This window comes from Heteronotia binoei, chromosome 16 (assembly GCF_032191835.1).
Source record: "Heteronotia binoei isolate CCM8104 ecotype False Entrance Well chromosome 16, APGP_CSIRO_Hbin_v1, whole genome shotgun sequence".
Taxonomy (NCBI): Eukaryota; Metazoa; Chordata; class Lepidosauria; order Squamata; family Gekkonidae; genus Heteronotia; species Heteronotia binoei.
In genome coordinates, this window is record NC_083238.1 from 12,950,770 (window position 1) to 13,022,858 (window position 72,089).

The 72,089-nt window shown below is 45.0% G+C and overlaps 1 long non-coding RNA gene across 1 annotated transcript; it reads right to left on the reverse strand.

Moving 5' to 3' along the window:
- Nucleotides 1-10,001: 10,001 nt before the first annotated feature.
- Nucleotides 10,002-22,854, reverse strand: LOC132585363 (uncharacterized). The gene is made up of 3 exons (XR_009556305.1): nucleotides 22,780-22,854; nucleotides 20,287-20,367; nucleotides 10,002-10,163 (listed from the first exon to the last, which is right to left on the reverse strand). It is a non-coding gene; the product is annotated as an uncharacterized LOC132585363 (long non-coding RNA).
- Nucleotides 22,855-72,089: the final 49,235 nt, after the last annotated feature.

The following is a 72,089-nucleotide window of genomic DNA, read 5'->3' on the forward strand; positions in this document are numbered from 1 at the left end:
CATGATTGAGTTGCAGCCAACATTGCACAAGTGCTCTCATGTGCACAAAGACACACACACATTGCCAACAATCACAGCTTGCAATGCCAGTGTCTGTGGGTTCTACTGTGCATTCTGAACAATCAACATGTTTCCCCATATTATGAAATCATGTGACTCCCATTTTTCACAGTGGCTGATAACACAGCAGAGAATCCTCCAGTGCTTCACAATATGGAAAACAGGAATTTGCAGCTGCCTGTCAGGGTTTTTTGTAAGTCTTGTCAATTTCAACATCAAGTTTCCCCCCTTTGCCTGCATTCCTTTCTGTTCCCTTTAATTCAATGAACTAATGCTAAAATGCATGCACAAAAACTGAACCATGAGGATTTAAATGGAAGATGCTTGCTGGATGCTACTGTGCAGCTGTAATTGGGCAATTGTGTATTTTTAAAAACTCTGGACACCACCTCCCACACATCACAACTGAGCTTTTTAATTTTAGCTGCAGAATAAATACACCGGAGGAAAAAGAACTGTGTATAAGATGGGCACAGAATCCGAAGTCAAGATTAAAGGCTTGCTGCTCTGAAAATCTGCAGTACGATGTGCATGCATAATGGGCCACTTTGATAGACTTCACATTTGTTCCAACTATTCCTTGATTTTATTCAGATGACTTGGTCCAATCTATATCATGACTTACCTTTTGGCTGTTAACACTGATAGCATCTTTCTTTTATTGGACTCCTGATGATGCCTACTGATGTTTTATGCATAATGACGCTGAAATTTAATTGAGCTGTAAGCTTCGGTTTAATTATGAAGCTTCGTGATACCTTCAGCACTTTTTCTTCTTTGATTACTGTAACTGTTTTGCCATAACCCCTTTAAAATCTTTCATCTATTAAAGCAGGAATAGCCTAGGCAGTTTTAGGAGAAACTCTAATTAGACTATTGCAATTATCTTAATATACCTTCAGCATTTTAAGAAAAGTTTCTGAAACACACCTTGTGGACTATTTTAAAAACAACAATATTCAGATTAATAGTTTGAATCACACTCCTGATCCATGTTTGAAAACACATGAAATTAGATAAGTGCTTCATTCCAAACTGAGCTCCCTTGAACTTTCAGGTCAAATCATTTAAAAAAATATTTACTGTATAAATGATTTCTGTGATGAAACACAGGACCAGCATGGTGGCAGTCTGACTCATCCCAGGACCCCAAGAGGCCCTCAGAATTTAGGAATTCATGCGGGGAAAAAGGGTAGGGCTTCCTACCAATTAGGGGGCAGATGATGATAAGAGGTACAGATTAAATGAAATCTGCAGAGAGGGGAATAAAAAGGAAATTGGGCGGGATAAGGAAAAAGAAGGGGCTCATATGGCACTTTTCAAAATGTCGAAAGATATCCATCATGGAACAGAGATAAAAAAATCCACAAGATTTCAGCACCAGTTGCAATTATCCAAGTTGTTTACCTTAGGAGGGACAGGATGGGTGCCTTATTATGAGGTTGCATGACTCTTCTGAATTCTCTTCTGATGCAATGAAATGACTAGAGTAGTAAAAAAAAAAGTGTCAAAGTAACTAGAATAGTCAAAATAACAGGGACAGTAACTATGTCCCTTCAGCACTGAACAGGGACATGGGATTCTTATCTCACTACATATACTAATTTTCTGCCCCTAACCACTTCCTGTCTGCTCTAAGCAAGGTCATTACATTATACATTGTACCGTTGCATCCTTTGCAAACATTCTTCGCTATACCTCTCCCACCTTCTGACTGGGATGTAAAGACTCGGAGATCTCCATTCCTACTTGTATCTGGTAAACAGAGATTTGACGTTCAGAAGCTTATACCCAGAAAATCTTTCTGGTCTGTAAGATACTACTGGACTTGAATCAAAGCGTTTTACTGCAGACTAACACAACTACCTTCTGAAATTATCTTTATGGGAGAAAAGTTGTTTTGGCTGAAATAATAAGGACTGTTCATCACCGATGAAATGTGCCGTGAATTAAGGAGGGGCACAAAATGATAAACTGCCGTTCAGTTCCTGGTTTGTGGTGAGTGCAGTTTGTGAACCATGAACTGTTACAAACGTTTTGATGCTAGATGAACGGAAGAAGAGTTGGTTTTATACCCTGCCCTTCACTACCCAAAGGCATCTCAGAGCAGCTTACAATTGCCTTCAGTTTTTCTCCACACAACACATACCCTGTGAAGTAGGTGAGGTTCAGAGAGTTCTGAGAGAACTGTGACTGACCCAAGGTCACCCAACTGGCTTCATGTGGAGGAGTGAGGAATCAAATTCAGTTCTCCAGATTAGACTCTGCCACTCTAAACCACTACACCAAACAGGTTAGGTAAATGAGGCTTGTGATGTGGCAGAATGCCTCCCCCCCCCCACCCAACATTTAAGAGTCACCAAACTCACAGGGCTTTCCAACTGACTCTCCTGCTCTCCATGTTTGGTAAGAATTGGAATTCCAAAGAAGGTGCCTCCAGGAATGACAGCCCTTGGGAGTAGCAGAAGTGTTCTGGGAGTAGAATGACAACCCACGCAATTGGAATGACAGCCACTAGAAGTAGCAGAACTGTTTCGGGACATGACTGAGAGATTCCAGAGTGGAACAATAGCCTCTGGGACTGGAAAGCCCCTTCCCCAGTGGAAATGACAGTCCCTGGGAGTAGCAGAATGACCACACCTAGAGTTGAATGATGGCTCCTGAGGTTAGAATCTGCAACAGTAATCACAAACCGTAGTGTGGACTGAAATCCCTTAATTTTAATTTTTTTCTTGAAGGTGTGAAGTTATTCTCCCATCAGCTCCATCTAAATACTGGTCCTGCCTGTCAGCTGCTCTGTTTCCTTGTTAGCCAACTCTTTTGACAAGTATAAATATTGCCCCTGTCCATTTCCAGTGTCTAGTTCTGCTTCCTTCCTGTCCTCCATGTTCCCATTACACGTCACATCCTGTCTGAGTTCCTCATGCACTTTTGGCCACTTTTTTGACAGGTGTCCCACAGCACCTCATCCATAAGCTCTCTGTGAAAAATCCTGTCCTGTACTCCAGGTCAGGGGTCGCAGGTTTTTTGAGCCTACAGACAGCTTTGGAATTTTTACACAGTATGGTACACACTGCCACAAAATGTCTGCTGCAGAAGGCGGAGCCAGCCAGAAGAATACCACAGCATACCTTCAGGCACACAGTAAAGATCTTTGAGATGTGGTGGCAGCTAGGGTGTACAAAAAAAATGGTATTTTTCTGATTTGAGTCTACTGGGTAAATATTCAGGTAAATATTTGAGAAACCTGATTTTATTTGGCTCTATTATACCTTATGGGAACCATCCCCATAGGGTATTTAAACTTCAAATGTTTTCTATGTTCACTCATTGAGTCATGACACTGTGGCAGCATGACTGCGAGTTCAAAAGGCATTTAAATCTTAAATGCCTTCCGAGGTCACTTGCTGAGTCGCACGGCCACAATGGTACAACTCAGCAAGTGAACTCAGAAAGTATTTAAAGAAACTGCAGTATATTTAAATGCCTTCTACTCATGTCCAAATAAAAGCAAAATAATGTTGGCTTTTATTCGGGCATGACTATTTTGGTAGCCGATTCAGATGATATAATTTGTATCCGGCTGATAAATACCCAAAAGAATATTGATAAGGTATTTTCTGGGTATTTATCCTACTCAGTGTATACTGAACACATACTCATAGTGGCAGCTGCTGCTAAAAAAAATGCATTAAAAAAATCTTCACAGACTGTTAGAAGCCTTGTTGAGCAAAAGTCCCATCTGCCCCCAATCACTCTCTAAAAAACACTGGGCGGATGACAGGAAAAGTGTTGGCGGGCACTATGGCACCCTCAGGCACCACAATGGGGACACCTGCTCTAGGTGAGATGTTCTTTCATATATGAAGGTTTCAAGTACCTATAACCCATCAAGCTGTTTTGCCCATTTTAACAAATGCTCTGCTGCCTCTGACTCACTACTATCTCCGGCACAGGCAAATAGTTCTCTGCTTTCTACTTTCCCTTTGACATCCCCGACCTCCATCTTTTGACACACAAACTTTCCCAGTGTTCACTATGGAAATTGCAAGAATACATACATGAAAATTTATCCATATAGTATTGAGCAAACGTGGTTTATTGTCATTTGAATGCACACGCTTTTTGCACATGAAACATATTGCCAGGCTGGCGATGGCTGGTAGGTATACTAGATGATGCCATCATCTGCAGCTGCAACAAAACACCACGCAGTCTTCTGTTGTTAAGTTGCCCTGGCAGGATTATTCTAGGTAGCTGGCCATCCTATGGCTAATGACAAAAGGTAGGAACCTGGAAACTACTAATCCAAGCAAAGGGGGGAAATGTCATACCAAAGAATCCCTGTAAGACAAACAGAAGGGGGAGGGGCATTTTTCCAAGCTCAGCAGTATCAGTGCCCCTGTGGCAGTGCAAATCCAACAGGTCTAAGATGAAGCCAGAGAATCTGCAGTAGAAACGGAAGGCGGGGCATTTTTGCAAGCCCAGCAGAAACAGTGCAATATACAGAGTGCCCAGCAGGACCAGTGCAATCAAAAAGATGTCTAGCACAGAATCACACTCCAAGCAGGGAGGGATTTCTTTCTTTCTTTCTTTCTTTCTTTCTTTCTTTCTTTCTTTCTTTCTTTCTTTCTTTCTTTCTTTCTTTCTTTCTTTCTTTCTTTCTTTCTTTCTTTCTTTCTTTCTTTCTTTTTTGTAAACTCTGTGCAAGAAAAGGAAAGGGACCCCAAGCTGGCAAAGGGGAGGAGTAATTCTTGAAACTGAAAACAGCAGCTGGGAAGCAGATAGAAACCTGAGACATGGGGTGGGGAGGAGAGAGGGAGAAGACAACAACCCAAGGCTGGATAATTCCGCCCACCTTGTTGCTTTGAAGTTCTTCCCCCCTGTGGCTTTGGAGTGTTGTAAATTGTTTGCTTGAGCATTGGCTGTTGTAGATTTTCTGGGCTGTGTGGTCATGGTCTTGGCATTGTGGTTTAATGTTTTTGTAAGGTTTTTAATGTTGTAAGCCACCCAAGCCTGCTTGTGGGATAGGGCGGGATATAAATCAAAAAATTAAATTAAATTAAATTGTGAGACCTGATGTTTCGCCAGCAACTGTGACTGGCATCCTCAGAGGTGTAACCCAGAAAACTGGAGTTCTCTCTGGATCAAATTGAGAAGAAGTTGGTAGTCATGTAATTTATATCTACTCAGGCAGGTGGGGTAGGGCTGAGTCATTATCTTGTGAGAGCTTCCTGGGCTGTGACATGCTAATGGAGAAGCTTACCTGAGGGGTTCTTTTCTATATAGATTGGCTATTGAAATTCTAATTTTATCTGCAGTAAACCGTAGGGCATTTTGTGTTTTTCAAGACTGGAAGCCATGCCCTATTCATTTTTAACTTTCTTCCTTCCAGTTGAAATTGTGTTTATGTTTCTGGATTTCAATGGCTTATCTGTGTAATCTAACATGGTAATTGGATGTGTTGTCCAACATTACAGTGTCTTGGAATAAGATACTGTGTCCTGTTTGAGTTAGGCTGTGTTCAGCCACTGCTGATTTTTCAGGTTGGCCTAGTCTGCAATATCTTTCATTTTTCTTTTATTCTTCTCTGGATGATACGTTGTGTGGTCCTGCTATAAACTCGTCCACAACTGCAGGGCATGCATGCGGTACGCTCCCGCAGAAGTGAGAGGGTCTCTTCTGTCTTTTGCAGATCGTAGCATCTGTTGTATTTTTCACACCAAATTATTTGATACCGCATAAGGCTGCCAGCTTTTGAGTTTCTCCCTACAGATGTCTTTAACCCAGTCTGGTCTCCAGCAGTGAGCAGGGGGCAACTTTGTGTCATGCCAAGTATCATCCCTGCACTTCTGGCCTCTGTTAGAAGCAGGCTAGGATGTATTTTCTGGTCAGCAGGCAACCTTGCAATGCAGATAAAGATTACGACTACTCCTGATAGATTTTTGAGGCGAGCTGATGAAACAATGATCAGACGTGAATTACTGGCAATGGAAGCTTGAGGGGTATCAGCATAGTGGGGGATTAAAATTTTGAAAGGGGGCAGTGACCTTACAGGTAGGGGAGGGGTTTGAGGATTCACCCTTTGACCTGAGACTGACAACAGAGGAAGGGGTGAGTTTTGGGAAATGACATCAGAATGTGTCATCACTTTTCCTGTGGCTCAGTAGTGACATTACATCCTTGCTAAGCACCCCACCATCCCCAAATCTCCAGGTATTTCCCAAGCTGGACCTGGCAATCCTATTCTGCACGAGTTATCAGGACTGAGCCTGCTGGCTCCAATGTGGACACAATCCTTCCTCTTTCTGTGGCGCACCTATGCAGACAAGAACGTATAGATGAATATTTAAATAGCACTTACTAAATCCTGCAAGTTGTTTTTGTGTGCAGGATTAAGAACCTAACAACAATAGTTCTGTACCCTAAATTCAGCTAAAGGTCTAAATTACATTTGCTGCTAAAATCAGGTTTTCATGAATTATTCAGACATCTGCTTTCTTGATTTAGGTGTTTTGTTTTGCATTCATTTCCTGAATGATAGACCTTGTTCTTTATTACTCGCCAGACAGCTGTGAATGAACTAAAAATCAACTAAGTATCTTTGAATCTCAGTGAGGAACTTTGGTCATCCCAATTCCTAGTTTGGGTTTTGTCAAGGTCTTATCTGTTGTTTTTGTATTACAGACAGGATTTGCTATACAACTGGCACAAAAAGAAATTATCACGATACTTTTCAGAACATAAAGCTAGACTAGTCCCAAACCCATAGAGCATTAAAGACATTTTGATACTGAATCCTGATACAATCAAACATCCCTTGGGAAATAAAAGAGAAAAGTAACTTTGTCTGCCAAAAGCAGGAGAAGTAACAACATATTTTGGCTAGTAAAAACAGAAAAAGACAAAATGGCTTGGCATTTTTTCCAATGTTCTTTACATTCTTTCAGACTGCATAATTCCCTCTCCTTTCTTCTATGTTTGAACCTCAACAATAACGGGTACTGTGATACTGATTACTGCAATGACATTTATTTAAAATGTATGTATTACATTCAAAGTTGATCCCAGTGGCACTTTTAAGACCAACGAAGTTTTATTCAAGGTATAAGCTTTCATGTGTACACACAGCTGCCTATATGTAATTTCCATTTCATTGTATCTAAAGAACTATGCTTGCACACAAAAGCTTATACCTTGAATAAAACTTGCTGAACTTAAATGTGCCACTGAAGTCAAATTTTGTTCTGCTGCTGTAGAACTACATGACTAGCCACCTAAATCTATTTACATTCGAAGTGTTTTCCAAAATGATAGATTCAGGTGGGTAGCAACAGAGGAAAGGAAAAGGAAAGGTCCCCTGTGCAAGCACCAGTCGTTTCCGACTCTGGGGTGACATTGCTTTCACAATGTTTTCACGGCAGACTTTTTACAGGGTGGTTTGCCATTGCCTTCCCCAGTCATCTACACTTTTCCCCCAGCAAGCTGGGTACTCATTTTACTGTCCTCGGAAGGATGGAAGGTTGAGTCAACCTCGAGCCGGCTACCTGAAAACACAGCTTCTGCCGGGGATCGAACTCAGGTCGTGAGCAGAGTTTAGGACTGCAGTACTGTAGCTTTACCACTCTGCACCACGGGGCTCTTCAGTGCTAATGTAACCCCCGTGAATTAATTGGTTTAGTCCAGTAGGGGTGGCATCTGGGAATGGAGGCTAGCAGCAGACTAAGAGTCTGTTTTCTGGGAAGCTGTATACAGTTCTGGGCTCTTACCTCCTTGCATAAGGTCTGTATTTTCTAAACTGAAGCCTGGTTTCTCTGATGTCCAGCATGTTCCTTGTTTGTAAAGGGCTGCACTGGTACTATGTGGATCAGAATAATTAGACTTTGATCATCACCAAGTTGTATCTAATAATAACATGAGCAACATATATACATATATATATATATATATATATATATATATATATATATATATATATATATATATGCATATGAACATACATATGAAGCTGCCTTATCCTGAATCAGACCCTCGGTCCATCAAAGTCAGTCTTGTCTACTCAGACTGGCAGCAGCTCTCCAGGGTCTCATGCGGAGGTTTTTCATGCCTCTTTGCCTGGACCCTTTTTAGGTGGAGATGCCGGGGATTGAACCTGGGACCTTCTGCTTCCCAAGCAGATGCTCTACCACTGAGCCACAGCCCCATTCATGGCTCTCCAGGGTCTCAAGCTGAGGTTTTTCACACCTATTTGCCTGGACCCTTTTTTGGAGATGCCGGGGATTGAACCTGGGACCTTCTGCTTACCAAGCAGATGCTCTACCACTGAGCCACAGCCCCATTCATGGCTCTCCAGGGTCTCAACTGAGGTTTTTCATGCCTCTTTGCCTGGACCCTTTTTAGGTGGAGATGCCAGGGATTGAACCTGGGACCTTCTGCTTACCAAACAGATGATCTGCCACTGAGCCCACCGTCCCAACCTGCTTAACTGAATTGAAAGTGGATCATTCTTTGCAAATTTCTGTTCTCTGTTATGCCCGTGTGTTTAGTTGCACAAATCTTGTTCTGCATGCTGGGGAAACGTCTGAATGTACATGGACTTGCAAATTCTGTTCCAAATTTCACCTTACAGGACTCAGACAGGCAGAGGTTATACAGAGATAGAAATGCAGCATACCACAGTCGTGTGCAGCGGCATCCTATCGGCCATTGTGAATGCAGGGAGCCGTGAACACGTGAGAGACTATGCATTTGCCTTTGGAAACAGTAAAAGCCTTTCACGGCTGTGAACCAGCCACATAACATAGAATGCCGCTTTCCGTGCTTTGACAGCTGAACTGAACTATTCTTTGAACACATCGGCATGCTCAACAAAACACTGAAACTCCATAGGGTTCATTTAGAATGTTTAAGCAAGGGTCAGACTGTTTGCTCTACATGACATCCTTTCCTCAAATACTTGATTCCATCCCCCTTATATCTCCAGGTCAACACACTCCAAAACAGGACAGTCACAACATTTTCCACTGCATTACGAGTCACTAAACATAACAAGGGCTTTTGCCTCCCCAATGTTTATGTTCAAGTGAGATCAAGGTGCACCATAATATCTTCCCAGAGTAAGTTTAGAGGGGACCACCTGCTGTAGTAAAGCTACATTCAGACCAAGAGAGGTGTCGTCAGTGGGCAGCGGCTGGTCTTGCCAAGGAACATGTGCAGCTGCCGTCTCCCTCCCCGCTGAAATGAAAGGTGTTCCCTGGGACCGACTTCAGAGATCTATTGTCATGCAAAACTCTGCTCTGTTTGTAATATATGCAGATTAGGCTCTGCTCTGTTAGCATTACCCCACATCCACTCCTGTTATTTGGTGCCAACCTCATCTGTGACAGTAAGCGGCTTTGGTGCCACAATATGCCAGTTTCTGCAGCTGGGCTCTGTTTGTGCAAACCTATTCAGTTCTATGAAACAACTTTTTGTTGTTGTTGTTGGGGCATACGGCTGATGGGATCCTACGCCCACGCTAATGCATAGCGATACCCTGGTCAGCTTTGTTTTGGGGCCTGGTGTCATTCTTTCCCATCATCAAAACAACTCATTACTTGGGCTCCTGATTGCCTCCTGATGGATAAAAGAAGGAAATCATAGCTCTAGTTTTGCTCTCCTTCTCACCTGTATCTATTGGACTGACTACAGTGCAAAATTATTCATTGAAGTCATAATCGTTTCCGCAGTTTAAAAAGTGAAAGCTGAAACACCGAGTAGGAAAGAAAAGTGACAAACTAAACATTATCGTTGCAACATATCAAAAGCAACGTTTTGTGAGCAGGTGTTGCAGTATACTGCAGCTGTTCTCAACCCCTTTTTCTATGGATCAGAGTTACTAGCTTAAAACTTCACAAACTTTACTTCCAAAGGGGATCGAGTAAGAGAACGCACTTACGATATTTTGTCTTAATGGCTCAATTGAGGCATAATGCAAAACTCATAGTTTATTTTAACAATGGTGTTAAATTTGAAATCAGGACTCAGCTGTCAATAACTCCAAATCCTGGCTTGCCTCAGCAAAGGCTGGTTTCATTTCCTTCTCTTTGTGTCCTGGGAGGGTGCTGTGAGAGAACAAGACAGATTTAAGCTAGGATGTCTGCATTCAGACATTACACAAAATCATAGTTAAGACTAACCGTGGTTAATAAATTCACTTCACATCCTAGCTTGACAGCGCTTACACGACCTTAGCTAGCAGTGTGGCCTGCACACAAGAACTATAGTTAGTCTACTGAAACCATAGTTTGGTGCAATGTCTTAACTAAGGATGGGCACAAACCGTAAAAACAAACCATGGTTTGAGCACAAGCTGGGCCGGTTCATGGTTCATTTCAAGCCAGTTCATTTGGTAGCAGCGTTCCCCAACCCCAAAATGAACCACCTTTTTTTCTGTGGAGGTTTGGGTGGTTCATTTTTGCAGTTTGTTCTCTAGACAGCCTGGTGTCGATTCAATCAGTTCCTAGGCAATGCTGGAGATGGACTTGTGAAGAACCCTGGAAACACTCAAAGCAGTTGTCCAAACCTTGATTGACAGCTCTGAGAGTCAGCCATGGAGCTCCCACAGTTGTCCAAACCTTGATTGACAGCTCTGAGAGTCAGCCATGGAGCTCCCACAGTTGTCCAAACCTTGATTGACAGCTCTGAGAGTCAGCCATGGAGCTCCCACAGTTGTCCAAACCTTGATTGACAGCTCTGAGAGTCAGCCATGGAGCTCCCACAGTTGTCCAAACCTTGATTGACAGCTCTGAGAATCAGCCATGGAGCTCCCACAGTTGTCCAAACCTTGATTGACAGCTCTGAGAGTCAGCCATGGAGCTCCCACAGTTGTCCAAACCTTGATTGACAGCTCTGAGAGTCAGCCATGGAGCTCCCACAGTTGTCCAAACCTTGATTGACAGCTCTGAGAGTCAGCCATGGAGCTCCCACAGTTGTCCAAACCTTGATTGACAGCTCTGAGAGTCAGCCATGGAGCTCCCACAGTTGTCCAAACCTTGATTGACAGCTCTGAGAATCAGCCATGGAGCTCCCACAGTTGTCCAAACCTTGATTGACAGCTCTGAGAGTCAGCCATGGAGCTCCCACAGTTGTCCAAACCTTGATTGACAGCTCTGAGAGTCAGCCATGGAGCTCCCACAGTTGTCCAAACCTTGATTGACAGCTCTGAGAGTCAGCCATGGAGCTCCCACAGTTGTCCAAACCTTGATTGACAGCTCTGAGAGTCAGCCATGGAATAGGTGTAGATTAGATAACAGTATTTATTTATTTATTTATATTTAGACTTATATCCCGCCCTTCTCACCGAAGTGGCTCAGGGCGGCTTACAACATTGTAATTCACATAAATTCAACTTAAAAACATTTACATAGCAAAGTTAAAACCATAGTTAATAAAACAAAACAAAAGTAAGAATAAAAAACCAGCGGTCTGTAAATGCATTTTTAGTTCCATCCAGAAGATATTCTCATTGTCAGTTAGATGTTATAGGCCTGCCGGAAGAGGGCTGTCTTACAGGCCCTGCGGAACTGCCCTATATACCACACCTTGACTCAGCTACTTTCACTTTGCAGCATGTCATGAGAGCAGATTTGTTTGTTGTGTGACTGATTTTGCGGGAGGCTTGTGAGACTGATTTAGACAAGGGACTCCTTCCCCGTCACACACATTGGGACAATTTCTTAAACACCTCTCCCAGCTGGGAAGGTGTTCCTTGCTGTGGTTTTAGGGACCGACCATGAAGCCAGAGCAGAGCTTTGCTGGGGGCACCTGCTTTGGGGGACTATAACTCAGACATATCAAATCCAATCTTTGTTAAACTTGGAGGGTGGGTGAAGGGGAGTCTGCTGAAGACTCCCTGTGAGTTTGGGATCTCTAATTCATGATGGGGCTGCTCTACCCTGAGCTGAGTCAAGGTGAGAGCCAGTTTGGTGTAGTGGTTAAGTGTGCGGACTTTTATCTGGGAGAACCATTCCTCCATTTGCACCTGCTGGAATGGCCTTGGGTTAGCCATAGCTATCGCAGGGGTTTTCCTTGAAAGGGCAGCTGCTTTGAGAGCCCTCTCAGCCTCACTCACCTCACAGGGTGTCTGTTGTGGGGGGGGGGGGGGAGAAGATATAAGAGATAGTAAGCTGCTCTGAGTCTCTGATTCAGAGAGAAGGGCGGGGTATAAATCCGCAGTCGTCATCATCTTCTTCTTCTTCTACCATCTCCCAAACCACATACCAGTTCAGAAAATGGAAAAGTTTGGGTGAGTTCATGGTTCATGCAATCAAATGAACCATAAACCAACGCAAACCACCATTTTCTCCGTTCATGCCCATCCCTAGTCTGAACAGAGTCATAGGGCGATTTCCCACACAGCTTACCAAGGAGCGAAGTCCCTCCTCACCGCGCAGCGTCTGCTCGGATTTCCCACCAACTGCTCAGCAGATTCAGGAAGTGCCACACCCTTTGCGTTGCTAACATAAACTAGGGTTTTAGCGATTTCCATTTGAGACGCAAAAGGTGCGGCACTTCCTGAATCCACGGAGCAGTTGGTGGGAAATCCGAGCAGACGCTGCGCGGTGAGGAGGGACTTCGCTCCTCGGTAAGCTGTTTGGGAAATCGCCCATAGTTTTTAAGCACAGATAGGCCTTAACTGCTGGGGATGGGAATTCCCACCCCAGCTCCTGTTGTCCATTGGCACGCTGGTGGACAGCAGAAGCGGGGGGGATGGCATTATGTCACTTCTGGGGGAAACCTAGAAATGACATCAGACTTATCTAGGAATCACTAGAAACTCTATGGTTTACCCCATTAATAATAGTACTCTGTGGCCCAGTAAAGAACCACCCAGTGATTCTGATTCCTTCCAGGCTTTCTGTTTGCTAGCTGCTGTGCGCCAAACATAGATGTAGAGGTGGGGAATAAGAGAACATAAGAGCTACTCTGCTGGATCAGATATGAATTTCATCTAGTCCAACATACTGTTTCACCTGGCAGCCAATACAGTGTCCCTGGAAAGCCTACAAGCAGATAGGAAATGGGATCCAATATTGCTGGCACCACAGTTTTAAGCTGGAAGTGCCAGTTGGTTGGCAAGCCCTGATTCTAATCTCCACCAATCAAAACTGTGCATCAGTCAGCTTTCCTGGCTTCTGTTTCGAGCTGTTGAAAAGATTTGTCTTCCTCCCTTTCCTTCAAAAGCCATGTACAAATACAAAGCCCCCTTTCAGACAGGCCTGATGCATGTCCTTTTTCACCTGCTTTACATTTACTCTTATTGGGTGGTTCTTTACTTAAACAGTTGTTACACCAGCTCCCCATAGTAGAAAAGGGCAGTTAAAGGCACCCACTTCACTTTTACACACAGAAGCAGATGCTAAAAGGGCAAGGAAATAAATAGCTTGAGTCAGACTCTGAGACTCACGAAGAAAGGATTGATTAGTTAAATTTAGTTACGATGTAAAGTAAGGCCCTGTTTTGCAAGACTGCATTTTAAAAGTAAACACCTTATATCAGTTCATATCAGATTCCAATCCCAGGAAATGGTCAGTGTTGGTGAAAGCAAAGGGAAAATGTTACAGAATAAATAAGGGTTCCCCCCCCTTAAGTCAAAAATCAAACACAGGGATGTCAAACATACGGCCCAGGGGCCAAATCAGTCCCCCAGAGGGCTCCTATCAGGCCTCTAAGCAACTGACTGTCATCTGCTTCCTTCTCCCTCTCTCTTGCTTCCTTCTGCATAACAGCATGTTTTGCAAGGCTTCCTCAATCGCACAGGAGCTACAGAACAAAACCTCTATTTTCTCCATTGGCTGAGGCTCCTCTCTTTGGGAGGAAGAGGAGGAAGCAGAGCTTGCCTTGCCAGGCTGTCTCAATCACACAGCAGAGCTACTGAGCCAAGCCTTTCTTCCTTTGATTGGCTGAAGCAATTTGTCCTCCTGGCCCCCTGAGGAAGGAAAGAAAGAGCCAGAGCTTCCTTTGCCCAGTTCCCTGGATCCCATAGTAGATATACAAAGAAAGCACCTTTAAGACCAATGAGTGCTAATGTTTTAAGCATGTTTTAATTTTTTTTTTAAAAAAAAATTCTTTCTGTTTGTGTCCTTTATAAAGTCCTCTGCTACCTAATCTTAATTGGTACAGACGTGGCCCAGCCTGACATGGCCCGCCCCGACAAGGTCTCATTTATGTCAGATCTGGCTCTCATAACAACTGAGTGACACCCCTGGTCTAACACATCCAAGAGAACAATTTAGTTTCTTTCCTGAGCTAATGTTAAGAGCAGAAACTCATCTTCTGAAATTGTCTCAAGATTCCCCTGTAAGGGAGGAGGGATTTTAGATATTTAAGGACTGGGGTTTCATCCACCAAATGAAACCACCACTCCAGCACCAGGACAATAGAATATGGCAAAGTATATTTTAATACACCCGCTGAGGGATCTAAAAAATCATCCATCCTATTTTGTTTACAGTATGAGCTTGCTATAGCCCTAAAAAGGCCCTTTTGGGCCCATTGAATTAAAGGATGCTTGAAACAGAAAATTACTAAAAAAAGTAGGGAGAAATAAAAATGTACAAAAATGCTAACAAAGTAAAATATAGCTAAAAGTTCAGAAAATCGAAATATCTGGGGTGTGTTCTGTAAAAGTACCATGACTCAGCACAGAAATTTCAAACACATGACGTATGGATGCAGGGGCTAACTACACAGAGAACAGCTAAACTAATTTGCTCGGCTCTCTTTAGAAAACTTGATTTAATGTACCTCTCTTTCTTCTTTAAGTCTCAGTGAGAAAGGCAGACTATGAATGCAGCAATAATAAATACCCTCATCCCAGTACTCAGTATCTAGCTGCCTCACCTATCTTTCACGTGATAGCTTTTGATATGGAAGGGGTGAGCTAACTGGGTGGATCGGAAGAAAGAGTAATGAGATTTTTCCATTGCCAGTATGAAGATGCACTACACATGACTGCAGTTCTGGTCGCCGCACCTCAAAAAGGATATTATAGCATTGGAGAAAGTCCAGAGAAGGGCAACTAGAATGATTAAAGGGCTGGAACACTTTCCCTATGAAGAAAAGTTGAAACGCTTGGGACTCTTTAGCTTGGAGAAACGTCGACTGCGGGGTGACATGATAGAGGTTTACAAGATAATGCATGGGATGGAGAAAGTAGAGAAAGAAGTACTTTTCTCCCTTTCTCACAATACAAGAACTCGTGGGCATTCGATGAAATTGCTGAGCAGACAGGTTCAAACGGATAAAAGGAAGTACTTCTTCACCCAAAGGGTGATTAACATGTGGAATTCACTGCCACAGGAGGTGGCGGCGGCCACAAGTATAGCCACCTTCAAGAAGGGTTTAGATAAAAATATGGAGCACAGGTCCATCAGTGGCTATTAGCCACAGTGTATGTGTGTATATAAATTTTTTTGCCACTGTGTGACACAGAGTGTTGGACTTGATGGGCCGTTGGCCTGATCCAACATGGCTTCTCTTATGTTCTTATGTTCTTATGACTCTCTTCCGCATCTGGATTTGTTCTGAGCTCAATTGGAGAGAGAAAAAATGCTTTATTCCAGTATGAAAAAGCTCTGAAGAACCTGTTGTCTGATGATATTTTCTTATTCTCCTAGGCCTTGGTACAGACACGCTTCCTTGTTCTCTTTTTTCCTTAGGTAAATTACCTCATTCCCTGCCTGATAGATTATGGTACATCGCATTCTGCAATTAAGCTTGCTCTTTCTCCAAAATCTCTCACATTAAGTTACCTGGCGGTAAATTGGGAAAGGGAGGTTGTCTGACAGGTGATGTTTGCTTTTAAAAGCTGAAATACCTTGTTTTGTAATACAAATGGGAGTAATCTCTCTGGGAAGTCATTAAAGTGTCATTATCATTGCCTTCCTCAGCATTATCCAGCTGATGTACCAGTTGTTAAAGTTTTGACTTTATTTAACTCTTGGCAATTGGAGTAAGTGAGAACCAGACTTGTTCTATGAGTGTGAAATGCAGTCTGGCAAACTCCTTCAGCCCACCTGTTATTGCACACGTGCTCAAATCTCCTTTCTCTAAATCATCTGTTTACGATGAAAGTGATATGCTGTAATCTGTTTGTTTTCAGGATGTCATGTAATGGCTCTTGATATGAATAGTCATTACATGGAAGAAAGCAGATTTGCTGGTTTAACAGGATTTTAAGATGCAATATGATATTAAGCAGATGTGCTGAAGAGACAGGAAAGGCTCCAAGGATGGGGTAAATTAATCCCATCCCAAGGAAGGGATTGTAGACTTTTCTCTTACCTACACCATCTGCCTGAAAAGCTAACAGGAGGTGTGTTTAGAAGTTGAGGAATACAGGTTAATTAGAGAAACGGTGCTTGTTAAACACACTACAGAAGCTAATCCATGCAGTAATTCATAAATACCCAGGTGTGTTGTGTATAAACAGTGAGAGATTATGTTTTCTTCCTTCATCCCCCATTCTTAGACCGAAGTCTAAGACAATAAAACAAAACAAAAAACTTAAATAAAACCCATATCTTAAAAAAAAAAAAAAAAAACACCCTCCCTTTGATACTTCTCTGCAGCCTCTAGAAATTGTGCAACAAAATAAGTACTTTGGGAATCAGAATCCTCTAAGAGGAATTGAACCTTTTGCTCTAATGTCACTAGAGGAAGAATAGTCCATTTATCAAGACATGGCATAATCCATTGTAGCCTAAATTGGAGCACATCGCAGGAGAATATGTACAAATGAGTCCACTGACTGGAAATGGAAGGGGGCTGAAACTGACTGGATGCCTTGGTGAGGGGAAGTCATGGGGAGGCATTTAAAGATGCCACCCCATGGCTTCAGCTTTCCCCACCCTGCCCATGGTGGCAGGCATATTGGGGAGGATGTGGGGAGGCATCTTAAAACACCTTCCCCAGCCTACCAGCTGCAGTGGGCACTCTCAGGAAGGCATCTTTAAATGCCTCCCTGATTGCTCCAGCCTTCCCCAGCCTGCTGGCTGCAGTGGGCAGGCTGGGGTAGGTGTAGGGAGGCATTTAGGCATGCCTCCTTGATCTCTTCAACCTTCTCCAGGTGGCTTGTAGCCATAGGCCATCTGGAAGAGTTGGGAAGACATGTTTAAATGCCTCCCTGATCTTTTATCCCTTCTCCAGCTGGCCTGTGGCTGCAGACCAGCTGGAGAAGGGAGAAAAGATTGTGGAGGCATTTTACGCCCCCCCCTCCCACCAAGTCCTGCCGGGGGGGAGTGGCAGGCTCCCATCATTTGTCATGCCACAGAGGTGGCACACTCCCTTCATAGAAGGGAAGACGATTTACCTTCCCTTCAATGATGAGAGCCTCCTCCCTGATTTTTTTTGGGGGGGATTATTATACCCTATGAAGACAGTCCCCATATGGTATAATTGAGCCAAATAAATTTGGCAAAACAAATAATTCCTGAACCCCAGTATTTTACCACTATCAGCAGGTTGTGATTTTTTCAGGTTTGGTACATCCAAACCCAAAAAATACTGATTTTTTTTTTGGGGGGGGGAGGTTCACACCCCTAGCTGGAGGGGCAAGGACATAACCAATCTGAAAATGGGATCCTTAGCAAACAACCTAGAAATATCATTGAAGTGGGGCAGTTGAATTGCGAATGCATAGAGGTCCTACATAACTTTGGGATAACCTAGGAGTCTAAATAAGAAGGACATTTAGTCTTAGATGGAAGGCCCAAGGCAAGCAGATAACATGTCCTCTGAGCATCAAAATGGGTATAGCTCTGGTTTCTGTCATAAATCAGTTTGTCCACATGTTTTTGCATTAATTTACAGAGGAAGAAAAAAGCTCCTCCACCTTAAGATTTACAAGAGATAATTTTTGTTTAAAAGGTTGGAGCCAGGGAGCCTTATAAGAGTCACTGAGGGTTAGGCTTGCCAAGCTACTCTCAGTGGCCTCAAAGAACAGATTAAACCAAAAATTAAAGGCATGAACCCAGGCACAGGCTTCTATAGAGCTATGACCAAATGCGTAAGAAAGGTCCATTGATAAAATACACCTAGGAAGCCCTCTAATTGCCTGAAGGGACAAGGACTGAACTTTGTTTACATCAGGTGTAGGGAACCTTTTTTCTGCCAAGGGCCATATGGATATTTATAATACCATTTGTAGGCCATAAAAAATATCAACTTAAAAAACAGTGCTCCGCTGAGGCAGAATGATTCAGGCCAGCACAATTAATGCAAATAATTGTTTTTCTATTTGAAGTCATGTGGGGAGAGCCTAATCTGGTCCACATACACATACACACACCCAGCCCGCCACAATAGGTAAATGCATAGGTCCAGGGCTTTTTTGTAGAAAAAGCCCAGCAGGAACTCAGTAGCATATTAGACCACATTCCCTAATATTAGCATATTAGGTCACACTCTCATTAGCATATTAAGCCACACCATCTGGGATAATCACCTGCAAACTGAACCATGACAGTAACTTTTCCAGGCCCTGCAGCAATTCTGGCTGGCCAGCCAGGTCCCAGGGAGGCTGCCACATGGCTTGGTTCAGTCCAGCAATCCCTGAGGGCCACATCAAGTGACCTCGAGGGCCGTAAACAACCCTCAAGATGGAGATTCCCCACCCCTGGCTTATATAATTATCTACAGCAGAAATCCATATAGGGACAACATATAAAAGTTGTGAAATCACCACTGAGTTGCAAACTCTAATAGCAGCTGGGATATAATGTGCCCCATTGGCGGGGGGGGGGGGAATGTAAAATCCCCCCCACACACCAAATTACAGTAACCACAGATTTCTGAATGCCCAATTGTTTATGATATCTCTAAGACAAGGTAGTCTGAAACAAAACACCCAAACACCTAAAATCTGCGTAAAGTAAGAGAGGGGCTGAAATATCCAGTAATTTAGGTGAGTGCAGAAAAGGATCAGGTTAAAAAAAAAAAACCCTGGCAAACCAGACAAATGCAAATTAAATAAAGATGGTGCTCGAAGGCACCCCTGTTGAGCCCCCCAGATGAAGGGGGGAAGCAGTTAAGTGACCCTCACTTTTACACCACACTTAGGTATAAAGGTTTTTAATTAACGACAGCAATCTTTTGTCAATTGTGGTTTGCTTTGGTTTAAGCCAGAGATGGCTTCTAGATATGGAATCAAATGCTTAGGAAAGGTCTACGAAGGCTGCATCTAAAAAGCCCTTCCTTGAAATGGTATACTTACTAATCAAGCGAGATAACAGATGATAGTGATAGAGCATACTACACCCCTTACAAAATCTCACCTGAGCTGGAACAGTGATCTTCGAATCAACCATCCAAGACTGAAGTCTATTCAACAGGAATACTGGATAGATTTTACCTATGACTCACAGCCAACTAATGGGTCACTAGTTCTTAGGGCTGTCCTTATCTCCTGCTTTATGGATTAGGACAACTGTACTAGAACACCATTCAGGAGAAATCACACCAGTAGAGTTCATTCTAGTAATAATAATAAAAAAAAAATAGCCAAAAGAGGCATCCACCAATCCACGTTTATAGGACACCAGACATTTAGCGGCCCTACAAGCTCCATCAAACTAATTATTTATTAGAACTGCTTTACAAACAGATGGCTTAAAAACTGATTTTAAAAAATTCTATCAATCTAGAAAAGAGACCAATCCCCTTTCTGTGGTCAGTGGTGCTCATTATCAATGTATTAAAAATCTGATATTGAGTCCACTTTAAAAGAGAATCTAGGGCCAGGGACAAAAGAATGGCTCTCAAACCCTTCCCTTGTGTTCCCGAATGGTCCACTGGACCTTTTGCTAAATAAAGAGGACCGACTAGAGAGTAGGTATCAGGGGCAAATAGTCACCTCCCAAGAGCTCATCAACCCCAAAGCCAGTGATTAAAGGAAGATCAGCAAAACTGACTCAACTATAATCTACAATACGACACCCTCTTATAGAACTAAAAGTAACCTCTCCAAGGGCATCAAGACCCAGCTGTTCATTAAACATCACTAAACCAAACTGAATAATCAGCCTGAATAACAGAGTCCCTGCTTGGTTAATCTTTTGGTCTCTAGTTCTTCCTTTTAAACACCTCAGTAAGTTAAGGTCAGTAGATAACTCTGGGATTTTACCAATGAGAATCTCATCTAAGGGTCCTACCCTAGCATTAAAACCCCCTCCTTAAAAAACTCACCTCTTGGGAATTTCACGAAGAGTTCTTCAAGTAGACAGTGTAATTCTGCCCAATTAGAATAGAGAGCTTGTACTGAACTGACTGGAGGGATAGAGACAGAGATAAATAAAAAGAACAGACCATTAATAATCAAAAGAACGGGTAAGGCCAAGGATGACTGACAGTTGATTTCCAAATCCTTGGCATCAAGGGAGGTAAGCCACTAAGCATGCCAGCCTGGCCTTGGGGCATCCCCTCCAGTCCTTACAATTGCCGGACGTGTAATTGTCTTATATCCAGGAAAATAAAAAAGGTGATTATGTATAACAAATTCAGTTGTACTTCATTAAGAAGATGATGAAGAAGAAGATATTGGATTTATATCCCGCCCTCCACTCCGAAGAGTCTCAGAGCGGCTCACAATCTCCTTTACCTTCCTCCCCCTCAACAGACACCCTGTGAGGTAGATGAAGATATTGGATTTATATCCCGCCCTCCACTCCGAAGAGTCTCAGAGCGGCTCACAATCTCCTTTCCCTTCCTCCCCCACAACAGACACCCTGTGAGGTAGATGAAGGTATTGGATTTCTATCCCACCCTCCACTCCGAAGAGTCTCAGAGCGGCTTACAATCTCCTTTCCCACAACAGACACCCTGTGAGGTAGATGAAGATATTGGATTTATATCCCGCCCTCCACTCCGAAGAGTCTCAGAGCGGCTCACAATCTCCTTTACCTTCCTCCCCCTCAACAGACACCCTGTGAGGTAGATGAAGATATTGGATTTATATCCCGCCCTCCACTCCGAAGAGTCTCAGAGCGGCTCACAATCTACTTTACCTCCCCCCCCCCACAACAGACACCCTGTGAGGTGGGTGGGGCTGGAGAGGGCTCTCACAGCAGCTGCCCTTTCAAAGACAACCTCTGCCAGAGCTATGGCTGACCCAAGGCCATGCTAGCAGGTGCAAGTGGACGAGTGGGGAATCAAACCCGGTTCTCCCAGTTAAGAGTCCGCACACTTAACCACTACGCCAAACTGGCTCTCCAGTTAAAAAGCCAGAGTTAGGAGCTTGGGGACACACATGATTCTTTGCAGAGGTAGTTCTAGCCAACAAACAGAAGACGCAAGAGGCAGCTCTGCAGGTCACAAGGATAGCAAGGCATACATAGAATGAAGCACTGGCTTCTGAGCACATCTCAGCCAGTTGTACAAGACAAAAGGAACAGAGGAATGGCAGTGTTTCTTAAGGACTGCAACTATCCTCTTCAATGGTCATGAGTGGTCAAGTAATCCATCAGGACTTATGTCTCTCTTTTTTTTTACTTAAGCCATCAGGACTCTCTGTGTCTGTGAGAAATGGAAACACAATTCTATATGATGAACAGACAGAGAGACACTATTAGAGTGAAAGTTGGCTAATGCAACTTGGAAATACAGGGACATTCTTTCTCTCAGGACTGATGTGACTTTCTTCTCCTGGGTAATTAGTTTCCACCTAATGAGGCTGTGCTATATCTTGGAAGTCTTGGTAGATTCTATGGCAGCCTATCAAAGGTCATATAAACCAGGATTTACTCTTGGAAACAATGTTTTTTTGCTGTGAGTTGGCCCATCATCTCCCATCTCTGGATAAGGCAGGAGATAGCTGGTCACCATTTGGAACAGAGCAATTTTGGGGGGGTGTCCAAAAAACATTGCCTAGGTAGGGCCCTTTTATCACCGGCTTCACATTAATCCGAAAGGGGTGTGTGTCTAGGTTGGGTCTTTAAGCTGGTTAGGCTACAACTAGTTTAGGCAGGAATAGTGTGAGTTACTAGCATAGGTAAGGCTAGCTGGCCAGCACCCTGAGCCATCTAAAGATGAAGGGTGAGTGTTCCCAATGGGGCTGGGGCATGAAAAACCTTTGTAGTTGAGCAGCATTGGCTGAGCCCTTAGTTGCTTCAGTTCTACATTGGGGGAGTGCTGGCTAAATTTGGAGCTAGGATGGGTTTGTCCAAAATACTGGTAGCCATAGTAAGCAGCTTGTTAGCAGCAACTCACACTATCTTAAGCATGTTTTCCGTTGCAGATCAGCTATTAATAATGAGTTAAATTAGTTAGCCATATGTGTCTCTTGTGTACTTATTGTTTTTTTGAGGGGCCTAGTACAAATACTACTCCTGGAACTTCTCACCGCTCAAAAAAGTAGTGTGTGCGTAATAATAAGCTATACATGAAACATATGCATGTCATATCCTGAACTATTCATCCCTAGGGATGCCACAAATTTGGCTAATGAATATGATGCCGTGATGTGCCAAAGGGTTGATAAAACAGATGGCAAGTAGAAAGTTTCTCAGTTTTATCATTTTTTTTCCTCCTACACTTGTACTTCATTTTATGATAATTGCAAAGCAAGCATTAAGTGGTTAGTAATAAGTTTGTTATAGCTTTGTTAACAAAGAATTGCTGACTACTGGTTTCATTCAAGAATGATGCTGTGACAGGGGCAGGCCAGAGAGGGAGCTCACTTACCTGAGGCCAGAAGGTGCATCGTGTGAGGAAAGCCCTGAGACATAACTGGAAGCAAAAGTATGCAGAAACAGCTCTAGGGTGGCCATAATTTCTGCAGGCCAGCCAGGGACACCTTGAGGGGGGAAGGAATGTGTGTGTGCGCGTGCCGCCGGAAACAGGAAGTGACGTCACTTCCGGTGACGTCACGCCACCGCCGGAAACAGGAAGTGACATCACTTCCTGTGGCATCATTTTCCCCGCGCCACCTGTTGGAAGCAGGAAGTGACATCACTTCCTGTGACATCGTTTCCCCCAAATGACATCATTTCCCCCAAATGCCACTGCCGAAAACAGGAAGTGACTTCACAGCACTTCCTGTGACGTCCCCAAAAATCCCCCAAATATCACCGCCGGAAACACCAAGATTATTTATAGAGAGGGAAAGGGGGAAATAAAGTTAAATAAAACTCTTTTTTTACTTTTTTCAAAGTGAGAAGACTAGAGAGAACGGGTTCCACGCTGAGAAGCCAGTGAGATTCCAGTGAGACTGTGCTGCATAATGCGGCCTATTTATTTTGTCCTGTTTGCTCTGTTGGCTCTATCTGCACCACCTTCATCACTTTCGGGGTGTGGATCCCCCAGTGGGGTGGTCTCCCGACTCCCTCCGCCGGCTGTTTCTGATAGCCCTGCACCCCCTCTTTCATTTGATAGGTGTCCCGTGCGGGTGCCACCCTCCCGCCGGGAGATGCCACAAAATGAGCCCCCTTGAGGCTTATGGCGGCAGGGCTCAGGGGAAGCGAGCTAGACTGCTGTTCTTTTGAGGGGTTATAGAGTGTTTCGAGCCCGTCCCTGTGGCATCGGTCCCATCGTTGTGGGACCCAGGGGGCCGGCGCAGCGGCACGCCGAAGCAGCCTGTCACTAATAACACAGGTCGAGATGCAGGACAGGAACCCGGAAGTGACCCGGGTGGAGGCCCGCGTGCGGGGCCTGGCGGCGGAGAGGCCGGGGAGGTGGCGGAGAGGCCAGCGCTAGTCGCTGGAGGCCCTCCACCTCCAGCGACCAGCGCCGGCCTCTCCGCCGCCTCCCCGGCCTCCGCCACCGCCGCCGGGCCCCGCGCGCGGGCGGGTAAGGCAGCGAGTGAAGGAGGGAGCGTCCCCGCGCATGCGCAGAGCCCGCCACAATCGCCCTGCACACGCGCAGGGACGCTCCTTCCCTCACTCGCCGCCTTCCCCGCCCGCACGGCCCACCGGCTCTCTGGCTGGCTAAACCGGGACCTCTAATGGTCCCGGTATAGCCAGCCCGGGAGCCGGGAATTGGGGGCCAGAACCGGGACTTTCCCGGGTGACCGGGACGGTCTGGCCACCCTAAACAGCTCTGAGAAGCCACCTCAGGTAAGGCCAGGCAAACCCCAGGTGTAGATGATGAGGACTAACAACCCAGGAGATAGGCTGAGCCAGCAGTCATTAGCAGCAGCAGGGAGCAGTGGAGACAGTCGATCAGCCAAGGCCAGGTACTTGTTGATTCAAAGCTTAAAAGAAGCAGCCAGATGTTCACTGTAGGATGGGGGCTGTAAGGGAATTTGTGAGTCATAAAGCAGGAAGGGTGATGTTAACAGCTTCCCTGTGTTGTATGTATGAAGGTTTGAATAAACAACTAATGGAACCAACTAGAAGGTCTGGTGTGCCTGTATGGTAGAAGGCTTGGTGGAAACAGGGTCAATGGACTCTAAACCCTGAACCAGCTGGCTATGGGCTGCAGTGCTACATGTTGCCCAGGAGACAACCCCACCACAGTGGTGGTGATGCCAGAGGCATCTGTGGACAGGAACTGGTAAGATAACCGTGATGGAAACTGGGAGTAAGGAGGAAGTTTATATCAGATTCCTGTGCCAGTGGGATGAACAACAGAACCATCTGTTGGAATGCTGACTGACCATCCAGCAAGTGTTGGTGAGATCAGCTATAAAAAGAGTGGGGACAGTGAAGGAAGGGTTTTACCACTAACAATGCTAATGATGCCTCCCCCAACCCAAAGATTAACAAGTTGTGGCTTGAGGATGACCTAGGGTTGCCAGTCTCCAGGTGGGATCTGTAATGTAATGTAATGTAAAATTTTATTTATATCCCGCCCTCCCCCGCCGAAGCAGGCTCAGGGCGGTAAAAATCCTGTTTTTACAACTGATCTCCAGCTGGCAGAGAACAGCTCCACTGGAGAAAATGGCTTCTTTGAAGGGTGGGATCTATGGTATTGTACTATGCTGAGGTACTAGGCTTCCCAATCCCCAGGTCCCAGCAGGGGATCCCCTAGTTTTACAGGCTCCTCCCCACCATCCCACAGTCACCATGTACCTCTAGAGCTCTAGCAGGTCTAGAAGCCTGAAAACAGGTCCATTTTTAAAATGTGTGCCTTAAAAGCTGAGCAGGAAGCAGGAAACAGGAAGCGCTTCATGGGGAAGGGTCAGCAGCAGTTTTGTCAGAGCACAGACCCTCCGTTTGTTTTGCTTTCATTTTCAGAGCAAGTAAAGTTGTGGAGGAACCAGACCCAGTAAGTGTTTGTGTGAGAGAGAGAGAGAGCGAGAGTGAGAGGGGGCAGGGGATTCCCCTATTTTTAGAAAGCAGAGGGTGAGGAAGGGAAATGTCTGCTGGGCACTCTATTATTCCTGCCTGGCACTGATATTATGTCATAAAATGGAGGAGGCCATGGAAGATCGTTTGGTGATCTTGGGCCAGACACTCTCTCAGTCTAACATATCTCAGGGTTATTGTGAGGATTAAAAAAAACAAAAAAGGGGAGACGAGAAAGAACCATATCTGCTGTTCTGAGGTCTTCGGAGGATGGATGAGATAAAAATGTACTCGATATAAAAACAAATATTTGATCTTTAAATCGCTTCATGACCTAGGACCTTCATATCTGAAGGATGGTCTATACTTATACAGGCCAGCTCACCATCCAAAATATTTTACAGGAGCAGGTTTCTATTGGATCCCCTGAAAATAGGGGAGTTTAGTTACCAGGGCTGGACCTAGAGTGTCTGGAACCCGAAGCAAGGCTAACTTCTGCTCCCCCGCCCCCACCGCACTGATAATGTCACTGAGTCATATGGGAGGTGCCCAATTTGGTGCCCCCAGAAGGCCGGTGCCCTAGGCAATCACCTAATTTGCTTAGTGGCAGAGCCGGCCCTGAGAGTTAAAATGTGTCGACCTGTATTATCTTAAGCAAAGACTCAGACTAACCATGGCCAAGTATTCCATGATGACCTAATGCCATTTATTAATCACCTTGTTGCACTTAAATTAAAAGCATCACGTCACCCACCTTCCTCAGTATTTGTTATTTATTTATGCAGAGCATTTTAACCTACCGAAACCAAAATCAAGGTGGGTTTAGGGTTCAAATGGCTAAATTGTTATGTAGTCTTGCACCGATTCAGGTAATAAATAATTATTATAGAAGCCAGAGTCAAAGGCAACACATGACTTTAAAATTAATTAGTGAGTAAATAGAGATCTCTTTGCCTTAATGTGAAGTAACTAGCAGAGACCTCTTCCTAAATAAGATGTCTTTTGGGGTGGGGGAAGTTATTCATTGCAAATCTGTTCATCCTGTGATTATAAACTTTCCTAATATTTCTCATTGAAGATTAATACACTTCTTTCAAAACTTATATCTAATTTATATGGCTTTAAGGGTCATGCTTTAATAACAATGATGAAACACGATTATTACTTCCTAATGCTGAAATTACAATTTTTTACATTGTAATTTTTTTCCTGCTATGCGCCCCGTGGCACTAGCATCTTTATCACTCCATGTGTTTCTAGTTTTAAAACCTTTACCCCCTACTGTTTGAAAAATACTTCTCATTTTCATCCCCTATGGAGTACAGAAATCCCTAAAGGCAAACCATTAGTGATCTTTCTGCCTTTTCCCAAACACTTATTATGATCACCAGTGTTGCTTCCCCTGCCTCATTGGCTTTTGGTAAAGTATGCAAATGAGATGTTCAAAATACACACTTTTTGCAACTGTGCAAGTTCATACTGATTTATAAAATGGGCAGGCTATTAAAGTGACTGAAAATGTCAGCAAGATTTATGCATGGGTGATAAATTGTATTGAAATGTTTCTTTCGAACCGTCTGCTTGGCTTTTTTCTTCTTCTTTCCTCTTTGAAAAAAGTTGAATATTCCATGTGATGCCCCCTCCTTCCATTTCAAAACATAGTTTTAACAGCGTCTTTTTTAAAAAAAAAAACAACCTAGGAAAATAAATAAAGCTGGCCCTGAGCCATATCAATACAGAAACAGACATTATTTTCTTCCACGCTTCTTCTTGTTGTTTTTAAAATACCCTGTCAAATTATTTCCCTAAATTTAGTGATTCATCAAATGAAGTGATTAATACTATTTCATCAACAAAATACAATGTTACATAGGTGGCAAATATAATACATAATATATAATTATAATATTAATAACTCCCCAATACACTCAACATTAGAAAGCCATTTGGGGAAAAAAAGTAACTTAATCACAACTTCAGCTTGATCCCAAGGACTATGGGCAAACAACCGACCAAAAGAAATACATATATCCACCCAGTTTGTTTTCTAGGACAGTATCTGACCCTGTGGTCTGGTAGAGCAGTCCATGCCTTTGATCTTAATCTTCAAAGAGCACGTTCGCTACTAATATAATTTGAGAAGTTAAAAAGGACATTGTCTGTGATCTGGTAAACTATGCACACAGCCGAGCTCCACTGTTGACTTGCAAAGAACTCTGAGCACAAAGTGCTCCATGGCCCACAATGGTTGTGACTTGATGGATCACAGCTATGGCATTACGCACCAGCAAACACATTTGGACTCCCCTTTTGTTGCCTCTCTAAGTGAAGACAAAGTTGTCCAGTCTTCCCTAAAGATAAATCTAAAAGGACAAAAGGTTAGATTTATATCTGGTCTGGAAAGGAAACGGCAACATGCATCTGCTGGACAGAAAAAGACCTATTTGGGAGATGGTATATTTGGAAGAAGATGAAGAAGATATTGGATTTATATCCCGCCCTCCACTCCGAAGAGTCTCAGAGCGGCTCACAATCTCCTTTACCTTCCTCCCCCACAACAGTCACCCTGTGAGGTAGATGAAGATATTGGATTTATATCCCGCCCTCCACTCCAAAGAGTCTCAGAGCGGCTCACAATCTCCTTTACCTTCCTCCCCCACAACAGTCACCCTGTGAGGTAGATGAAGATATTGGATTTATATCCCGCCCTCCACTCCAAAGAGTCTCAGAGCGGCTCACAATCTCCTTTACCTTCCCCCCCCACAACAGTCACCCTGTGAGGTAGATGAAGATATTGGATTTATATCCCGCCCTCCACTCCGAAGAGTCTCAGAGCGGCTCACAATCTCCTTTACCTTCCTCCCCCACAACAGACACCCTGTGAGGTGGGTGGGGCTGAGAGGACTCTCACAGCAGCTGCCCTTTCAAGGACAACCTCTGCCAGGGCTATGGCTGACCCAAGGCCATTCCAGCAGGTGCAAGTGGAGGAGTGGGGAATCAAACTGCGTTCTCCCAGATAAGAGTCCGCACACTTAACCACTACACCAAACTGGCTCTCAGGAAGAAGGGACACTGAAAGAAGGACGTTTCAGTGCCATGCCATCACAAGCAAAGTCAGATCCTTCTAAGTCCATTGTCTTCAGTTGACTTAGAAGGGTATACGTTTGTGCTTAGGATCGCATTGTTAGAGTTATGCAGGCCTATAGATTTCAAGTTCACGGAAGCAGAGCTTCAACTCAAGACAGTGGTTGATAAAAAGTGAAGGATAGTTCTGCTCATACTCACCAATGTTAAGTACCAGTTAATCACAGGTTCTAGCTGTTTGAAGCTCTCAGAGCTGCAACAGTAAGTGGCTAGAAGCCTGTACTTCCATATTAACTTCATTCATCTCCCTTACATTTAAACTGTTTGATAGGCTCGGGGGTGCAGCCACAGGAGAACCTAGGATGACCTGTGCCATGCCATTCTGTTAGCCTTTCATACCCCCTCATTCTTGCTGTTGTCAGCCTTAAAGGCAGCCGTTTCCTTGGACACCAGACTTGGAAGATCCCATTCTAGGCAGAGTTAATGACAGGAATCAATAGATCAGTCTGATTGATTCCACTTACATATTTCCATTTGTCCTCCAACACTTACATATTGCCATTTGTCCTCCTTCTTGCTCCCTAGAACAGGGAAAGAAGGATTGCTGGGTAAAAAGGGATTTTGGACACAAGTTTACTCAGATTATTTTATCTTCCTTTTTCCTGAAAGTTTCAGCATTTAAAACCCTATCCAGTAGATGTGCCAGAGTATCTGAACAAGATTTCTGTTTCTGCACCTCCAGTTCCACCTGTGCTTGGAGCATCTAGTCCACATAGCTACCAAGAAAACAAAAGTAAAGTCACCAATAGGAGTCTTTCTGGGTAGGAAGAGTCAGGAGGGAGGAAATGGGAGACATTTTGGGTCCAGGAATTGCCACTTGGAGTCACATAGGAAACCATTGCTGCCACTCATTCTTAAAGGCGTGAAGGTGCATCCAGATTATTATGGCTGTTGTTGTCTCTTCCAGGCTAAAGAAGAATTTACCCTTCTCCCTTGTGGCGGGGCCAGTGGCAGTATCGCTGCCTCCCTCTTTTTAGGGTTGCCAAGTCCAATTCAAGAAATATCTGGGGACTTTGGGGGTGGAGCCAGGAGACTTTGGGGGTGGAGCCAGGAGCAAGGGTGTGACAAGCATAATTGAACTCCAAGGGAGTTTTGGCCATCACATTTAAAGGGACAGCACACCTTTTAGAATGCCTTCCTTCCATAGAAAATAATGAAGGATAGGGACACCTTCTTTTGGGGCTCATAAAATTGGACCCCCTGGTCCAATCCTTTTGAAACTTGGGAGGTATTTTGGGGAGAGGCACTAGATGCTATACAGAAAATTTGGCACCTCTACCTCAAAAAACAGCCCCCCCAGAGCCCCTGACACCCGCAGATCAATTCCCCATCATTCCCTATGGGAATCGTTCCTGGAGGTGCATAATGGCTGTGGGGGTGGAGCTTCCCCCGCCGGCCAGCTGGCTGGGGGAGGGGGGAAGCCTGTAAAACCAGGGGATCCCCCACTGGGACCTGGGGATTGGGAAGCCTACCTCTTTTGCATGTGTATCTACTAAGTGTATCTTGGAGGATTGGCCGAAGGAGGCCAAACTGAAAGTTACTAGAGACAGGGCCTTCTCGATCTCAGCCCCACACTGGTGGAACCAATTCCCAGAAGAGGTGCGGGCCTTGCGGAGCCTTGCTCAGTTCCGCAGGGCCTGCAAGACTGCTCTTTTTTCAGCTGGCCTTTACTTAATGATTCTACAGCATACTGGTGAATGAATACCGTCGCCACGGAAAAACTGTACAATGCATAACACCAAGTTTTTTATATATATTAATTTAAACCCAGAACGTTTTTAACTATAATGATGATTAATTTTCCAAATTGTTAAGTTATAATATGTATGTTTTAATTGTTGGAATGCCTGTGTTGTGAGCCGCCCTGAGCCTGCTTCGGCGGGGAGGGCGGGATGCAAATTAAAAATTATTATTATTATTATTATTATTATTATTATTATTATTATTATTATTATTATTATTATTATCTACTGCACTTTCTTCAATGGAGTACAGTGCAGATGCCCTTTGTCCCCTAACTGTGCCTACTTTCCACCCAGTCGCCAGATGTCAGAGGAAGAACTAACCCAGCCTAGCATCAAAGGGGATCCCAAATCCTTTCCATTGTCTTACAAAACAGCACTATGGTCATCTTCTTCACCCCCTGGGCATTGATCTGAAAGCAACTGAACAGGGATGTTGTCCCCTGAAGCTGGGCCTACTCCAGCTGTCACAAGGAGATATATTCAAGAGGCAGAATCCTATCTTAACACCCTTGCACTCCAGAAAATGCTAGATGTGTCTGTCGGGAGCTGCTAGAGCTGGGTCTGAGTTCAGAGCTGTCTCACTCTCCAGAGTTGCCTTTTACGGGGCAAGTTTCCCAGGACAGAGCCTCAGAACGCAGCAAGAGGAGGAGATTTCCTGTCCCACAATTGCCCCACATTGCTGTGCCAAGCACCTATTCCCACCTACTGGTAGGAATGCTTAAACACTTCCCCAATGGAGGGCCAAACCCTGGGCTCAGCCAATCCTTTCTCCCCATCCCACTCCTGGAGAGTGACAGGCCCCTGGACCAATGGATATTTGCCTTGGATTAATGAGCTCCCTGACCCTTCCTCTGAACTTCTTTAAAGAGGTGGCTGCCCTGTCTAGCCACCTCTAAGGTCAGTACTGTCTGCTGTCTTTGCCCCATGGAGTTCCCTTGAATCTCAGAGCCAAGGCTCTCTGTGGTACAAAGTTGGCTGGTTTGGCTTCTGCTGCTGAGCATGCTTCTGAGAACCAGCTGGGCTACTTCAGGCTGGCTGAATCCGGAGTAGACGCCGACAAGGCCGCACACAGTTGCAACCTGGCAGACAACTTCCCCAGCTTCCAGGCTTGCTAGTGTAGCACACCTTGGCGGGGCTTGCAGCATCCTGGGGTACCAACCCCAGACAGTGTCTTACGTCCAACTGGTAACCATTAAAAGCATTTGCTTTGGATGCACAACTAAATGCTTTACAGGAGCTCTAGAATAAATTTGTCCCTAGTGTCAGAGACTCAGTGCAGCTATGTGTATCCCAAAGAACAAAAAATGTATGTACAATGTTTTCTGTCACTTGAGCTGGCTTCAGTGAAAGACTTTTGCTCCCCTTTTTTAGGATTTTTCCCAAGCTGATATGGCTGTGTATAACGTTCTATAAATATGTGTAATGTGTTCTGGCTTTTATTGGTAGGATTACTCGGACTCTGTCAACTACTGAAGGCAGTTGTGGTTTTCCGTTAACCCGTACAGGCACCAAATCAATTACCTGACCACATAACAATTCATTCCATTGAGCTGAATACAAATTTTGGTGAACAAAAGTCATCCCTACTTCCAGGGGTGGAATTCTAGCAGGAGCTCCTTTGCATATTAGGCCACACACCCCTGATGTAGCCAATCCTCCAAGAGCTTACAAGACTCTTTGTGTAAGCTCCTGGAGGATTGGCTACATCAGGGGTGTGTGGCCTAATATGCAAAGGAGCTCCTGCTAGAATTCCATCCCTGCCTACTTCCCTAATTAACCATTCTGTCCTACCTAAATGCTAATGCTGAAGATTAGGGAAACCAGCATTATACAAGGTTGGCTCCATGCTGAACAGTCATGAGGCTCTCTTAACATTCAGCAGTGGTTTTTCAGAGACCATGGAGAGAAGATATGCTTCTATGAGTTTCTTCTGTTTGCGGAAATTTGTATCCGGCACAATAATTTACTACACTGTCAGTAGGCCTCAGATTCAGCGGGAGCTCACAGGAGCGTAGCTCCTGAACCTTTCTGACAGTTCCACCTCCTCCTCCCCACCTTGTCCATTGAATAGTAGGTGCAGCTGCATAACAATCCAGGCCTGTTGTCACTGGGGGGCCTGGTCGCTCCACCCAAACCCCTCTTCCAAATATATGGCACCTCCTTTTATTACTCCATTCTCCCCGCCTTGCTCTCCCCGCTGCTGCCATTGCTCTCCCCGTCCCCCCTCTTCCCTGCTGGTCTTGCGGCCCCCACTCTCTCTGCTGTTACTGCTCTGGTGGCCCCTGATCTCCCCATCGCTCTGTCAGCCCCCACCCTCCTCTGCAGCACTTCCCCCACCCACCCGGTAAAGCACTGGCTCCCCCCCCCGCGCCGATCACCTGATCGGCAGGAAAAGTGGCACTGAGGCAGTGGCTCCTGTGGTGGCTTTCCGGCACTCTCAGCCCTTTCAGCGCCGGGGTCCTTCCCGCCACTGGTTCCCCAGCACTGAATGTGCTGGGGCAAAGTGCTGGTTATTACCTTTACAAAGTGCTGGTTATTACCTTTAAAGCCCTATATGGCCGAGGACCTGCCTACCTTAGGGACCATCTCTCCCCATATGAACCCCAGAGAGCACTGAGGTCAGCAGGGAAGAACCTGCTGACTATCCCCGGGCCGAAAGAGGTAAAACTACAGAGTACCCGTGCCCGGGCCTTCTCTGTTGTGGCTCCACAACTATGGAACCAGCTTCCGGAAGATATGTGGGCCCTGCAGAATTTTGAACAGTTCCGCAGGGCCTGCAAGACCATCCTTTTTCGGATGGCCTTCACCGACTAAAGAGAGAGACTGCTAAGTAAACTTACCATCTATTGTAATAGCACCAGCATATTAATTTTATCAATTTTAGAATTTTAATTTAAATGTTAAATTAGTTTTTGTTTTAAATATCATTGTATAATTTAATGTATTGATTTATGTTGTTAGCCGCCCTGAGCCTGCTTCGGCGGGGAGGGCGGGATATAAATAAAATGATGATGATGATGTTGATGATGATGATGATGATGGTGCTGAAAGTGCTGGAAAGCCAGCAGAGGAGCTGCTGGCCTCAGCACCACTTTTCCTACTGATCAATGGTGGGGGGGAGGGTCTCCTTGAAAGAGCCCCAGGAGCCAGCGCTTTACCAGGTGGGTGGGTAGGAGGGAGGGGGGAGGTGCTGCAGAGGAGGGCAGGTGGAGAGATTCGACAGAGCAGTAGGGAGATTGGGGGCTGCCAAAGCAGCGACAGAAGAGAGAGTGGGGCCGCCAAAGCGGGGGGTGCTCCACCTAAAATTTTATTCCCTGTCCCCCCCCCACCTACAATTTTCTGGCTACTGCCCTGAAACAATCCTTAGATGAGCGCCACCACCTTTTTTTCGACAAAATGAGCCATGACTATCAGTAGTAAATCCATAGAAGTAGTAGCTCTGTTTAGGATTGCATTGGGTGCTCATCAAACAGAAGGCATTAATATTACACAATTAAGCCAGCTGACGTTATAGTGGACTCCCTCTAGTCTTTCTAATTTTCTAGAACAAAATCTTGCCATTTGGTGGTGGTCAAAAGTGCCATCATATCACAGCCGACTTATGGGTTTCCAAGGCAAAAAGCATATAGAGGTGGTTTGCCAATACCTGCCTCTGCATAGTGATGCTGGTATTCCATTAGGCATGCCAGCCTCCAGGTCCCAGCAGGGGATCCCCTGGTGTTGCAGGTTCCTCCCTATTGTTAGCCAGCTGGCCAGGAGGAAGAAGCCCTGCCCCAACAGCTATGATGTGCCTTTAAACCTTGGCAGGCTTAAAAGAACCTTGCAAACTGCTTATATTTTGGACTGTGGACCTTTAAATCTCAGCTGGAGGAAAGCTGCACAGGCAGGGTGAGCAAGCAGAGCCATGTGGCTTTTCCCAGTGAGTCTGTGAACCATGTGAGAAAGGAAGAGAAGCCAGTACAGTCCTTCTCTTTTGCCTGGGTTTCAGAAGTTGTATGTCAAGTAAAATAGAGTTAACTAGAACCTGATTATGGAATGGAGGAAAACGCCACTCCCTAGACTGTCTCCTTTCATTTTCCTGTTAGCCTGAAGAAATTGGTTGAAATACAGCAGATGGTTACATTCAGCAACTCCCATGAGTAAACTCCCCCAGTGAGATCATGAAAGTGTGTGATTGCCAACTGTTTATTTTGGCTGCTTTCTGAGTGTGCGTGTTCACTTTCATTTAGTGGAAGTGCAGCTGCTGGAGATGAGGAAATGAGGACTGTATTTAGGGCAACTGCACTGCTGTAACTTTATTTATTTGTTTTAGGGAATGGGAACGTCTCTTGGCTCCATCCCCAGATATATTCTAAGTTGGACTGGCATCCCTATAGTCTATTGTGGTCTCCCACTGAAGTACTAACCAGAACTGACCATGCTTAGCTTTTGAGATCTGTTAAGAGAAGGCTATCCTGGGCCATTCAGGTCAGGCCACCATCCACTTACTCCATTTCTAATTAGTAACAAATGATAAATAGCAACTGTGTGTATTTCAGCAGGAAGACAGGGGTTCTGATATAGGAATAGCCTTTCTTTATTGGTTTTAGCAGCAACTGAGCTAACATAATTAGGAAGGTGCTTGTAGCAATGCTGTTTTAAGTTCACGAGGGTACAGTGTAAATAAAACTGCATACTGTACAGGCCCTTTTGCATATGTAAATACTAATGTGAATTGTTGTGGTTTTTGATTACTGTATAATAGGACTAGTGTGGCTGATGTTTCCAAGTGGCTCCATTCACTATTGTTCAGAAATAGAAAAATGTCAAAACCATGTGGATGGATTAAGGCCACATGAGAGGGGTCACATCAGCATAACAGCTTGAACTGGGAGATTAGCATCCATCTATAAAATTTAAATGCTGCTAAGGGTGGATTGTTTGGCCCACCCCCAGTAAATGTTGTTGGCCCTCCTTTCGTTCCTTTGTACCCTTAGAAGCTCATTGATTCATTAATCTTGAACAGCAGAAGACACTTCTTCTTCTTTAGATGCATGCGTTAAAAGGACTAAGACCAATTTTGTAGTTGTTCGGATGACTTTAGAATTTATAGAAATGTTCTATTATTATTATCCCAATATTTAAAAGGGATCCAGAAGTGACCCATCCTGTTATCAATCAGCCTTCTCTCTTCTCTAGAAAAATGATATTCTGCTTGCTTACTAAAGAAGGTCCTTGATTGGTTGGCGTCAGAAACCATACTGGGGACGAACAGAAGATTTAGGTGGGGGTTCCTCAACATATGACAATTGCCTATTAAGTGTATCTTGGAGGACTGGAGGAGAGCCAGTTTGGTGTAGTGCTTAAGTGTGCGGACTCTTATCTGGGAGAACCTCCAATTGCACCTGCTGGAATGGCCTTGGGTCAGCCATAGCTCTGGCAGAGGTTGTCCTTGAAAGGGCAGCTGCTGTGAGAGCCCTCTCCAGCCCCACAGGGTGTCTGTTGTGGGAGAGGAAGGGAAAGGAGATTGTGAGCCGCTCTGAGACTCTTCGGAGTGGAGGGCGGGATATAAATCCAATATCATCTTCTTCTAATTCTCTATCACCTGACTGATAGAGAAGGGTGGGGGGAAGTTTATATGTGACTTTTATTAATTTAACTCTTCAAATGGTTTAATGTTTTATGTGACCATCTTGGGACCTTGAATAAGTAGAGTGTGCACTTGGGTTTTATTTTAATTTATTTTGCAGCCAGTTTATGGCAAACCCATCAGATCTTCAAAATAAGAGCTGATCCGTGGGGGGTTGCTGTTGCCTTTCTCTGCAACCCCTAAATAGCCTTCGTGATCTCCCATCCGAGTATTAACCAGGGGTGACCCTGCTTAGCTTCTGAGAGCTGATGAGTTCAGTCTAGCCTGGGCTACCTAGGCCAGAGAGTACTGGGAGATACCCAAACTGAAATAATCTTGAAATTAGCTATTTTGGGTAGAGTTAGGGTTATCTGAAATGATACTAAACACTCCTGAAATTCTAGGATTATCAATCATTTCAAGAGTAGGAATTAGAGAGGACAGGTCTGCCAACCTTAAAAAATAACGGCCCCATAATCTCCTGTGGACAATAGAGAAGCCAGGTCTACCGTCCATAGACAACAATGGGCCTTTAATTTCCTATAGGCATACCTCAGATTCAGCAGGAACTCACAGGAGCACAGCTCTTGAACCTTTCTGAGGGTTCTCCCTTTTCCTCCCCACCTACCTTGTCCGCTGAATAGTAGGTGCAGCTGCATAACAATCCCTGGATTAGGAGAGCGGGTACCCAGCCAGCCACCAGGGGCTTTGCCATACCCCCAGCAGCCCTCATTAGCCCCTGGAGAAGCTCATGCCACCCTTTCTCCACTTCTTATGTGATTTTGGGTGGTGGGTGGCTTGCTGGCTTTTTGACTGGTTGGGGGCAGGAGAGCCCCAGGCAAGCGAGGCCTGCTTGGGCTGGCTGGATCTCTAGCCATCCCAAGCAGGCCTCGCTCACCCAGGGCTCTCCTTTCTTGCATCAGGTTGCTTTTGGTCATGGAGACGGCAGCATATGCTAATGAGTTATGCTAATGAGCTCCACCACCTATTTTTCTACAAAATGACCCTTGCTATAGGCATTACATCTGCTTCCTTTGCTGTTCAGCAGCACGTTTTCTTTACATTTTAAAGCACTATTAGTTTCAAAGGAGGGGATAGACCAGGATTGTCATAGATGAGTGCTTGCTGGGTGACCCCGGGCCAGTGACAATTCTCTCAAAGTTCTCTCAGCCCCACCTACTTCACAAGGTGATTGTTATGGGAAGAGGAAGGGAAGATGTTTGTAAGCTGCTTTGAGACTCTTTTGGGTAGAGAAGAGCAGGGTATAAAACCAACTCTCCTTCAATAGAAAATAATGGCCCCTTTAAAGGGACCATGTGCCCTGAAGCAACTGAGATCCAGAAGAAATTCTTCTCCTTCCATCCCTGTTCCTGCCGCCAGGAGACGAAAATGCACCAAACGGAAACAACGAAAAAAGATCTTTCTTTTATGGACGTGACTTCTTGGATGCCAAAATTCCCTCTGCCTAAAAATTTGTCATAATAACAAAACTAATACCCACTATAATGCCAACATATTCACCTTAAAAAAAAACAACAACCCAAGATTAAAACAGTTTTTAAGTGCACCCCCTACTTACAATACCGCATAATCATAAAAAACATGGTTCGTAAAAGCAAAATGGTTCTTCCAGCATGATTTCACTTGATTTCTACGTTCACAAAGGAGTAATATAGAATGAAACCATTACTGAGTAGAAATCTTGTTGATGGTATAAAATAGAAATCCAGATTCAAGGGAAGGTTTTTTTCCGAAATCTGGAATTAAATTTCATCACAGTCGGACTCTAGTTCTGAAATATTATTGATAAAAGTGAATTGCATTTGTGTCTCAAAACATACTTTAAGGTTGTTGTTGTTTTTTTTAAATCAATAACATTCAAGGATTCTCATGTTGGAACTTGATTCCTGCCAGTGGGGCAGAGGTTGGGGTCCAGGGCCAAAATTACCAGTGGTCCAAATGCTGCCAAGTCTCCAACTGCACTCAAACTTATCTGCCTCAGTGATATAGCAACTTTCCTTTCTATGAGTCTTCTGGGAGGGTACTGGATGCTGAATTTCCCCATTTTTAGCAACAGAAAAATGTATATAAATCAGACTATGTCCGATGCTTATTGTACCATATAGCTAATTTCTTTGCAGCGTCTACATCTTTAGCTGGTTCCTTCCGTCTCATAATCTCACTACGCTTCCATTGGCCTGCACCCAAATTAGAAATGTTGTAAAAGTTATTATGGAATCTTCTGGCCTGAAAACTTCAGTACTAGAAGTCTAATTCTACTTTTTATATTCAGGTCAGTCAGTACCGAGTGCTATTATTGCTCTGATTGGTTTACTGCCACCCTCCCCTTTATGATGCTAGAACTGTGGGAATAAAATTGATTTAGGGCGTTATTCTGATCCATTATGCTTACTCTCTCGTATATCCTGTTTACTGTACATTTATTCCCTCTTCCATTCTTCCTTGGCCTGAGATCTTCATATAGAGCCAGTTTGGTGTAGTGGTTAAGTGTGCGGACTCCTATCTGGGAGAACCAGGTTTGATTCCCCACTCCTCCACTTGCACCTGCTGGCATGGCCTTGGGTCAGCCATAGCTCTGGCAGAGGTTGTCCTTGAAAGGGCAGCTGCTGTGAGAGCCCTCTCCAGCCCCACCCACCTCACAGGGTGTCTGTTGTGGGGGAGGAAGGGAAAGGAGATTGTGAGCCGCTCTGAGACTCTTCAGAGTGGAGGGCGGGATATAAATCCAATATCTTCTTCTTCTAAAGAGAAAACCCCAGCTGGCATCTAGAGATGAGCCATTGTGCCCTACCTTACTATGCTTATGCTTTTGTCAATGATTTCACTTCTTCACTTTTTTCACGGCCGGGGTTGATATGTAACTTAAATCCCAGCTGTGAAATTATATGCAAAATGCGGTAGCACGCTTGCTGACTGTGATGTCTTCATGGGTGCACATTCAGCCAGTGCTATGCCAGATGCACTGGCTGGTGATAGAGTTCCAGATCTGCTTCAAGGTGTTGGTGTTAACCTTTAAGGCCCCTATGCGGCTAAGGATCAACATATGTGCCCCAAAGAGGGCACTCAGTAGATCAACATCTACTGGAAATCCTGGGGCCAAAATCTGTATGTTGTGACCCACCCTGAGCCTACTTGCAGGGAGGGTGGGATAGAAATAAAATAAATAAATAAATGTGTATGCTTTATGCATAGGGAGGCTGGGTCTCTTGCTTCTTCTTTTCATTGCCCACTTGCCCACTGAAGGTCAGAAGGAAGGAATGTTTTTAATGATGTCACACCCAGCAGTGCAACGGCACTTCCAGTTAATACCTGGAAATGGCATCTCAATGCCAGTTTTATCATAGAGCTTTGCTCAAAATGTAGAGTGTGTTGCCTCAACATCACATTGACAATGTGATGTCACTTCCAGTAATTGCAGGACAACCTCTGCCAGAGCTATGGCTTTACTGCCATCATAGTTCCATTCCCCTATATCCCTTGCTGGCAACCTGATATATGCAGTTTTACTGTCTTTACACAGTGCTTATGTGTCACTTTTATATATGTTCAAATGCTCATTCGTTGGGACACAAATATTGTTTAAAATGAGAGAAATCTGATACATGAAAACAGAAAATAGCATGAAGATTTTAAAAATCACAGCTGTCATTTGCGAGAGGAAGAAACAAAAGTGTACAGCTATTTTGATGTCAAAACAGCAGGAAAGTAAACTTGAAATCATCCCTAACAAAGTCCTAAATTTCTTGGGAAAAGGTTGCAATAAAAATGTACTAGTAGATGTACAGATACACACATGGCCAGCCTGCCAACTAGGCAAATTAGGCATTTGCCTAGGGTGCTGGGCCAGGGGGGCCCCAAATCAGGCATCCCCACCAAGTGAATTTACTTTTTAAAAACTTTACCTTTGTTTCCCCCTGAATTCTCCTGTTGCCGGCCAGCGCCATCTTGAGAAGGACTGATGGTGCTGGCGCCATCTTTAGGAGGGCTTGTGTGTGTGCAGGGCGTTTTTTGAGCAGAAAGCACAGGAACGGAGTTCCTGCTGGCTCTCAGAGTGTTCCTGCAGGCCTGGAGAGAAGGCTTAGAGGACTGTCTCATGAAGTGCCTGCCTCTCTAAGCCTGCTTTCTCCAGTTCTTGAGCTTGGAGAAAGCAGGCAGGCACTTAGAAAGGCTGCTGCCTGCCTGCCTCTTAGGCTTGCCAGGATCCCAGGTCCTAGTTTTGCAGGCTCCACCCCCCCCCCCCCTCCGCCAGCCTGCTGCCCGGCAGAGGGAAGCCCCAGCCCTAACAGTCACCACATGCAGCCTTTCCGGGCTAGGCTTCCCAAACCTCCTGCTCTGGCGGGAGACTTCTGGTTTCACAGCCTCACCTCCCGCTTTTCAAAACTCTGGAAGCGGGGGTGGGGGGTGGAGGGGGGGGAGAACATACCTTTAGGCTTCATGTTGTAGAGCTCCTGAGCCGTTTGCAAAATGTCTGCCCCTTTAAGGCTGGGCAGGAAGCTGGAAGCAGGAAGGGCTTTTGAGAACGGCCCCTCCCTTTCTTTGCTTTCGTTTTCACAGGAAGTAGAGTTGTCCGGAGGAAGATCTGGTAAGTGTGTGTGTGAGAGAGGGAGGGGGCAGGGGATTCCCTAGTTTGGAGGCCCTCCCCCCCTTTAGAAAGCGTGGGGGGGAGGGAAATGTCTACTAGGCACTCTATTATTCCCTATGGAGAACGATTCCCATAGGGAATAATAGGAAATTGATCTGTGGGTATTGGGGGCTCTGGGGGGCTATTTTTTGAGGTAGAGGCACCAAATTTTTAGTATAGCATCTAGTGCCTCTCCCCAAAATACCCCCCAAGTTTCAAAACGATTGGACCAGAGGGTCCAATTCTATGAGCCCCAAAAGATGGTGCCCCTATCCTTAATTATTTCCTATGGAAGAAAGGCATTTTAAAAGGTGTGCTGTCTCTTTAAATGTGATGGCAAGAACTCCCTTGGAGTTCAATTATGCTTGTCACATCCTTGTTCTTGGCTCCACCCCCAATGTCTCCTGGCTCCACCCCCAAAGTCTCCTGGCTCCACCCCCAAAGTCCCCAGATTTTTCTTTAATTGGACTTGGCAACCCTATTCCGGGCTGAGGCTTTACATCTTTAGGAGCCAGTCTGAATGGAGCAGGGAACAATGGCTGCTCCCAGTGCTGTAAGAAACTAGCCCAGTCCCTGTATTTGTTTTTGCATTCCTTTTAGTTAGAAGTCGTTGCACAGTCAAATGAAGAGACAAGAGTAAGTTAGAACCTTTGGTTTCCCTGTATTGAGAACTTGGTTGCATTCAACAGCTTTCCTGGGTGTGTGCTGTGTTTATCTTGGTTGTTCTGTGTGTGCGTGTGTCTTAATTCCTAGAGCTGTCCTCAGAAGTTTATTCTATATTAGTTCTTCTTTTTTATAGTACAGTATTGTTGTTGTCTTCCCTCTTCAGAGTTTTTTTCCACAGACCTTTGTGTCACTCTGCTTTAAATGGTCCTTAATAACTAGGGTGACTTCATTTGAACTGAACATGGTTATTTCTCCTTTGTAACAGTCATTACTCCGCGTTTCTTCCTTTTGCTTTGGGGAGGGGGTAGCAGAACAACCCTTTGGATGATTTGTAGCCTGCTTGTGAATTTTCTCTCTTTTTAAGTGTTATATTTTGATATCTCCTTCGGGCACTGCAGGGCTTTTTGTCTGTTTGAACACGAGTCTTATTTGACTCTGTGCTAAATCTGGAGTCGTAGGTAGCATTCCCAGCAAGCAATCTTGACTGGTAGAACAGGTGACAAGACCAGTGTGAATGAAATTGGAGTCCAGTGGCACCTTTAAGACCAGCAAAGTTTCATTCAAAATGTAAGCTTTACTGTACTAAAAGCACAATTCATCTGCCTATTATGTGTGTTGGTCAGCTGTGGAAGAGCTGGATTCAAATCCAGGAGCAAATAATAGAACCACATAGTTTGCATTTCTGTTCTTCCTAAGGTATTGTGTGTGTTTCAGTAGAAAAAAACCCAACAACTTTAGTCTTCAGTCTTGCAGCATTTATAGCTGTTTCATTGCTTCTGGATTCAGTATCTGGGTGCTTCTGTATGTTCCAGTTGCAACATGTTGTCCTGGGGGGGCAACAGTGGGAGGGCTTCTACTATCCTGGCCCCACTGGTGGACCTCCTGATGGCACTTTTTTTTTCCTTGGCCAATGTGTAATACAGAGTGTTGGACTAGAGAGGCCACTGGCCTGATCCAACACCACTTCTCTTGCGTTCTTAGGGAACCTGCCTCTTACGTGTGTTGGTCAACTGTAGAAGAGCTGGATTCTAGTATTATATCCATCTCTATATTATAATATCTCTATATTATGTTTAGAAAGAAAATGAAGGATTGTTGTATTATTTTTTCTCACAATTTATTTGTTAAAAGCAATTTCATGTCGGTTAATTTGGTATTTCTTTTGTGTGCCTGTGTGCACCTAGAAGTCATGAAGATTTGGGGAGGGATGGTGGCTCAGTGGTAGAGCATCTGCTTGGTAAGCAGAAGGTCCCAGGTTCAATCCCTGGCATCTCCAACTAAAAAGGGTCTAGGCAAGTAGGCGTGAATAACCTCAGCTTGAGACCCTGGAGAGCCATGAATGGGGCTGTGGCTCAGTGGTAGAGCATCTGCTTGGTAAGCAGAAGGTCCCAGGTTCAGTCCCTGGCATCTCCAACTAAAAAGGGTCTAGGCAAGTAGGCGTGAATAACCTCAGCTTGAGACCCTGGAGAGCCATGAATGGGGCTGTGGCTCAGTGGTAGAGTATCTGCTTGGGAAGCAGAAGGTCCCAGGTTCAATCCCCGGCATCTCCAACTAAAAAGGGTCCAGGCAAATAGGCGTGAAAAACCTCAGCTTGAGACCCTGGAGAGCCGCTGCCAGTCTGAGAAGACAATACTGACTTTGATGGACCAAAAGGTCTGATTCAGTATAAGGCAGCTTCATATGTTCATCTATTTTTTTACAGAAATGGGGGGGGGGGGGCAGAAGTTAGCCTTGACTAGGTCACCAGATGGGCTAGGGCTGGCCCTCATACACACATTCAGGTGTGTGCATATAAGACTTCTGCAAATGAAATCTCGAATGCAGTAGGAGCCAGCAGTTTTGCCCACGTGCTCATTACGTACTCTATAACTGCCTGCCTCTGGTTATGATTTTTTTTCTGCGTAGCCATCGTGCAGTTTTCTCTGTCTCTTTGCTTCGGAATCGTGCTCCACGTTATTGCTGAGCTAAGAGCCAGTGTGGTGTAGTAGCAAGAGACTATTGGGAGATCCAGGTCCAATTCCCTGTGCAGCCTAGAAGCTCATATAGCAACACTGAGTCAGTCACACACTCTCACCCTGACCCATCTGACTGTGTGGATAATGGGGTGTGTGCCACTCTGAGTGCCTTAGAGGAAGAAGAGAATATGTTCATGCTCAACCCCTGAGAGGCAAAATAAATAGGAGCTGCAATAAAAACATAAATAAAAACTGTTATACTGCATAGATATCCTCAGTAGAATCCTTATTTTTTTTTAAAAAAAAAATTATACGACTATCATTAAATATGAAGCACTACTATAAAACTATGCCTCTGAAAATGCTGAATCGTTGACTACATATATACTTATGCTTTTTCACAACTGTGTCATGACATAAACAATTAAGTGCATAATGAATGTCACTTTATCTACGGACTGATACATTAGCTGCACCACCTTGTTAATACGCGTAATGACAATGTGCCAATAGATAATGCAAAATCACAGATACCAATTCCCTTAAAGCTTTCTAATGTTATTTTTAATGGTTTCTTGTAAACATCTTTCTCCCCAAATGATGTTTGCCAATGTATCTTTTTTGCTAAATTACAGGATGTCAAACACGCTTCATGAACAGTTTTCAGGGTCAAGTAGCATTTATATTCTGGTGAAGGAGATATAAGTGTTATTTTGACACGACTGTACGTAGCAATAGTGTTCAGGCTGAGAGGCATCGGGGGCTTGATTTTAGTCATTTTTGTTCTGTTTCTTTTTTTAGAACATGATCTTTATTCTGAGGGTGAGGTTCTTCATCTTGCAAATTGGATCTGGGCACCAGCGCAGTATATTAAAGATAGTTCTGGGTTTGAGCCAGGTTGTTTTAAGATGGCTGGTTTTTTGGGTTTTTTTTTTTTAAAAAAAACAAGTTGTCATAATTAAATTGTGTTCTGTTTTTAAGAATTAGATTTTACTACATTTAACTTTTTGATATTATTTCAGTAGTTGCCAAGTGAGTATTTTAAGAGGTACAGCAAAGGGATTATATCTGATCAAGAAAGTTTTTCAAGTGCATGTGTATTAAATGGGGCAATAATTACCTTTTGTCCACTGAAATATAGGATAGGCCTTTGAAACCAAAACCACCACTATGTCTCTTATATGGTCTATGGACCAGAATAAGTGACTCTGAAGCTGCTTTCATCATAGTCATTGTCTTATATTTCCCTGTGGTTCTGTTCCCACAAGCATTACATAGCTGCCTTATGTCAAGTCTGCTTCAAACCTGGTCAAGTCTGTATTCCATCTTTGGTTCGGGGGGAAGCATTCTGGGTAAAAGCCACACTGTATGCCAATGCTGCTAGCTCGAACTCCCCTCTCCCCCCTCCCTTCCTTTGTTATGTAGTTTTGCTTTGAAATGGGAATATGTGAAAGAGATTGTAGTGCCTTCTCAGACTGGGCACCGGGGGGAGGTTTCTCGCCCAAGGCCAACAGGCCTGAGAACGAAATTGTAACATCAATGTGTGAATGTGCCCTGCATAGTACCCCCTCCCTAAAGAATTCCTTTGAAGTATACCTTATATGATTATGCTTTGCTGTATGTTCCTTAGTCTTCCAATCTCTCTGAGTAGTCGAGAACAATGATATCAATAAACTAGAAACTTTTATCAAAAAGGTCTCGTTATTGAATCAGCCGACTTGACACCTATTAGGGATAAGTGTCTGAGTGTCTCTCTCTCTCTCTCTCTCTGAGTGTGTGTATGAAAAATACCTTATTGGTATTTTCCAGAAATCTTTGGGCACCTGAATGGTATCTGGGATTTTCCAGGATACCATGAAATGGCTCATGAACCATAAATATTTAGGCGTAATCAGGAATATCACAGGTCAGCATTTTACTTCTTTGGGCTTGTTGGTTCTGTTGTGGAGTTAAAAGCAGAAATATGCTGCTTGCACCTTATCCCATATAACTCCACATTCACAATGGAAGTTGTGGGGTTCTTTAAAAATAAAAAACATCACTAGAATATTAGTGTGCGATACTGCAAAGGCAAATGACTATTTTATAAACTCCAAGAGCTTTCTGGTGGCTCAGCAGATGAAAAATGCAGGGGAAATTGTGGTTTAATCTGTTAGGTTGGTTGTGGATTCTGAAACTGTGTCACTGATGTTTAGCACTGTCCCAATTTATAGGAATCAGTCCTAAATGAACATAGGGTTGCCAATCCCCAGTTGGAGGCGAGGGATGTCCCGGTTTGGAGGCCCTCCCCCTGCTTCAGGGTCGTCAGAAAGCAGGGGGAGGGGAGGGAAATGTCTGCTGGGAACTCGATTATTCTTTATGGAGATTTATTCCCCTAGAAAATCATGGAGAATTGATCCACGGGTATCTGGGGCTCTGGGGGGCTGTTTTTTGGGGGGTAGAGGCACCAAATTTTCAGTATAGCATCTAGTGCCTCTCCCCAAAATACCCCCCAAGTTTCAAAAAGATTGGACCAGGGAGTCCAATTCTATGAGCCCCAAAAGAAGGTGCCCCTATCCTTCATTATTTCCTATGGAAGGAAGGAATTGAAAAGGTGTGCCGTCCCTTTAAATGTGATGGCCAGAACTCCCTTTGGAGTTCAATTATGCTTGTCACAGCCTTGATCTTGGCTCCACCCCTAATGTCTCCTGGCTCCAACCCCAAAGTCCCCAGATATTTCTTGAATTGGACTTGGCAACCCTAAATGAACACTGTATTTAAGGTCTTCATCTGAGTTATCCTTAGTTAGTGGCTGCCGGATTCTTTGGGCCAGCAAAGTTTAGGCAGGTGATCGATTTGGTGGGGGGAGAGAAATGGAAGTAGCACCATTTGGTACAAACCAAAGAGAGGAGGTGGTTAGCTTATGTTTGATCCATGTTTTCAAATGTCATTAGTTTGACTCTTGAACCGTTTGCAGCATGCAGGCCAGGATACCAGTTGGGGTCCTGTGGAGAGAGGGAGAAAGAGCAACAGCAATGGAACCAGCATGTGTCAATATGCAAAAGACCTGAATGATCCTTAATTGCACAGGGTATGATCCCAGCCTGTTTCAAGTTTCAGCCCTCCATGAGCTCCCAAAAATTTCTCTCCCCCCCCCACCATGTGACCCTGATCAAAACCAAACAGAATAATAATTGTTTGTTAGGTAAGAAATGGTAAAGGAAAATGGACAGGATTATTAAAGAGCAGATTTACTTTTTGCACAGTGCACATTGCAATAAAGTATGGTGGGGAAAAAAAATAACAACCACCTAGCACAGGGGTGTCAGACATGCAGCCCAGGGGCCGAATCAGGCCCCCGGAGGACTCTTATCAGGCCCCCAAGCAACTGGCTTTCATCTGCTTCCTTCTCCCTCTCTTGCTTCCTTCTGCATCTCAACGTGCTTTGCAAGGCTCGCTCAATCACACAGGAGCTATAGAGCAAAGCTTCTATTTTCTCCATTTGCTGAGGCTCCTCCCCCTCCTAGTACCCTGGGGAGGGAGGGAAAGAGCCAGAGCTTCCTTTGCCCAGTTCCTTGGATCTCATGGGAGAAATACAAAGAAAGCACCTTTAAGACCAACAAGTGCTAAGGTTTGAAGCATGTTTTATTTTAAGGTTGTTTTTTTAAAAAAATCCCTTTAGTCATGTTTGTCTGTGTCCTTTAAAAAGTTTATAGTCCTGCTACCTAATCTTAAATATTTATGTATTACCTTTCATTTATACCCCCGCCCTCTCCACAAGCAGACTCAGGGCGGCTGAGGTACATGCATCGCCTGGCCTGACATGGCCCGGCCCAACAAGGTTTCATTTATGACAGATCCGGCCCTGATGACAAATGAGTTTGACACCACTGATTGGTCATCATAAAATGAAATGAGACAAATCTGAAGAAGTTTAGCTCATCGTTCTCTGTGAGCTCTTCCTCTCTCTCTGTCTCATTGGCTTGCTTTGGAAAGAAGGGAGAAGCTGATGAGAGCTAATAGGCATGTTGGTGCAACTGGCACTCACGGCACCCATAGGTGCGTGTTTTTTAGCAAGCATTTTCTTCTTCCCCCAAAGCATCTCTTTTCTGAAACAAAGCGTGGGTTCTGGCAGGTGATCAGAGTCCCACATCTGCATGAATTTCAGAAAGCAACTCTAGACCCTGGATACTGAAATCCAACTCTCCCCTCCCCTCCTGAAGCAGGAAGAAAAAGAAAGCAGAAGAGAACAGAGAGCGACCACCCCATCCTTCTCTCCCAGCCAGAGTGTAAGATTTCTGATTTTTTTTAAAAAAATCAAGCACATTCCCTATTCCCATGCCTTGCTCCAGTTAGCTGAATCCTGTCCTTGTTAACTCAAAGTGTGACTATGAAGGGATTTATTTGCTCATAAATATGCACATTGGTAAAGCTGCGGTACTCCAGTCAAACTCTCTGCTCACAATTGGAGAAGGGATTTAAAGAGAGGAATGCCTTGGGGCTTTGAGAGCTCACAATTTGAGTTCGATCTCAGTGGAAGCTGGGTTCCAGTAGCTGGCTCAAGGTTGACTCAGCCTCCCATCCTTTTGAGGGGCAGGGAACAGAGCAAATGGTAGGCTTTTCGCAAAGCAGCTCATGCAAGGGGAAAAGAGCACCATGTGCTGTCTTCCCAGCATGCAGAGTGTGAGATCGGCACTGGCTAGAGGAAGGGGGCAGGAAGGGGGTGCATGAAGGGGGCAGGGAGAGAAAATGGGCAAGCCCAGCCTCCATCTCTTATTCTGGCTTTGCGTTGGGGGTGGGGGTGAGAGAGGATGAGGGAAAGTGAGATTTCAGCAGAAAGGGCAGAACAGAGGCATTCCGGGGGAAGCTAAACTCTAGGGCAGGGGTGGCCAAATTTGCTTAATGTAAGAGCCACGTAGAATAAATGTCAGATGTTTGAGAGCCACAAGACCCAGGAGGGAAGGAAGGAAAATGGGAGGAGGGAGAGGTGGAAAGAAAGCAACTTTAACTTTAAATGCATTCTCCAAGCTGCTGGCTGTGGCTTGGAGAAGGGATTTAAAGAGAGAAATGCCTCCTCCTAGCTGGCTGATGGGGCAGTGGGGGCTTTGAGAGCCACAGAATATGGGTGAAAGAGCCACATGTGCAAAATGGCCACCTCTGCTCTAGTGTGTTGGCTGTTGGGGAGTCCCAATTGGGGCCCCTCAAACTGACATTGCTACCCCTCAATTTTGTGCCCAGTGAAAAGCAGCTGGCAATACTCCAAGAGTTGACCATAATTCTTCCACAATGCCCCACCTTCTTCTTAAGAAGACGCTTTTAGATTTGTTGTGATTTCCTAAATCGTTCATGTTGTTGATGTTCAGCACCGCTCTATAACCATCTATTGTGGAATAGAAGCAACAAGAAACAAAAGAGTCCATAGTGGGGGGGGGGGGAGGGAAGGGTGAATAGATAAGAATGAGGATGGACTAGAATTATTTTATAGAGTTTGGTTTTTCCTTTACTTTCTTTTTCTTTTTTGTCTGTTATAAGTCTTTAATATGAAGATTCTAGGACTGAAACAATTACCTTGTTTTTCTTTAGCAATTTAAGTAAAGACCGGCGGGGGTCACGAAAGGGGGGAGGGGAGGAGGGAAAAAATGTAATGTATTGGTGTTAATTTCATATTAATTTTTTTAAAAGAATATCATAACAATATATATTGCAATTTAGTAAAAATTGTTTTACACACACAAAAAAGAAACAAAAGAGTCCAGCAAATATTTGACTTTGTCACAGGCAAACACAATTCTTAACTAAATAGTTGCCATCGCCGGATGCGGTGCTTAAATGATTGAGTCAGATCCCAAAAAAATAAAAGCCCCACTTATTTTTAGCATTGTTTTCAATATAAAAATGCAGAAGAGTGCTGTCTTAAATGCATTAAGCAAATTGCTCGTATAGAAAAGAGTTTTAAAATGCACACCTCACCATAGTGGTATATTTATTGTGCTTAATTTAACAAATTATTGCAGAAACAACATCAACAGCATTTTCTCTGTAAAATTATTATACTTAAATGAACTTTTGGCAATGTATTAATTACAAGGACATGACCGCATTTATATTGCTGATCCAGTAATTACATGCATTAAAGAAATATTTATCAACAGACCATGGAGCATGCTTGGGTGGGATGGAGGAGGGGGATTCAAGGATTGCTTGCCAAGTTATATTTTCTCTCCTCAAGCACTTCTTTACCACTTAAGAAACCTCTTTTGAACTTTTCACCATCAACATGTGAAGGAAATGCCTAGAATATTCGTCTTTGAGGAGCAAGTAAATAAAAGCTTCCATGGACAAGGCATTTGAGACTGCACAGGGCAGCTCTTGCTCTACTGGAGTCTATGGAAGTATCATGTCAGAGGATCACAGCAAGTAAACTTTCACAGAGAAAAGACATGAAAAGATCTTTGAAGACACCATCTGGAAGCCCACATCATGTTGTGTGTCCAGCACACTCTTCCCTTGGGATTGTTGAGCAGCCCTAATACCAACATTGCTTAAAGCAAGTTGTTAATGAGATACAGGATTTATGAACCTGAAAAAAAACAACTGTGTGTTCTTAAGCCCCACAGGTACAGAGAAGGACTAAGCTCTTTATTCCATTCTGCCACTTTGATTTTATTGACTTTGGAAGAGTACCTTCATAATGCAGAAGACGGTAAAATGTCCATGTTATTTCAGTTCTTTATTATACAGCTAAGCGCTACAATTTTTCTTGTATGTTTTGCGGGGCAGAAACAAGTTTTTGCCAGCATAACCCAGTGCGTAGATTTACATCGAGCAGCCCAAGTTCAACTTCCAGTTTTGCCAACAGGCAAATGATTATTTCTCACTTCCCGTTTTTAATCTGTGAATTTGATGACCCGACCCCTGCATAGTGAATAGCAACATAATAGGATCTCTAAAAGCATAGGAGAAAGGGAGGGGATTTGCCATTTAGTCACAACTGATTTATGACAGGCAACCCCGCAGGTTTTTCAACTCAAGAAACATTCAGAGGTGGTTTGCTTGCCCTTACCTGCCTCCATAGCAGCCCTGGCCTTCCGTGGTGGTCTTCCTTCCAAATACTAAACAGGGCTAACCTTGCTTAGCTTATGAGATGTGATAAGATTGGGCTATCCTAAGCTATCTAGGTCAGGACAGTGTTCTCTTGTATTTTTAAGCTCCAGATTTAATCTTGTATGGTATTTAGGATAGTGACACCCCCCCCCCCCCCCATTTACCTCTTTTTGTGTAATTAATGCTGTACTGTCCTGCTCTCTTGATTAGCCTGATTTCCTGCTACTCAGATGAAGAAGATGTTTCAACTTCACTTAGGGCTGCCAATCCCCAGGTGGGGGCAGGGGATCTCCCGGTTTGGAGGCCCACCCCCGCTTCAGGGTCGTCAGAAAGCGGGGGGAGGGAAGGGAAATGTCTGCTGGGAACTCTGTTATTCCCTGTGGAAAATAATGGAGAATTGATCCGCAGGTATCTGGGGCTCTGGGGGGGGGCTGTTTTTAGAGATAGAGGCACCAAATTTTCAATATAGCATCTAGTGCCTCTCCCCAAAATACTCCCCAAGTTTCAAAAAGATTGGACCAGGGGGTCCAATTCTATGAGCCCCAAAAGAAGGTGCCCCTATCCTTCATTATTTCCTGTGGAAGGAAGGCATTGAAAAGGTGTGCCGTCCCTTTAAATGTGATGGCCAGAACTCCCTTTGGAGTTCAATTATGTTTGTCACAGCCTTGATCTTGGCTCCACCCCCAAAGTCTCCTGGCTCCACCCCCAAAGTCCCCAGATATTTCTTAAATTGGACTTGGCAACCCTAACTTCACTTCTTGATAACTTGGTGGTTAAAGAATACCTGGCTCCTGCATAAATCTTGCTATGTTATTGAATAGCTCAGTTTAAATAGTGCCATTTAATTGCTAGGGTTTTCATGTGACATTTCCTTCAAAGGCATTCTGAGATCTTACTTGTATCTAGATTTCTAGCTTTCATGCAATGGCTGGGCTTCATGTTATACTATTAAAATGAATGGTCTTCAGTTGATAAACAGGGCATGAATGCCATTCTTGCAGCTCATAATATGATTTCCTATGTGTATGTGACTTTTAAAAGTATTTCCAATATGTGCCCTAGATCCATTTTTGGTGTTCCTTTGTTTTTGTTGCGGTAGAATTCAGAAAATTTGCTGAAAAGTCTGCATGATGTTAATTTGCTCAGAATTGAAATATCTTTGACTCATGGCACAACTTGAGCTTCATGGTAGACATTCTCCATGTTAATATCCTGGACATGCTCTGCAAACATATGAAAAAAGGCTTAATTCTTGGTTTTGTAAAATGGCCCAAAGAGTCTATCGATGCATGCATGGTGGTACAATTGATTTTCAGTATATGCATGCATGCATGGAAAAACAGTATGCATCTGTCTCACCGTTTCAAATTCGAAGAGAGCAATCCTAAGCAGTTCTACTCTGAATTCTACTAAGGTCTATTCAAAGAGGCTTACTCCCAGGAAAGTGCTACTAGGATAGCACTGTGAGGTACTTAGCCATCTTGCAAGTGGATGAGGAAGGGAAACAGGGAGATTTCTGTAGATTCCATCTTTGTTTGAAACCATTCATTCTGATATAAATAATTTACAGTGAACAGGTCTAGCGTGCTAGAGAAGAGCTGGTGCTTTTGTTGCATCCGTGTCATGGATGAGATTGGATATCAGCTTTACTGTCTTCCAGCAACACAGCACTAAATCAGAACCAGGTTCTCCAAGATATGGATCAGGCCAACCTACAGCACTAGAGCCAAAAGAAAAGTATTAGGGATTCTTGGCGATCCCAATCCATTGCAAAAAAAAAAAGCCTATGGTTCAGACTATGACACTGAGGGCGTTTCCCCACAGAGCTTATCTTGGAGCGACATCCCTCTTCACAGCGCAGCGTCTGCGCGGATTTCCCACCAACTGCTCCGCATAACCAGGAAGAACCGCGGCTTTTGCGTCGCTAACGTAAACTGGTTTTTAGCGGTTTACATCTGCGACGCAAAAGGCCCGGCACTTCCTGGTTCTGCGGAGCAGTTGGTGGGAAATCTGTGCAGATGCTGCGCAGTGAAGAGGGACGTCGCTCCGAGGTAAGCTCTGTGGGAAAACGCCCTGAGTCAATCAAGCACTCCCATATCACTGTCACACCAGGCCAAAGGGGCTGTTCTTTGATATATTCTACAGAGCAGAACTTTCCCATATTTTCCACTTGTGTTATGGCATCGTTTAAAAGTTGGTCATTGCTTTCTCTAACCACTGTGTAAAATCAGATAGATTCAGGTGGGCCGCCATGTTGGTCTGACATATATTGCCTTGTTTTTGTTGTTTTAGCCCAGTTAACCCAAACTAGCAATCGCCAGGCCCTAATTTGTGATTCTTTTAATCTGCTAAAAACATTTCCATGATTTTGCATACTAATTCACTGCCCACTTTCTCTTTATTCCATTCCAAAAGGACTGCTTGCCGTTCCATCCTATTGCCTGATGAAGCGTGCTTCTAGTACATGAACGCTGACATTCTGAATAAAACTTTGTTGGTCTTAAAGGTGCTACTTGACTCCTGCTTTGTATAAAATCAGAGTATTCACTGAAAATTAAGGCTGAGAGAAGATAAAAGGAAAAAGAACGAAAGAGACAAGAAGCCCAACTAGAATGAATAGGAATAAATGACTTTATTTTTAAAACAAATTTGTTGATTTATATTCCACCCTCCCTGCAAGCGGGCTCAGGGTGGATTACATCAAATAAAGTACAATACATAGTGAATTATAACAGTTTGATCTGGAGCTGCCGGGCAACAAAAGCTTTTGAAGACTGAGCCAAATAAAGAAAATGGCTGCAGAAAATCTGCCGCAAGAGAGACCGATTTGATTGGACACCAATCGCCTCAACCCAAGGCCTGGTTGAACAGTTCTGTTTTGCAGGCTCTGTGAAACTGTAAAAGGTCCGGCAGGCCCCTGATATCAAGGGAGAGCATGTTCCACCAGGCAGGGCCAGGGTGGAAAATGTTCTGGCCCTAGGGTTGCCAAGTCCAATTCAAGAAATATCTGGGGACTTTGGGGATGGAGCCAGGAGACTTTGGGGGTGGAGCCAAGATCAAGGCTGTGACAAGCGTAATTGAACTCCAAAGGGAGTTCTGGCCATCACATTTAATGGCTATATAAGAACATGGCATTGGCTGCACACATTTGACTTTGTACCTATGTGGTATACATTGTAAACTATACTTTATTAGTTGTGTGTGTGGTTCTTACTGCGAAACAACTTGCCTACCTGTTCTTATAGTAAGCTGTGACATCTGAGAAGCTGAGTTCTCAGTTTGGTTCTTGACTGTTACAGTTAGGGAACCCAAAATACCTAGAGATACATGTATGTTGGAATAATAGTCCAGCAATTAGGGTATTTGATTAAAGACACCAGTGTCCTGCCTTTGAGTTATAGAAGTATATCCTTTCTTCCTCATTACCTTGTTCAAAGATGTTTGGAAGTACATTGCTCAAGTAATATTTTAGCAGAGCCAAAACCTACAGTTGCTTTTTTCCCCACTGTGAGGGAAGATGGGGGTGATGCTAAATGAATTAAGGAGGATAATTAACAGTTACAAACAGTTGGGATGAACTGAGAATGCTCTGTTTTGTTCTTTTGTTGTTGTTAAACAGGAGCCCCGTGGTTGTAGAGTAGTAAAGCTGCAGTACTGCAGTCCAAACTCTCTGCTCATGACCTGAGTTTGATCCCAGTGGAAGCTGGCGTCAGGTAGCCAGCTCAAAGTTGACTCAGCCTTCCATCCTTTCAAGGTCAGTAAAATGAGTACTCAGCTTGCTGGGGGGAATGACTGGGGAAGGCAATGGCAAACCACCACATAAAAAATAGTCCGCTGTGAAAATGTTGTGATGCAGTGTCACCCCAGAGTCGGAAACGACTGGTGCTTGCACAGGGGACTACCTTTTTAAATAAAAAGTTAAACACATATCAATGCCTTTCTGCAAATTTGTTTTGCATTTATTACATGTAAGATAACAGAGTGAAATCTGAGTCCACTTTATCTGTTCTGGAAAGATACTTTTAAGACCATTTTCTTTGTGTTTAAAGTTGTCCAATGTTGTTGTTGTTGTTATTATTATTATTTTAATTCTGTTCCTCATATATTGTTATGGCTAATAGCCATGAGAAATAAACTTGAACTGAACCGATAGTGCAATCCTAATTCCAAACCCATCAACTACAGAGGATATAGAAGTATGTAACTCTGCTTAGCACTGCACTGCAAATCAACTTGTGTGTGTGGGCATTAAGTGCCATCAAGTCACTTACAATGTATGGCAACCCTATGAATTAATGAGCTCCAATATGTCCCATTGTTAACAGCCTTGTTCAAACTGAGAGCCAAGGGAGAGCCAGTTTGGTGTAGTGGTTAAGTGTGCGGACTCTTATCTGGGAGAACCGGGTTTGATTCCCCACTCCTCCACTTGCACCTGCTAGCATGGCCTTGGGTCAGTCATAGCAGAGGTTGTCCTTGAAAGGGCAGCTGCTGTGAGAGCCCCCTCCAGCCCCACCCACCTCTAAAACTATACGTTAAAAACATGAGCACAATCCACGCCTGAAGCAGTGAATATTTGAACAAAGAGGTCCTAAATCTATATAACCTGATACATTTTGATATTTCTAAGTTAAAAGCCTTGAACCAATAAAACGGGAGCAATAATTTAATATATCTATATGAGGTTGATACTTGCCCCCCCCCCCAGTTGGAATGAAGAGGCCGACACAGTGTGTTGGATAAAAAACCCGGGCCGCTTTATTGAAACATAACTTGAACGAATAAGGAAGGCAAGAGGTATAGGCCTACAAGAACAAGCCCTGGGGTCAAAACACAGGCCCTGCCTTGTCCTAGAAGGGCGAGCTACCCTGCCCCCAGCACACGGCCACTACCATCTGACTGGTGCTGAGCGGCCAGGCCCAAACTCCACCTCCACCTCTGTCGGCATCAATCACTCAGGAAAGATCCGCCCCAGTGAGGCTTTGTCGTGATCTGCACTCCCAGCATTGAGCCGTAAAGCCCATCTACCGTTCATACAGACCACCTGCACCCACTGGTGCAGAGCCAAAGGTGCTCCCCTGAAAAGGCTGTAGCCAATACCTCATCCTGCCAAGTGACCAAATCCACCAAACTTCACCCCAAACTCCCTACACTATCAAGCAGTACAAGGTAGGCAAAAAACAAATTCACACAGGCCAATTCTGTGAAAATGAAAAAATTCCTACCTGGCCCCAATAAGGCGACCGGTAAAACCTGTACTGCATAGGGCGGGTGGGTGGGCCGAGAGCCATGAGAGAACTGTGTTGCACAGGCGGGAGCCAGGGCTTTATAGCCCCAACTCCACGCCCCCTCCTACAACTCCTGGATGGCCGGGAAGCCGGCGTCAGCCTCCCTCCTTCTGGGAGGGCAAAGCACAGCCCCCAGCCTATGACTGGCGTTGCCAGTGCGGCTGGGAAGGGGCCGATATATATGCACACTCCAAGAGTTATGATAGCCATTGTCAGAAAGAGCTATTAAACCTGCATTCTTCGGATGTATGTGCTTAAAAGTTTAAGAAAAACAGCACACAACCCCCCCCCTTTTTTTTTTTGAAACAGCACTAACTCATGCTTATATGTTATAGTGTGCATGTATATACCAAAATTTGACCACTGAAGGAGGCCTTGGAGGCCAAAACAAGTTTGATCCTTTTTTTTAATGGGGTTCTAAATTATCAACCTAGGTAATTGAATTATTGGTCCTGATTTGGACCTTTGAATTACTGGTCCTGTTTTGTTGGTTCAAGGCTTTTAAGCTAGAAATATCAAAATGTATCGGGTTATATAGATTCAGAACTTATTTGTTCAAATGGGCCAATGTTTTTAAAGTATCTCTTAGTTATATATATATATATATATATATATATATATATATTAATTTATTTCTCAAAAAAAAAATCTCTCATCCAACCTTTGGGTACCCAGCTGGGGTCTTCCTCTTTCCTGCTGCTTTCAATGTTTGCCACCACCCCCCCCCCCATCGGAATAACGAGGCAACAAGCATAGTTGGGTATAAACAGGGCCACTTTATTAACTTGCATTAACCGGCACAGGGCAAACAGAACTAACAGAATGGGCAAAGGGAAACCCCTGACCCTTCTCTGTCCTGTACTGGCGAAGCATCCTGCCCCCAACATGAGCCATGCACTATGGCTACTGCCGGGATGGCCTGGTTTAAACTGCCCTCATAGTGCATGCACAACCTTAGCAGAACTAGTGCCACATAGGAGGATATGATATGGCAGGCGCTCACCGCAGAGAGTCGTACAGCCCAGCTGCAGTTTCAGCCCGCCACTTTCCTGCGAAAACTGGGTCAACCAGGGGTGCTCACTGAAGCTTATAAATAGCCCTAGCCAACTCCAGCCACCACCAGTGCCAAGCCTCTGCTTAGGCACTCGCGCCCACTGGGTGGCCCAGAGCTGCCCTCAGCCCCAGCCAGAGATCCTCTAAGAAGACCCTGCTATCCGTGACAGACAGGTGGACCCCATCAGACCTGTACAGGTCAGCCTGCTCAACCCTAATGGTGGGGTAAGGAAGAAAGGTGCCAAAACCTTCCCCCAAGGCTTTTTGGAGAGCCCTGTTGGCCTTACACTGTGCTCTCTCCATGCCAGCAGGGTCAGACCCAGCCCGCCACTCCCTACGAGGGAGGATGGCGGAACAGATAATCAGGGTCCCAGGCCACCTGTCATGTATGATCCAAAGATCCTCAGCGGCCTGCAATGAAAGAGCCTTCCCTCTCATGAGGCCCAAGTCATTGCCACCCAAGTGGACAACCAAGATGTGAGGCAGAGGACCATTCCTCCCCTGAAAAATCAGAGGAAGGAGCCTGAACCAACGAAGACCCCAGCACCCCTGCCACACCACCACTGTCCACCACTGACCCAACTGGTGTCTGCCAGGCTTGATGGGCCACCCAAAATATCATGCTGTGCCTGGTGACAAGGATCCTCCATCTCTCCCGCCGAGCAACAGCACCTAGGAAACAAGGAGTTTTAGAAAGTATAAACAGGCCCAACGGGGCAACAAACTTTACAGAACTATTCCTCATGGGGCATTCAGGGGGTGAATGTAGGCCCGATAAGCCAAATATCGCCACCTACCAACCCGCTGGATAGCCAGGCCCAGGTATCCCATAGCAGCTGCCGTTGATGCAGCTCCGATACGGAATGAGTGGGTGCCAAATTTGACCCCCCCCCCCAACCCAAGGACCTCCAGAGCCCTGGTGGTGACGGCCCAGAACTGAAATTTAGTCAACTGGGACTGGTCCTCGTGACAAAACAAGGGGCCCTTGACCTCTCCCCGGATTACTGTATATTGCCAAAGGGCCATGACTGGGCACAACTCAGCTTCCTGGCAGGAGCCCAATGTAATAATTGTCCCCTTCTGTTTCTGATCAGTCTTGGACCGTCTAACCTGCAGTACTACCTGGTCCCCCAAAAATGTGAGGTCACGCACTTGCAAAGCACGGCCTGACTGATCCTTGCAGGACAGTAGAACCAATTCACTGACCCACAGGGCCCCAACAAAGGTGGTTAACACTGCTGCATGAAACAACGCCACTTCATAGCTGGAGGCGCAGACTAGTGGCCAGACCCAGTGCAGCCCTTTAAGGACAGAGGGCGATATGGGCTCCCTGACATCAGCCCGGAGGCCCTGCTCATGCGCTCACCCTTCCAGCATTTTCTTGATCTGAAAGTCATCAGAAGCATCGGTAAAGCCCCGCATCTTACTGGTGAAGGCCAGAGCTGCCAAATGAGCCCTAATAGACTTAACTACCAGGCCCTTACCTTTCAGGTGAACGCAAAATCACATAAGTTGCGAGGCTGGAATAGGCCAAAGGTCACGCAGCCCCACCTGGCCCCTAAAGGAATGAAACTGATGCACCATGCAGTCATATGCTTTCCTAGTACTGGGGGGCCAGAGCTAGCTGCATTGCCCTGAGAGCCTCAGCCCGCCAAGCTGCCACATGTCCGGGGGCATCCGCGCTGGCGGAAGATCGGCTTCTGGTGCAAACTGACAAAACCGTTCCATCTGTCGGTGAGACAGGACGTCCACCACACCATTACTAACCTAACTTAGCAAGGAACAAAATGTTCAAGCACATGCAGCTAAGCGTGAATGCTCTCACTAGGTTCATTACTGGCTCGGACTTTGAGGATAGATTATTAATTATTAATTATGTGAACCGCCGCCTGGCTGTCACACCAAAAATGGACTACATGATTGGCTAGCTCAGCCCCCCACAGCCGAACAGCCACGACTATTGAAAAAAAATTCCAAAAAGGTCAAGTTACGGCAGAGATCACTATTGAGCCACTCCACAGGCCACTCTTTCACACACCAGTGCCTGCGGAAGTAAACCCCAAAGCCGATTGAACCGGCAGCATCAGACGTGATCTGCAGGTCCGCCTCGATCTGCATGTCGTCCCTCCCAGACCTCCAAGTCCCCTCGCATGCCGCGATTCAACCAAACTCTGTGGTGAGGGAGGCACAGAGTCCCCATAGTGTCACATAGCTGCCGCAGGAAGACTCTCCCTGGGGCCACCACCTTATACACAAAGTTAAGGTGACCCACAATTTGTTGCAGCTCCAAAAGGGCCTCTTTCCCTTCCTCTTTCCCTTTAGTACTGCCAACCTCGTCCTTAGACCAAGAACCTTATCCGCAGGCAGCCGTGAAGCTTGCTGCGTGGTATCCAGTTCAATACCCAGGAATCTCAGTATGGAAGCTGGGTCCTCTGTCTTCTCCTGTGCCAAAGGGACACCTAAGTCCCCCGCAAGTCCCATAAAGGCTTCCAACAGCCATGCGCACTGACCTGTCCCTGCAGGGCTCACAACCAGAAAATCATCTAAGTAATGAACCGTGTTGGTAGAACCTGTCCGGTGCCTGAGGGCCTACTCTAAAAACGTGCTGAACCGTTCAAAGGCCAAACACGATATGGAAAACCCCATTGGTAGGGCTCTATCCATATAGAAATTGCCCTCGAACACAAATCCCAAAAGCTTAAAGTTTTTTGGGTAAACCGGGAAAAGGCAAAAGGCCGACTTAATGTCACATTTCGCCATTTCCACCCCCATCCCACACTGATGCACCACTTTGAACGCCTGGTCAAATGAGGTGTATCGGACAGAGCACAGGTGTTCGGGAATGGCATCGTTCACCAACCCACCTTTGGGATAAGATAGATGGCAGATCAAGTGAAATTCACTGGCAGCCTTTTTGGGAACTACTCTCAAAGGAGACACCCGTAAATTAGCAATGGGGGGAGTGGCAAAGGGGCCAAGAACTCTACCCTTGTTACACTCCTTGGTAATCTTGTCCCTTACGATATGTTCCATCCCCACAACTGATTGAAGATTCCTGGCCATCACATTCCTGGGGCCCTGAAAAGGAATACGGAATCCATACTTAAAGCCCTCCCATAAGTATGCCTTAACTGCTAAGTTGGGATACCCAGTCAAAACGCCTTTAAGTACCATCAGCTTGATGGGGCTGGGGCCCTTTGCCAAGTGTCTGGAAGGGGCCCCCACCCCCAGAACTCTTGAGACCCGCTTTAGGCTTGGATTTCGTATAAGCAGAGAAGGCATGGGATCCTCCGCATCGCGGGCATTCATGTTTGTACTTACAGGTCTTCCTATTGCAGACCCCCTGGGAAGTATATTCCCAACACAGCAGCCGGGGTTGAACCGACTGACTCGCTACCATGTGGGAACTAGAAACACTAGTCTGCTTGGCCACCAAATGGCCACTGTCAGACTGGTCCCCACTATTGGGCTTGGTGGGGGACATCAACTGCATCCACAACTGCTGATTGATCTGGTCCCAAGGGATGGCAGGATTAAGGGCCGCCCACATATGAAACTCCTCGTCATACTGCAGCCATGCAGCACCCGAGAAGTCTGTATAGGCTTTATAAATGATATCACAGTACTGAAAGAGCGGTGCCACCCGTAAAGACTGTGCATGCGCTATAACACCTGCTTATATAAAAAAATCTGGCAGCCAATTGGCCGAGTTCCTGTCCACTTTCTTACGCTTAAGTTTTTCCTTGTCTTTGTCATCCAGCTCATCCTTCGCCTTCTTTTCCATCTCCCCGCAGTATTTTTTCCCGTGTCGCCACTGTCAAATGATCCCTGAGGAGTATCGCCGTATCCCCAAACGGGCGGCAAGGGAATGGAACCGCCCCATAAGAGGTCAGAGTGAAACCCCATGCCCCCCATTGCTGGGCAGGCCAGCCAGACAACCATTGCCCTTAGGGGGATTGTCCCCATGGCAGTGTCCTAGGCAGCATCTGTTGTGACTATGCGGCTGGTGACTGTGACTGCACCGCCTCCACTTGCTGCCCTGGGATGGCCCCCCATGGGAAGTACTGGCCCAGCCCCGGAGTAGCAGCAGACTGCAAGTTGCAGGTCTGACCAGGGACAATCCCCACTGTGCCCTGACCCGACATAACCATGGGGTTAATGCAATTAGATACCCCAAATTGCCCCCAAGGCCCCCAAGGCCACCCGCCACCAGGCTGCTGAGTGTGGGGCTTACCTTCCAACTCCGATGACACCACAGCCACTGCAACCGGGGCCGCTACTAATGATCGCCCTGAGCTAGGCCCCACACTGCAATCCTCTTCCTCTCCCTCATATGCCAGCGATCCTCTTCCTTTCCCTCAGAAGCCGATACTGATAATCGTCCTGAGCTAGGTCTCGCGCTGCGATCCTCTTCCTCTCTCCTCCTCAGCCGGGGCCTGCTGGTTCAGTGTGGCCTGTAGGGCAGAAAGCCGTGCCAGTATCTCTTTCTCAGAAGCCCTGGTGGACGTATGGGCTACCTTCCTACCCCACCCATGAGCTAAAGGCCTGGGCCAAGGCCCCATTATTTCTCAAGCACCCCCAACTGGTCGATGATCACCTGCCTGGTAAGTAACTCCTCCTCCTCACCCAGGGCGGTGTAGCCGGCTGCCTTTTGTCTGGCCTCTGGAGGGGCTGCTTGCCCTTTGGTGCACCCTGACCTTTTTTGGGACCCATAGCCACCCCAAAAGACCTCCAAGCCCTCAACAACAAAGGCCCTACCCTTTAACCCAGTAAGGTGGACCCCTCAATAGGGTTAGCAAAGACCTGAAATGGCTGGGGGGGGGGTGGAGCCCCAAAATGGCAGCTGTGAAGACTGGGGCTGACTGGGGACCATAAAATGGCAACCACAAACTGGCTGATTTAAAATGGGGGCTCTGAAGACCGCCGCCAGAAAGCCCCCTGAAGCGCAAGGCCTAAGCCCAGCTGGGAAGAGCCCACAAAGACCGGGGCTGACTAGGGAGCCTAAAATGGCGGCCATGAACTGGCTGACCTAAAATGGTGGCTTGATAGGCCACCGCTGCAAACTTGGCCCCCAGAGGGGCGAAGCCGTCCTTCCTGTGCCACGACGTCCGCCTCCATGCGCCTCAGCAGACCCTGGGGATCACTGCTGCTCTGGACCGCCACCCGCCTCCACCACAGCCTGAAGGTCCTGGGCCACCCCGATCGGTGCCAGCCACCTTTACCTACTTCCCCGAGCTGCCAGTGCGACGAAACACCGCTCATGGCCCAGGTGGGGAGGAACACGATGCGCTTCCTCCCTGCCCAAAAACCCAAGTGGAGCTGCGTCTGTTCAGGGCATGGCTGGGACTATATAAGCCCTGACGCTCCACCCTCCCAGCTCCCCAGATGGGTGGGAAAGCTTGCAAGCCTCCCATCCTTCCAGGAAGGCAAACGCGGCCCCTGCCCTAGGCCTCTGAGGCGGGGCGTGGTCTTAGGGGCCAAATTCCTAGAATTTTCATCTTTTCCAGTTATTCTTGTCTTTTTATAATATGACCAAAGTACAATAGCTGCAGTTTAGTCATTTAGCTTCCATGGGATAGGCTTGATCTAGAACCCGCTTATTTGCCTTTTGGTAATCCATGGAATCCATAAAACTCTCCTCCAACACCAGTCATTTATTCTTACATTTAAGAACCTTTTCTGGCTTCTCCTTTGTTGCCCTCCTCATCCTCAATCTCCTGATTTCCTGGTTGCAGTCTCCCTTTTGGTTGATGATAGAATCAAGGAACAGAAAATCTTGAACAATTTCAGTTTCTCCATCATCAGCCTTAAAGTCCTGTAATTCCCTCAGTAGTCATTGCTTTTGTCTTCTTGATGTTCAGCTGTAATCCTGCTTTGGTGCTTTCTGCTTTGACCTTCATCAGGAGTCATTTCAGATCTTCACTGTTATCTGGATATCTCAGATTGGTAATGTTCCTTCCACTGATTTTCACTCTGCCTTCATCTAAATCTAATCCAGCTTTCCTTACGATATGTTCTGCACAGGACTTTGTTTGTAGAACCAGCCCAGCAGGGACTCATTTGCATATTAGGCCACACCCCCTGGCACCAAGTCAGCTGGAACTATGTTCCTGTGCGTTTCTGCTCAGAAAAAGCCCTGGTTCTGCATATAAACGGAAGAAGTAGAGGAATAGAATACAACCTTGTCTGGCACCTTTTCAATTGGAAACCATTCTGTTTCTCCATGCTTTGTCTGAACAGTAGCCTCTTGTCCAGAGCGCTGATTGTACGTCAAAGCAATCAGATGCCATTTCTTTTAAAACCAGCCATAGCTTTTCAATCCACCAAAAAACATTTAAAATAATTTTAGCATACTGATAAACAACTGTTTGCTCCAATGCGTCAAAAACTGGTCTCAGATGTTTAATGAATAATTCCATTCACTAGCTATGGCTAATTCCATTCATTAAACTATATATTGCCTTTTTTAAAAGAAGAAAGGTTATTTCAAGAATTACACGAATGGATGACAGGTTTGCTTGCTTGCTAAAATAAAGCATAGGACTCAGTTTGGTTACACAATGTGTTATCATGGGACCTTCAAACACATTTCAACATCTGTTTTCTTTATGTAATAAAGGAATGGATTGAGAATTAGAAGTTAGTGGAACAAGGGTGCGGCCAGACCTACCACTTAAAGCGAGATGGAAGAGCCTTTTTCTGGACCGGGGCAGAAAAATCCGATGTGGCGGCATTCACATGAACGGTGGTATAAAGGGTTGGTCCCGTTAGTGAAAAGCAGTTGATCAATCACACGCCGATGGTGATTTCTGGGAGGGGGGGTCCATTGAACATGCGCCCAACTGTTTGGAGCTGGGAAATCAAACCTTGCTTCAGCGGCAGGGGGGAAGGGGGAAAGTTTCCGGAATTAACGTTGCCGATCCAAACCACGGAACTCCCAGGAATTATTTTCCTAGAAATTGGCAGTGACAATGATATCTTGAAATCCTCCACATTGAAAAAAAAAGATTTTTTTCCTGTTCTGAATAGTGGGATAACGTTTCCCCCCCCCCTCCAATCCTGTGTTGATTGGAGAAGCAGAAGCGTCACCTCAGATTCCTGGAGGATCTGGCAATGCGCATGTGAGGTGAGAGGCAGTATCGCGGGTGAGCTGTCCAAACAACAAAAAGCCGATCCTGTGCCGCTGTTTTGAAAAAGGACCGGTCTTTTTCTACAGTCAAACTAGGAGAGAGCCAGTTTGGTGCAGTGGTTAAGTGTGCGGACTCTTATCAGGGAGAACCGGGTTTGATTCCCCACTCTTTCACTTGCAGCTGCTGGAATGACCTTGGGTCAGCCAGAGGTTGTCCTTGAAAGGGCAGCTGCTGTGAGAGCCCTCTCAGCCCCACTCACCACACAGGGTATCTTTTGCGGGGGGAGAAGATATAGGAGATTATGTGCTGCTCTGAGACTCTGAGATTCGGAGTGGAGGGCAGGATATAAATCCAATATCATCTTCTTCTTCTTCTTCTTCTTCTTCTTCTTCTTCTTCTTCTTCTTCTTCTTCTTCTTCTTCTTCTTCTTCTTCTTCTTCTTCTTCTTCTTCTTCTTCTTCTTCTTCTTCTTCTTCTTCTTCTTCTTCTTCTTCTCCTCCTCCTCCTCCTCCTCCTCCTCCTCCTCCTCCTCCTCCACCCTCCAAAGCTGCCATTTTCTCCAGGAGAACATAACTCTGTAGTCTGGAGACCAGATGTAATTTTGGACCCAATTTTGAGATCAGAAATCCTACCTTCATTTCAGTATAATCAAGGAAAAAACCATTGTATCATTATTGCAGTTGGATGGAGTACAACATTCCATAGTGAAATAAGGTGACTTGTGGGCATTAGAAGGGTGTTCAGCAAGGGTGTTCCAGTGTAGGAAGAATCATTTGAACCCTGACTGGATGAAGAAGCATAATACTTCTTTTGGAACATCCCCAAGAACACACTTCTGGTCACAGGAAGTAAAACCATGGTGCTCTTGTACCTTTATATGTGATGCTTGCTGCAAATGGAGATTTTGAAATCCAAATAATAAAGGATGCAAGGTAGGTCTGTTTCAGATGTTTCTGAAGGTTATGCAAATGCAGGAAATTACAATCCTATTTGAATATCATGCCGTGTGTCTACTTACATGTGCCTTTTCTGCTATGTTTAAGTTAAACAAAACGCTAAATAACTGTGTAGTATGACATCTCATTAATATGTTTCCATTCACATCTGTGCCTTTAGTTTAAAAAAAAATAGGCAGCTCCAGTGATAAGAGATTAGGTCCTTTAATTAGAAACAAATGACAAATCACTGTTAACCCCATGTGATGCTTTCTAAAACTTCCATCAAAAATTCCTCTTAAAACATTATTAAACACAAGTTCACCAAATCTACTTCCTAGAAAGTGCCATTTAACAAAACTCAGGAAGGATGTTAATACTGGGGGAGAATTACAGGTTGCCAACGCATTTCCTACGAGGGGATTGACAGGGGATCATTTTGTTATGGGGCCACCTCCAGCGTGTTGTGACAACCAGTCATTACACCTCTGAGCGCAGCACTCAGCTGTAGGTTTCCAGAGGATGCAAATAGCTCCAAATGGGTTCAATTTAGAGAAAGCAGATAATGTATCATTCACTTCTTTAAGGTAGAAGCTTTTAATTTTCAAAAGGAAAAAAAAAAAGAAGTGGAGTATATTTTAGTTTCTGGAGGGGCGAGGGGGAATCAACTTAACAAAACATTGCAGAAATTGATGTACACTTAAAAATCTATTTGGGAAATTAAAAAGTTAAATCTGCAAGTTTCCTTGATTCATACCCATTGGGTTGGAGCCACAGTAAACAGAGTGAGAGTGGAAGGAACTTCTGCAAAGGGAGCACTGGATTCCCATAGACTTTTCCTATGCTACAGTTCACGCTGTTCCCAAGAGTTCCTCAAACCTTAGGAACAACATTTGGGGTAGTTTAAGGACTGTAGAAGACTGGGGATGGGGAAGGATCTGTTCTGTAAAGCAGAGCTCCATTTGTAGTACTCTGGATCCAGCCCGTAGACCCTGGTCCAACCAATATGCTAAACTATATGAAAGTGATAAAATTGATTACTGGATCCCCTGCTGTACTTTCAATGTTAAAAACCAGGGACAGGCATCCCTCCAACAAGGACTGTTGTATAGTATTAGCAGAGGATGTATGTTGTTGTCCAAATACAAATTGTTGCTCCTAAATTGCTATTAGTGTAGGTGTGGTGGTGTCACATTGAACAAATCCTTTTTATCAGCTAATGTGGGTGTGAGAATGGCATGTCCGAGAGGCAGAAAGAGTCCCTGCCACTACAGTACTAATCCAGTGTGTGTGTCCCCTGTTTTTAACAATAAAACCATACTCTGAGATACATATATATATATACCGTGTTGATCAGCTCTTAATCTCAAAGGATTCTTTTAAAATCGTGGAGGCTTAAATTTGGTGAAAGTAATGTCTCATTCACTTGAATGGGACTTCATTGGGACTAATACTGGTTGGATCAGAAATATCGAACGATCGTGCTCCTTATCGTTGGCTCTCAGCCTTTGTAATATAGATGGCCCCAAACTAGGTCTCATATTGTCTGAAAAGAGGCTCCATCAGTGGCTAAGATGGCGGGCAAGAGAAGGCCAATAAAATGGAGTCTAAATGGCAGCACATTCCAAAAGCATATGAGATCATTAAATTTCACAAATCAAATGGCTGGAAAGCAACAAAGACAGAAAGGGATTACAGCAGGCATACAACTGGAGCACTGACAAATGAATGGATGGGGAAAGGGCATACCACCGGGAGAACCAGTAGCGTTAGGCCTGGCCACACACCCTGGGCTAGGGTTGCCAAGTCCAATTCAAGAAATATCTGGGGACTTTAGGGGTGGAGCCAGGAGACATTAGGGGTGGAGCCAAGATCAAGGCTGTGACAAGCATAATTGAACTCCAAAGGGAGTTCTGGCCATCACATTTAAAGGGACGGCACACCTTTTCAATTCCTTCCTTCCGTAGGAAATAATGAAGGATAGGGGCACCTTCTTTTGGGGCTCATAGAATTGGACCCCCTGGTCCAATCTTTTTGAAACTTGGGGGATATTTTGGGGAGAGGAACTAGATGCTATACTAAAAATTTGGTGCCTCTACCTTCAAAAACAGCCCCCCCCAGAGCCCCAGATACCAGTGGATCAATTCTCCATGATTTTCTATGGGAATAAATCTCCACAGGGAATAACAGAGTTCCCAGCAGACATTTCCCTCCCCTCTCCCCCCCCCCGCTTTCTGATGACCCTGAAGTGGGGGGAGGGCCTCCAAACCAAGGGATCCCCTGTCCCCACCTGGGGATTGGCAACCCTACCCTGGGCCCTGGCAGCTGCTCCACTTCAGAGCATGCTGATGGCAGTCCTGCCAAGACTGCTTCTTCAAGTACCACCATGCACTAAAAATGTGGTCAGAACATTCCACATTATACCCTTTTGACGTCCCTCCCTTCATTAGGGTTTTTGGATTAAGCCAAAGGCCCTAGGTGTACAGCCTGAAAAAAAAATAAACATTCAGTTTTACAGTGAGTTGCACAGTCTCTGAAACCAACGCAAATTAGCTTTGTTTCCTAAGAAAGAATCTTTCTTAGTGTGCACTAGGCTCAGGATTGTACAGGTCTCTGGCACCTGAATTCTAGGATCTTTTAAAAGGCTCGAGAACTTTACAGCTCTCGATTCAAATGTTCTGAAGCCACCAACTAGGGTGCCAATCCCCAGGTGGGGGCAGGGGATCCCCTGGTTTGGAGGCCCTCCCCCCACTTCAGGGTCATCAGAAAGGGGAGGGAATGTCTGCTGGGCACTCCATTATTCCCTATGGAGACTGATTCCCATAGGGTATAATGGATAATTGATCTGTGGGTATCTGGGGCTCTGGAGGGGGCTGTTTTTTTAGGTAGAAGCATCAAAATTGCAGCATAGCATCCAGTGCCTCTCCCCAAAATACCCTCCAGGTTTCAAAAGGATTGGACCAGGGGGTCCGATTCTATGATCCCCAAAAGAAGGTGTCCCTATCCTTCATTATTTCCAATGGAGGGAAGGCATTTAAAAGGTGTTTGGTCCCTTTAAATGTGATGGCCAAAACTCCCTTTGGAGTTCAATTATGCTTGTCACAACCTTGCTCCTAGCTCCACCTCCAATGTTTTCTGGCTCCACCCCCCACCCTTCAAAGCAGCCATTTTCTCCATGGGAACTGATCTCTGTCATCTGAAGACTGGTTGTAATTCTGGTTGATTTCTAGCCCCCACTGTTCCCCTGGAGAAAATTACTGTTGGCAACACAGAGGAACATGGAGGAAATGGCTACTATGGAGGGTGGAGGCATTATACCCCTTTGACATCCCTCCTTTCATCAAACCCCACCCTCCGCCCTCCAAACCTCTTGGCATTGTCTAACCTGTACCTGGCAACCCTATCTCCTTCCCGCTCTACAGCCAACCTATCTTTATCTGCCCCTCTTTCTTCAGCTTTCCATCTCTCTCCCCAGCAGCCTCTGCCTAGGAAAACTGTGGCTCAGTTGTGTGGTGCTGGCCACTGGGCCAGGCCCTTCCCCTCAACCCCTCTCCTAACACTACTTCCTCTTTCCATTCTCCTGGCAACTCACAGATCCTCTCCCTCTTCCCCACCTCATTCTCTTCTCAGACATTTACCAACCTACCTTTTATCTGCCTCCTATCTTCAGCTACATTTATTTTTATTTACTTCATTTATAACCCACCTTTCACCACTGTGGAGACCAAAGCCACTCACATTATTCTCCTCTCCTCCTTTTTATCTGTACAACAAAATGTGAAGGAGGTTAGGCTGAAGGTTTGTGACTGGTCAAAAATCACCCAGTGAGCTTCCACATCTGAATATCTGGGAGATCTGAACATGGGTCTCCCAAAAAGTAGCAAGCAGCCAGACCTAGTTGAGTCATGGAAGTCTGGTCATATCAAGTCACCCAGAGGTGGCTGTCAGGCCTGGGGCTACCAGCCTCCAGATGTGAACTGTAGATCTCTCAGAATTACAAGTGAACTCCAGACTACAGAGATCTGTCCCCCTGGAGAAAATTACTGTTTTGAGGGGTGGACTGTATGGCATTATATTCAGCTGAGACCTCTTCCCTGCTCAAAACCCTGAGTTCAAACTCCTCCACAAAATCTCCAGAATTTCCCAACCAGTTGCTGGAAACACTAGTCAAGCTTGGGTAAAATGAGTCCTCTCTCAAAGGCCCAGTTAGACCTGGAGATGACCCTGCCCTCTCCCCTGCCTTTTTACTCGCAGAAAACCAAGCTTAGAATCCTATGGTTGCCTGAACTGCCACAGAGGGAATCTGTTGCTTAAATCTATGGGTGCTCCTTTTTTGCTTTTATTTAGCTCTGCAGGGTAGCAGGCCATGCTCCAGTGACAAAGTGCTCCAGCTCCAGTGACAAAGTATCTAGAACAAAGGAATAAATACGCAAGTTTAGCAAGTGTGCAAATTCAGCAGCAGGGCGAGGAAGCCAGGACACTAGTCTCTCCATGTCCCCAAAAAAAGATTTCACCAGGTGGATTAGGAAACAGATTAACAAAGTCAGAATGGTACCCAGAGAAAACCTGTTACAAGACAGACCCAAAAAAGACAACAGTATAACACCACTAATTGCCACATACAACTCTCAACTCAAGGCAGTTCAGCACATCATCAATGACTTACAACCTCTTTCACAAGTACTGGGGGGGGGGGGCAAACCCTTTCTTGCACACAGACAGCCCTCCAATCTTTTTTGCAATTCTTTATTTTCAGGTTTTTAAGAATAAGAAAAGTACAATACAATATCTGTTTTTAACACAAACACTGGTACCAGAACTTGCAATAAACACAGATGCCATCTTTGCTGCTTACGTACACTCAAACAACACAATCACTGGACCTAACAGCATCAACCACACGATCTCAGGATCATTCACTTGCTCATCTTCTAACATTGTATATGCCATTAAGTGCCAACAATGTCCTTCAATTCTCTACATGGGACAAACAGGTCAAACCCTATGCCAAAGGATAAATGGACGCAAAGCTGACATCAGGAATCACAAAACTCAGAAACCTATAGGAGAATACTTCAGCCTTCCAGAACATTCAACTGGTGACCTCAAAGTAGCTGTTTTGTTGCAAAGGAACTTCAAGAACAGAATGAGAAGAGAAATTGCTGAACTACAAATTATTACAACACTTGGAACAAACATCTCCCCAGAACTCAACAGGGATATTTGCTCCCCAGCTTCCTTAGGTCTTTATGCTTTCTGCGACTGAGGCTGATGGGAGTTGTAGGCAAAAAAAACATTTGGAGAGCTACCGTTGACCACCCCTGCAATAGGGCATGCAATAAGAGAGTGGTTTCCATTAAATAAATCCTGGAGGAAAAGAAGTAATGATATTCTGTATTAAAAATTGATGGATTTCTCTTCCAATCTAAATGTGCAACATATTAAATATTTACTCCTTTTGCCCCATTTTTTCACCTTAAGTATCTCAGCTTGTTATTCAGGAGTCATACAGGCTTGACTATGTAGACATCATGATACATAAATGAAATGATTCTGGCTTCCTCTGTGAACAGAAGGCACTTCTGAAAATGGAAGGGATGTCCATGGATTCCTTCTTCCAGCTGCAGTTCTCTGAAGATCCCCAACTATCACAATTGGCTTTTCAAGGTCAATGGGAAATGGTGAGCCCCTCTGTAAGATCTGCTGCTTCCACTTCCAGACAATCCTGTTTTTAAGTAACCAACTTAAATTCCAAAGGAAAAATAGAGCTGTGTTAAGCAAAATTAGTTGACCAAAATTCAAGTCCAGTGGCACCTTTAAGACCAACAAATTTTAATTCTGGGTATAAGCTAAGGATGGGGTAAGAAGTAATAAGATGCAGTTCAGTTTGTGCTTCATGGTGGACCCACAAACCAAACTAAAATGGCCTCATATGAACTGAACCAGTTTGTGAGGTTTGTGACATGGCAGAATGGCCCTCTGGCAAACTAAAGGCTCCAAACACACAGGGAATCTCCATCAGACTTTTCTCTACTGGCTCACTAAGTTTTGTGAGATTGGGCATGGGGAATCCAAGTTACAGCCCCTCAAAAAAGGTGACACCAGAAAAGTAGGGGGGGTGGGAATAGATGCTCCTCTACATGGCCTCCAAGTTATGTGTGGATTGGACTTGGGAGGTCTGAGTTACGGACTTCCAAAGAAGATGCCTCCAGAAAAGTGCTTTTGGGGAAATTTTGGGTGCAGCTTCAGACATGTATAGAGCAGACCCTGTGCAAGCTACACAAACACATAGAGGACCTCACTGTGTTCCCTGTGTAAGAGATGGGGGAAAGAGGAACTCCACCTACAAATCGATTGCACGACTGATGGAGCAGAAGAGGGCAGAGCATAATGTCTTCGTATCCACAATGATCATCCTGTATGGGGAAGAGGAGATCAGCCAAGCTTGACCCTCTCCCTGATGGTGCATGTCCTCAAGCCCTTCCTGGACACCACCGATGCTGGGCCACCCTCCAAGAGGTCAAAAGGGCTTCATGGAGGGCCCAGGAAGCAGTCACTCACCATACGCATTACATGATTGCTGAATATGGCTGCCCCTTCTCCCTGGCCTCAGTAGTCAGCTGTAGATTGCCACATCCCTGAACCCCGTTCACTGTTCATGGATAAGATGATCACTGGGAATGGCCAGCTCCCCTCCTCCCCTTCCCTGGGCCCAGGAGTCACCCGCATGGTTGCAGGACGCTGCATCCTTAGGCCTCGTTCACTGTCCATGGACAAGATGATTAAAGGCATGGCCAACCCCATTCCTCAACAAAGTCTGCTCGCTTAATAGCTGCTTTAAAACCTTCAAATTTTGAAATGACTATTAAGCTAGCAGCCTTCATCGAGGTGGCATGGAGCTGTCCTTCTTGTCAGTTCCATTGTGGACTTTAAATGTTTGGAATGGACTTCATATATATTTAGCACAAGCGCTTTAGTGAACGGAAGGATTTATATTGTTTTGGCTTATGATCCTGGCTTCAGCTTTGCCGTCTTTGAACTTGAATAATATTCTCTATGTGTTTTGAATGTTACATTAAAATTATGAAAGTTTTGTAATGGTTCTGTATAGTGATTCCTTCCACAGTTTATGTTTGGTTGTATTTATGTCCTATTCCCGGCAAGAGTTGGCCATGCACAGCCATCATCTTGACAGCAGGGCAAGGGAGAGGCTAGTTCAAAGGCCCATGTAACACACAATACGCAAGAGGAAAGAGTGGAACAAAATCAGAATGGGGTGGCTCGGACCTGCTGCCAACATCCTTTTCCTGGGAAGGGTTGGTAATGCACAACAATTATCTTGAAGATGGCATCAATGGTAATGCACAGCAATTATCCTGAAGAAGGCATCAATGGGGGGAGCGAGAGACTGGCTCAAAGCCCAATGCAACAAACAACCAAATCCAGGCAGCAGGGAGCAGATCACAATCAAAACGGGTGGCTCAGACCTGCTGCCAGTGTCTTATTCCGAGGAAGGGTTCACCG